This window comes from Arvicanthis niloticus, chromosome 13 (assembly GCF_011762505.2).
Source record: "Arvicanthis niloticus isolate mArvNil1 chromosome 13, mArvNil1.pat.X, whole genome shotgun sequence".
In the NCBI taxonomy this organism is placed as follows: domain Eukaryota; kingdom Metazoa; phylum Chordata; class Mammalia; order Rodentia; family Muridae; genus Arvicanthis; species Arvicanthis niloticus.
In genome coordinates this window covers 2,540,080-2,612,168 of record NC_047670.1, presented here as the reverse complement: position 1 = coordinate 2,612,168, position 72,089 = coordinate 2,540,080, and the positions used below count along the sequence as shown (strand labels likewise).

Below are 72,089 nucleotides of genomic sequence, written 5' to 3'. Positions count from 1 at the left end.
GAGCATTGTCCTCTGAGTGTGTTAGTCTTTGGCAGACCTCTAAGGAGACAGTTATATCATATTCTTGACAGCATGCACTTCCAGCCATCCACATCAGTGTCTAGCTTAGGTGACTGTACATGGGATGAATACCCAGGTGGAATGATCTCCTGATGGCCCCTCCTTCAGTTTCTGTCCCATGTTTTGTTTCCATATTTGCTCCCTTGAGTATTTTTGTTACTCGTTCTAAGTAGAACTGAGGCATCCCCTCTTGGTCTTCCTTCTTCATGAGCTTCATGTGGTCTGTGGGTTGAGTCTTCGCTATTCCAAGCTTTTGGGCTAACATCTGCTTAACAGTGAGTAAATACCATGTGTGTTCTTTTGTGATTGGGTTAACTCCCTCAGGATAATAATTTCTAGATCCATCCATTTACCTAAAAATTTCTCAAATTCATTATTTTTAATAGCTGCGTAATACTCCATTGTGTAGATGTACCACATTTTTTGTATCCATTCCTCTGTTGAGGGACATCTTGGTTCTTTCCAGCTTCTGGCTATTATAAATAGGGCTGCTATGAACATAGTGGAGCATATGTCCTTATTATATGTTGGAGCATCTTCTGGATGCCCAGGAGTGGTATAGCTGGAGCCTCAGGTAATGCTATGTCCAGTTTTCTGAGGAAAGGCCAGACTGATTTCCAGAGTGGTTGTACCAGCTTGCAATCCCACCAACAATGGAGGAGTGTTCCTCTTTCTCTACATCCTCGCCAGCATCTACTATCACTTGAGTTTTTTATCTTAGCCATTCTGACTGGTGTGAGGTGGTATCTCAGTGTTGTTTTGATTTGCATTTCCCTGATGACTAAGGATGTGGAGCATTTCTTAAGGAGCTTCTCAGCCATTCGAGTTTCCTCAGTTGAGAATTCTTTGTTTAGGTTTGTACCCCATTTTTCAATAGGGTTAAATGGTTGTGTGGAGTATAATTTCTTGAGTTCTTTGTATATATTTGATATTAGCCCTCTATCGGATGTAGGATTGGTTAAGATCTTTTCCCAATATGTTGGTTGCCATTTTGTCTTATTGACAATATCCTTTGCCTTACAGAAGCTTTGCAATTTTATGAGGTCCCATTTGCCAATTCTTGATCTTAGAGCATAAGCCATTGGTGTTCTGTTCAGGAACTTTTCCCCCATGCCTAGGTATTCCAGGGTCTTTCCCACCTTCTCTTCTATTAGTTTCAGTGTATCTGGTTTTAAGTGAAGATCTTTTATCCACTTGGATTTGAGATTTGTACAAGGAGCTATGAATGGATTGATTTGCATCCTTCTACATGTTGACTTCCAGTTGAACCAGAACCATTTGCTGAAAATGCTGTCCTTTTTCCACTGGATGATTTTAGCTCCTTTGTCAAAGATCAAGTGACCATAGGTGTGTGGGTCCATTTCTGGATCTTCAGTTCTAGTCCATTGATCTTCCTGCCTGTCTCTATACCAATACCATGCAGTTTTATTACTATTGCCCTGCAGTATAGTTTGAGGTCAGGGACAGTGATTCCCCCAGAAGTTCTTTTGTTGTTGACAATAGGTCTCATTATCCTGGTTTTTTTTTGTTGTTCCAAATAAATTTGCAAATTACTCTTTCTATCTCTATGAAGAATTGATTTGGAGTTTTGATGGGCATTGCACTGAATCTATAGATTGCTTTTGGTAAGATGGCCATTTTTTACTAAATTAATCCTGCCAATCCAGGAGCATGGGAGATCTCTCCATCTTCTGAGATCTTCTATTTCTTTCTTCAGAGACTTGAAGTTCTTGTCATACAGATCTTTCACTTGCTTGGTTAGATTCACTCCAAGATATTTTATATTATTCGTGGCTATTGTGAAGTGTGTCATTTCCCTAATTTCTTTCTCAGCCTGTTTATTTTTTGAGTAGAGGAAGGCTACTGATTTGTTTGAGTTGATTTTATATCCAGCCACTTTACTGAAGTTGTTTATCAGGTGTAGGAGTTCTCTGGTGGAAGTTTTAGGGTCACTTAAGTATACTATCATATCATCTGCAAATAGTGAAACTTTTACTTCTTCCTTTCCTATTTGTATACCTTTGACTTCCTTTTGTTGTCTAATTGCTCTAGCTAGGATTTCCAGTACTATATTGAATAGGTAGGGTGAGAGTGGGCAGCCTTGTCTAGTCCCTGATCTTAGTGGGATTGCTTTCAGTTTCTCTCCATTTAGTTTGATGTTGGCTACTGGATTGCCTTATATTGCTTTTACTATGTTTAGGTATGGACCTTGAATCCCTAATCTTTCCAAGACTTTTAACATGAAGGGATGTTGAATTTTGTGAAATGCTTTGTCAGCATCTAGTGAGATGATCATGTGTTTTTTTTTTTCTTTGAGGTTATTTATGTAGTGGATTACACTGATGGATTTCTGAAGATTGAACTATCCCTGCATTCTTGGGATACAGCCTACTTGATCATGATGGATGATTGCTTTGATGTGTTCTTGGATTCAGTTTTTGAGAATTTTGTTGAGCATTTTTGCATCAATATTCATAAGAGAGATTGGTCTGTAGTTCTCTTTCTTTGTTGGGTCTTTGTGAGGCTTAGGTATGAGCATAATTGTAGCTTCATAGAATGAATTGGGTATTGTTTCTTCTGTTTCTATTCTGTGGAATAGTTTGAAGAGAATTGGTATTAGGTCTTCCTGGAAGGTCTGATAGAATTCTGCACTAAAACCATCTGGCCCAGGACTTTTTTGGTGGGGAGATTTTTAATGACTGCTTCTATTTTTTTTTTTTTTTAGGCATTATGCACCTGTTTAGATGGTTTATCTGTTCCTCGTTTAACTTTGGTACCTGGTATCTATCTAGAAAATTGTCCATTTCATTCAGATTTTCCAATTTTGTTGAGTATAGGCCTTTTAGTAGGCTCTGATGATTTTTAAAATTTTCTCTGTTTCTGTTGTTATGTCTCCCTTTTCAGTTCTGATTTTATTAAGTTGAGTACTGTCTCTGCGTCCTTTGGTTAGTTTGTCTAGCTTGTTGATTTTCTCAAAGAACCAGCTCCTGGTTTTGTTGATATTTTGTATAGTTCTTTTTTGTTTCAACTTGGTTGATTGCAGCCCTGAGTTTGATTATTTCCTGCCGTCTACTCCTCTTGGGTATACTAGCTTCTTTTTGTTCTAACTCTTTCAGGTGTGCTGTCAAGTTATTAATGTATTCTCCTTCCATTTCCTTTTTTGGGCTCTTAGAGCTATGATTTTTCCTCTTAGTACTCCTTTCATGGAGTCCCACAAATTTTGATATGATGTGTCCTCATTTTCATTTAAATCTAAAAATTCTTTAATTTCTTTCTTTATTTCTTCCTTGACCAAGTTATCATTGAGTAGAGCATTGTTCAGTTTCCACATGTATGTGGGCTTTCCATTGTTTTTTGTCCATGTCAAAGAGGAGTCTTAGTCCATGGTGGTCTGTTGGGCCTTGGATGAGGTAACTCCATTTAACCTGCGCCCATCAATCACGTAGGACACAGGTAGAGGGCATGATTAACAAGTCTCCACCTCCAGAGATTTAAATATTAATGAGTTATCCATAGGCCAGGGGCGTAGCTAATTAAGTTATTCCCTCCCCTTTTCCCCCTCCCTATAAAAGTCAGGCTCTTCTGGCTTTTGGGGGGAAGCACATACCATCTATACCCATTTATCAGGCCATGAACAATAGAAGCTTTGGAAAACCGGACTCCACGAGTTGCCTGGTCTCACTGCCAGATTTCCAGCCTTTGGAACCTCTAACCACAGCAGCCGCCACAGCCTCCAGCCCAGGGTGGCTGTGTGAATGTGGGACCCTCTGCCAGTGGCATGGGAAGCCTGCCAGACCCTCTGCTGGACTTCCGTGGGATGTCGCTGGACCAGACTTCCTCCCACCAAGAGATTTTTTTCCCCACAGCTGGCGGCCAACGTGGGGCACGACCACCCATGCGTTCACAAGAACCATCCTGGGTGAGTCTGCTAAGCAAGTATACTTTCTACGAGGTGTGATACCAGGTCTTTCTCGGTCCTCTCTCAGTGTACGCCTACGAGTTCCCGGCCTCCATCCTGCCGGTGTCTCGAGACCCCAGATGGAGGCCAATCTTGGAGCATGGACCTGTCACCATGCGTCCTGACAGTCTCCGTTTTGCCACATGCTCACCCCCCCAGTGGCTGGGGCCCAAAACGGAGATTACTCACTGAGAGAGTTCTGCACCCGCCTGTGCTAAAATCAAGCTGATTTTGCTCCCTGCCCAAGTGCAAGCCTGCTGAGTCCACTTGGCGCAGTGTGAGTGCCCTGCTTAGCCTCTGTTCCTCTACAGTAGACCCAGTATCCCTGAGACACCCACCCCTGACAAAGGATGGCACAGACCAGTGACAGAGATCCACACTCGTGCACCCACGCACGGGCCTACATTGTTTCCCACAGGTGGTGGACAATGTGTGCAGAGCCAGCTCCACAAGCGCCCCCTCCCCCCGCTGGTGTCTGCAAAAGCCGTGAGTAACATCTCTCTGTCCACCCTACCCCCTCTTTCTCTCTCTGTCCGCCCTACCCCCTCTTTCTCTCTCTCTCTGATTCTTAGCTATAGCCTAACCCCTGCCTAATACAAAAGGACTAGGTCTCTCTCCCCATGTGTTCTTCAGCTCAAGGGCAAGATGGCAGCAGCTTCTTAGCCCCCCCCCCACTCTTCCCATCCCCCCAGCTCCCCAGAGGGGGCTCCTTCACAGCTAATAACTGTCCTTCAAGCCACAGCACCTGCTGTAATCCTCTTTCTAAGACTCTTTCCCTTGGCTGAGAGACTCCTTCTCACGGCTGAGACCGTTCTCTCTCTCTCTCTCTCTCTCTCTCTCTCTCTCTCTCTCTCTCTCTAGCTCCAAACTCTAGCCCCTAGCACCCTGCCAGGTAGCTTCTTTCCCTGCTTCCCCATCATATGTGACAGGCTATAGCTATTTGGCTTAGCCTGCTTGCCTAAAGCAACAGGGCAGAACCCTGCTTGCTACCCAGCCCTGTGTTCCTTAGCTAGCATATGCTTCCCCTCACCCTCAGTCATTTGCAGCTGACTAAAGCTACTTAGCTCAGCCAGCTTGCCTGAAGCAGTGGATCTAAAATCCTGCCTGCACCCCTTGCCCCTGTGCTGCCTGCCAATTTCTCTCAAAGCTGCCTGGCTCCAATCCAACTTCCACGTGTCTTTCCCATAGACACAGACTCTCACTCTTTCTGACTCTTAACTCTCCAATCAAGCCCCAATGCTTCTTGCTTGCCTTAAACTTTTCTTCAAAGTTGGCCTTTCCTCTTCTTCTCTACATTTAAAGTTTACCAGCTAAGAAAAAGAAAAGGGGGAATACAGAACCTCTCTGCCAGAGCACCCAATCGCCACGTGGCAGAGCAAGGCCCCTCCCCCCACTGCTTCTAAGCCCACCATTACTCCTCCTCCTCCCCAACAGGAGAACCTGCAACAACAAACGTTCCTGTTTTTCAACCAAAAATTTTAAACATTTCCTTTTCTTCCTAACAGGAACACCTAGAGCAACAATGCTTGTGCTTTTCAACCAAAAATTTTGTCATTTTTTATTTTAATGCTGCCTTTTCTCTCTAATACTCGTGATATATGTCTAACATTTTTTTTCTCAACCTTTATAATTTCTTCAAGGTTCAAAAGCCATCTAATTTCCTTCCAGTGGTTAAGTCAATGTGCTGATCACCATTTCTTGAGTTTTAATTAACAATTAATTTCTTTTACAGACAAACTGTTGTTGCCAAACCCAGATACATAATTAACATTGTTTTTCTCCCTCAGCCACTCAAAGATACCTTCCAGGACTAAAATTTCCTCAAACACCTTTGCCTTTCCAGGATCTTAACGACAGACCATAATGTGCTTGTTCCCAAGCAATTTAATGCTCAATATCCAGCCTTTACAGACATCTCCCTGCCAGAGATGCTGCTTCCCTGCTGTGATTATCCTACAGATATACCCAGAGATCCAACAGAGTCCACGCCATCCTCTGGAACCTGCCTGAGATGCCAAGCTGCTTTCTCCCAGCCACCTCATTTAACTGCAGACTCCAGAGACATGCTGAGATCCAGAGACCCACCCCAGACTCCAGAGATGCACACCAAAACCCAGAGACGCTCACTACAGAAGACAGATCCAGACCTTCCAGCTGCAGATAAACTCTTTTGCCAAAGTCACATAGCTAAAGTTACATGTTAATGAGGAAAATATAATGTCTATTTAGATTAATCAGATGTTATTACCCTCAAGCTGTACAACCTGTGTTTAATTATTTTAATGATCCCCTGCCTTTCAAACCCTACCCTCAATTCCCATTACCTTTGACTTGGTTATGCTATACCCTCTGGCCTACATAGTTTTTTTTTTTTTTTTTTTTATAACTCATCCAAAATTTTCACTAAAAAAGAGTGAGATTTGAGCCATAAAGTGATGGTTTGGTCTCCCCAGTAGAGCGATGGGTTTGAGATAGCCGGGGACCCAACAGGACATTGCCTGTCAGGGACCGAATTTATCTCTCCATGCTCCCAGATTCCAGATTACTCCACAGGGTCCACATCTCTCATTAACCTGCACCTTGTAGACTACAGATGATACAGAGTCACCCCTCTTTTTATGAAAGAAAAGAGAGTGGGATGTTGGGCCTTGGATGAGGTACCTCCATTTAACCTGCGCCCATCAATCACATAGGACACAGGTAGAGGGCATGATTAACAAGTCTCCACCTCCAGAGATTTAAATATTAATGAGTTATCTAAAGGCCAGGGGCGTAGCTAATTAAGTTATTCCCTCCCCTTTTCCTCCTCCCAATAAAAGTCAGGCTCCCCTGGCTTTTGGCGGGAGCACTCATCATCTACACCCACTTGTCATGTCATGAACAATAAAAGCTTTGGAAAACCGGACTCCACGAGTTGCCTGGTCTCGCCGCCAGATTTCCAGCCTTTGGAACCTCGAACCACAGCAGCCACCGCAGCCACCAGCCCAAAGCGGCTGTGTGAATGTGGGACCCTCCGCTGGAGGCGCAGGAAGCCTGCCAGACCCAATGCTGGATCGCCATGGGATGCCGCTGGACCGAACTCCCTCCCCCCCATGAGATTTCTTCCCCACAGTGGTCTGATAGGGTCCAAGGGATTATTTCAATCTTTTTTGTATCTGTTGAGGCCTGTTTTGTGACCAGGTCTATTTTGGAGAAGGTACCATGAGGTGCTAAAAAAAAGGTATATTCTTTTGTTTTAGGATGAAATGTTCTATAGATGTCTGTTAAGTCCAATTGGTTCATAACTTCTGTTAGTTTCATTGTGTCTCAGTTTAGTTTCTGTTTCCACGATCTGTCCATAGCTGAGAGTTGGGTGTTGAAATCTCCCACTATTATTGTGTAGGGTGCAATGTATGCTTTAAGCTTTAGTAAAGTCTCTTTTATGTATGTGGGTGCCCTTGCATTTGGAGCATAGATGTTCAGAATTGCAAGTTCCTCTTGGTACATTTTTCCTTTGATGAATATAAAGTGTCCTTCTTTATCTTTTTTGATTACTTTTGGTTGAAAAACAATTTTATTTGATATAAGAATTGCTACTCCAGCTTGTTTCTTGGGGCCATTTGCTTGGAAGATTGTTTTCCAACCTTTTACTCTGAGGTAGTGTCTGTCTTTTTCACAAAGGTTCATTTTCTGTATGCAGCAAAATGTTGGGTCCTGATTATGTATCCAGTCTGATAGTCTATGTCTTTTTATTGGAGAGTTGAGTCCATTGATATTAAGAGATATTAAGGAAAAATGAATGTTGTTTCCTGTTATTTTTGTTATTTGCAGTGGAGATATGTTCGTATAGCTACCTTCTTTTAGGGTTGTTGGAAGATTACTTTCTTACTTTTTCTAGGTTGTAGTTTCCCTCCTTGTGTTGGAGTTTTCCACCAATTATCCTTTGAAGTGCTGGATTTGTGGTAAGATATTGTGTAAATTTGGATTTGTCATGCAATATTTTGGTTTCTCCATCAATACTGGTTGAGAGTTTTGCTGGGTATAGTAGACTGGGCTGGCATTTGTGTTCTCTTAGGGTCAGTATGATATCAGTCCAGGATCTTCTGGCTTTTATAGTCTCTGGTGAGAAATCTGGTGTAATTCTTATAGGTGTGCCTTTATATGTTACTTTGCCTTTTTCCCTTACTGATTTTAGTATCTTCTCTTTCTTTTGTATATTTGATGTTTTGATTATTATGTGACAGGAGGTGTTTCTTTTTTGGTCTAGTCTATTTGGGGTTCTGTAGGCTTCTTGTATATTTAAGGACATCTCTTTCTTTAGGTTAGGGAAATTTTCCTCTAATTTTGTTGAAGATATTTATGGGCCCTTTAAGTTGGGAATCTTCACCTTCATCTATACCTATTATCCTTAGGTTTGGTCTTCTCATTGTGTCCTGGATTTCCTGGATGTTTTGGGTTAGGAGCTTTATACATTTCACATTTTCTTTGACCGTTGTGTCTATGTTTTCCATGGTATTTTCTGAGCATGAAATTCTCTCTTCTATCTCTTGTATTCTGTTGGTGATGCTTGCGTCTATGACTCCTGATCTTTTTCCTAGGTTTTCTATCTCCAGGGTAGTCTCCCTTTGAGATTTCTTTAGTGTTTCTACTTCCATTTTTAGTTCCTGGGTGGTTTTGTGTAATTCCTTCACCTGTTTGGTTGTGTTTTCTTGCATTTCTTTAAGGGCTTCTACCTGTTTATCTGCGTTCTCCTCAAATTCTTTGAGACTGTTGTTTATATCCTTTTTAAAGTCCTCCATTATCATCATGAGAAGCGATTTTAATTCTGAGTCCTGCTTTTCTGGTGTGATGTGGTGTTCAGGACTTGTTAGGGTGGGGGAACTGGGTTCTGATGATGCCAAGTAACTTTGGTTTCTGTTGTTTACATTCTTAAGCTTGTCTTTCGACATTTGGTTAGCTGTAGTGCTACTCACACTCACTGGTTCTGACTGGGGTCTGCCTTTCCAGTTATCTTGGTTGTGTCAGAACTCCTCGGGGTCTGGATGACTCTATGATCCTGAGCTCCAGCTACTCTGGGTACAGTGGCTCCTCTAGGAGATTTCAGGATTTGGTGTCTCCAGGGTAGTAGACCACCTAGGTGTTTGCTGCTCTGAATGTAGTTGCTCCTCTATGATGCTTCAGGATATGGTGTCCCCTGCTCTGCAGCTCTTTGGGCCATGTCCTCTCTAGGATGCCTGCAGCTCTGCAGTCCGTGACCTCCCTAGGGTGCCTCCGGACTCAGTTTCCAGAGGGGAGCAGATAGGCTGGGAGACTGCTCCAGCCATTGGTATCTGGGTCAGGGGTGAAAGGACATATTAGAGTCTCAATATTGCTCCCAGTTACTTTCTGATCCTTGGTGTTCCAACTCTTGTCTTCTTTGGAATAGCCAAGTCATCTAGGAGTGACCTAGTAAGAAAGAGTATAGATGGAAGAAAGGAGGGAAGGTATGGTTTGTAACAGAGAACAAGGAAAGAATATGTGCAAGGAGTTACAGGCTTAAAAAGGGGGACAAAGCATGGCAGAGAAGACAACATGGGAACTTCATAGAAAGGAACAGAGAAAGTGAATTATATATGAAAATCAGCTGGCCCAGAAGAGGCTTGGCTCAAAGCCATTATTACTATGACCTGTGGCTCCATGACAGGAGAGCATACATAGATTTGGAGTCTATCCATACTACTGGAAGAAAAATGACCTTAGGGAGCTAGATCCTAAAAGCCTATTGTAGCCGGGAGCTACCTTCTACCAACCTCACCTGCAAAGTTGGTCAGACAGCTGTACTCAGTTAATGGGCCCATGGATATGTTTGCTTTTGAGATTTAGGAAAACTAAATAAAACTATTCTACTAGTGTTATTATTTTTTTTTACAAGCAGATGTTCTTCATTAAAATGGTATACTTCATATTTTGTTGACTGTCTCTGAGCAACTGAAAGGATGATTATATTATGGAAGAGCATTCCTCACCATCCCTAGGCTTGACTTTCAAAGTACAGTTCCCTGCCTCTCTTCTTCCTCTTTCTGTGCAGGTGATATGAGAGGACAACCTTTTGTGCTATTACCCAGAAATTGCCCAACTTCTTATTTTTTGTGACAAAATCTCTCATCCATCTGGGATTTACTAGCATGCCAGGCTAGTTCAACATCAAGCCCCAAGGACCTACAATGCTGTGATTGCAACCATAAGACACAACTGACTGACCTTTTATTATTATTATTATTATTATTATTATTATTATTATTATTATTATTATTATTTAATCATGGATTCTGGAGAAATGAACTCAAGTTCTTGTCCTTGTAAAGTAAACACTTTATCAGCTGATCTATATACCCAGTACTCGTTATGCATATTTTTACATCATTCTGTACATTCAGAAAACAAAAGCAACCATGTCATTCTTTCAGTGTTTTTATTTGTTTATTTGTTTTACAAGATTATCACTATGAAGTTGCCCATACAAAAGGAAAGTATTATGAATTGGTTCTAATGTTTTGTCTTATCTCAGCTCCCAAAAGCTGTACATCTAGACCTGAACATCCCTGCCCCTAGCTGGCTTTGATTGATAATAACAAGTTGCCAATGGCTGGGCAAGGGGACAGGGTGGGACTTTTAGATTGAGCAGCAAGGGACTGAGAAAAAGGTGAGAAAGAGGAGAATTGCCATGAGTCAGAGCCAGAGGGATCTGATTTAAGACTGCAGGAGAGAAACCATCCAGCAATGTAGGTGAAAAGGGAATGTGGCCCTATGAGGGGGTGCCCAGGAGGTAACAGGACAAGAAAGATTAAATATAGGTATAGAAGATGTTAAGCCAGGAGTACCAGAGGGAAGTGTGTGCTAGCTGTGAGGACTGTGTGCTAGCTGAGGTTTAGAAGTGCCCAACCATTGAGCTAGTTAAGGCATATTAAAGTTAGGGGACCTGTTGAATAAAGCATAGCTTACCTCCTGATAGAATCTCTCTCTCTCTCTCTCTCTCTCTCTCTCTCTCTCTCTCTCTCTCTCTCTCTCTCTCTGTGTGTGTGTGATCCATGCTGAGTGTCTTCCTCATTGTTTATCTTGTGTTTTGAGATAGGTCTGTCATTGAACCTGGAGCTCACTATTGGGTCAGGTTGACTGTCCAGTGAGCATCAGGGATCTGCCTGAAGTAGAAATTTTTGGTTATGTCATGTGATTCAGACTCATGTGGTGATTTGCTGAGGCAAGACTCATGAGAAGACATGTGATGTTTGGAGAGAATAGAAATAGGACTCAGTGACAGTGACTGGGTGCTTGCATAGACAGCTGTGCAGCTTTTGTTGGTCTCGAATCTGTGCTGATCTTCACATCATTGAGGGAGTCAGGGCAGAAAACTCTTGGCATTCTGAGTTGTCCTGCTCACTTCTGCTGGCTAGAACTGATTTGGCAGAGGTCTGATAGTTTTTGTTGGATTGTGCAGCCACTGCTCACTCATTTGGTATCCTGACATTTCTGAACTGGACTGTTCGTATCCTAACAACAGAGACTGGAATCACCCTGAAAAATTACTTCTAAATAGGTCTACATCCTCCTGTCTTATTTACCATCTTTCCTTTCCTACCTTTGAACAGTGGGCTAGAAGAGGGGTTGAGGTGAAGGCTTTGAAAACCCTTATTAAAATAGGTTTTGAAAAATCTCAGCCTATGTCTACATGTTTCTGCTTCTGCAGAACTGGAGTTACAAATGCATGATGAGCTTAGTGCCACGAGTAACCATCTCTATAGCACTCTTTACTCTTAATTTTCTAAATCTGGACAGTCAGGGCCATACGGCGGCTGACCGTCATTGTTTAGAGCCTGACAGGCCAAAGGAGATGGTCAAATGGAAAGATGTCTTGACTGGTCAATGGAAAGGCCCGGATCCTATCTTAATAAGATCCAGGGGAGCTGTTTGTGTTTTTCCACAGGAGGAAGATAACCCGTTCTGGTTACCTGAAAGATTGACAAGAAAGATCCTAACACCTGGAAATGAACCAATGGATTCCTTGGAAGTTAATTCCAGTTCTCATGATGATTCTCCAGAATTGGGTTCCTAGTATATGGGGAGAATATTGTTGGGCTATTCTATCTGCCTTTCTAAAACCTATGCCAGTCAGACATGATGCAGCAGTTTTTCCTAAAATCTTTACAACAAATAAGACTCTAGATCTGCCCTATTTGCCATATGACCCTACAAGGGCCCCATTAGGTGAGAATCGCTCCTTGCCAGAATGAGGCTCTCTTTGTTTTCAAACAACTGAGGACGGAGACTGTATACCTCTCTTGAGGAGGGCTTTGGGGTGGTTTTATGATAAGAGAGGATGGGTGAAAATGACAATTAAGAGAAAGAATAACCATACTGAGTTCTCACAATCCTTTTGGCAACCGGCTGTTTGGCTAAACGGGACATTTTTACCACCCAACTTCTCAGACAGGGAGCACCCCCGTCAACCCAAAGTCTCCCCTCTTTGTAGCGTAGAAGATGAGGGAGGAATTCTGCCCTGGTCTGAATGTCAGTCCCGTATAACACGATGGGCAGATACCTATAGGACTTTCTCTTTCTCACCCAACATGATGTTGGACCCCAAAGCTGATACGGTAATGAGAGAAGGCCCTTTTTTACAGGGCCATAAAATGAACCCTTTTCACAAATGGTTACTCTGTGGAATTAATGGTAGTTGTACTGCTCTTAACCCCCTAGTATTTCTTCAAGGTGGGGTGGCTGGAAGGACATTCTTTACGGGAGTTATTAATGGAACCATGGTGAAGCAGGAAGGTGAATGGGCTCCACAATTAACAGATGCAACTCAGTTGGTCACCGGAGTGAATAAAACCCTGATTAATCAGACAGATTTTTTACCTATACCTGTCTGTGTTTATCCCCCTTTCTTGTTTATTCTTTCAAATAATTCATTTATATACTGCACCAATGAGACTTGTGAAATGTCTCTGTGCTGGGATACCTGACGGGCGTCCTGGGCCATGGTTGCTAGAGTCCCACGATGGATTCCAGTTCCAGTGGAGACCCCCTCTACCTTGTCCTTATTTCGACAGAAAAGAGACTTTGGAATTACTGCAGCCATTGTAACGGCTATATCTCTTACAGCCGCTGCTGCGACCGCTGCTGGACTTGCCATGGCCACATCTGTACAAACAACTACAACACTCAACCACTTATCAGCTACAGTTACGGAGGCTATGAATACCCATGCATCTGCTACAGCCCAGTTAAAAGGCGGGCTGGTGGTTGTTAACCAGCACCTTGATTTAGTGGAAGAAAGATTAGACATCCTCTTTCAATTGGCCCAATTGGGATGTGAAAGAAAGCTTGGAGCGCTTTGCATTACTAGCGTACAGTATGAAAATCTTACTCAAACTGCCAATTTGTCTAGAAAATTGTCTCTATATCTTACAGGAAACTGGTCTGAAGGATTTGAGGAAACCATGGAGTCATTGAGAGCAGCGATTGTGAACATCAACACAACACGAGTTGACTTGTCACTGACTGAAGCATTTTCCTCCTGAATCTCTTCGGCCTTCTCCTTCTTTAAGGAGTGGGTGGGGGTAGACCTGTTTGGTGCAGCCCTATGCTGTGGTTTAGTGTTCATGCTCTGGTTGGTCTGTAAGCTCAAAACTCAACAAAAACGTGACAAGGCCCTCATTACCCAGGCGCTTATAGCCATGGAACAGGGAGCCAATCCAGCAGTGTGGTTATCTATGCTGAGGAAAAACTGAATCTATATCTCCAAGTATCGGTAAAAAGTTGCCTTTATTGCTTAGCCACGAACAGCCTTTGCACCCCATCGAGTCTTCGCCTCATTGCACTGGGATAGGTGTTCCTGGCCTTCACTGGGCCTCTAACATGAGCCCTTGAGGAGTGCCATATTACCAGTTGAGGTTGTCAAGTGAGCACTCGATAAGGAATGTTCCATGGACATGGATAGATTTCCTGAAAACATGCCTGATTGCATACCAGGGATCAGGCCTCTGTTTTTCCCTCACTGTACAGTTGCACTCAGATACAACTGATTCACCCTACTCAATTAATAAAACAAAAAGGGGGAGATGTAGAAAGCCGCGCCCGGGCTTACGAATAATCGCTATTGTAGGATGGCGCCCACATCTGCTGATGATCTTGGTGGATAGGTTCCGTGCGCAGGCGCAAAGGCTAGGAGCGTGCCAAACTCACGACCCAACCACGGGGCATTATACAATAAATACTTGCTGCAGAAGGATCTTTGAGCCCGCTGGTGAGACGCTCCCACGGGTTAGAAATCTGCAGCTGGCAAAACCATGCTCCTGCTAGAGCACAAGACAAATCATAGTTACCTTCTTTGAAGCAGCCCTATATCCCTACATTGAAGGGGAAACTTCTAAGTTTCTTTGGAAAGTTAGTTAGGTCAAATGATGTTTTGTTGGGGTACACAGATGAAAGGATGTCTTGCTAAAATAGACATGTAAAAGAATGTTTTCCCGAAGCAGATAAGGTGAAAGGAGGTTTTGCTGGAACAGACATGGGAAAGAATGTTTTTCTGGGGCAGACACAAGTGAAAGTATGCTTTGGTATAGTGGACACAGGAAAGAACATGTGATAGAGTATTAATATGACCCCAAAGATGGTGGGAGATGGAACATTGATTTAGTTTGCTGTCTCACTATTCTTTGCTAACAACATACATGTATTGGTTAGACTTACATTGTGTTGTTGATCTCAACTAGTGGTGACACCAGAGAGAAACTCCACAAAGAACTACTCCTGAGGTTCATGCAGTAGCTTGCCTCTTATGAGGCCTTGCCTTGGGATGATTGGTGAACCTTGTGGTTTCTTCAGGATTAAACTACAGCAGCTGGTTCCTGTATGTGGTGTCTGTCTGCAGAAAAGACTGGTCTGCAGCTGCTGATTTTTTTTTTTTGGTGTTTGGTATGAGTCTGAACTGCTGACAAAGAAGATTGAACTTGCCCCCAAAGAACTATTGCTAAATAGATCCACTTCCCCCATATCTTAATAACTTTTCTCTTCTACTACCTCTGATGGGTGATGGGCTAGAGAAGAGGTTGAAAGTTTATTAAAATAGGCTGAAAAAATTTATGTTTACATCATACCTGGGATTAGAATGAAACCATATATCCATATTTTTATTTTTTAAAAAAATTAAAATTCTTACTATATAGAATATTATTCATAAATTACTGACAAAACAAATAATTTACAAAAAAATAAGTCAACGTGCATGGCTTGAAACTGAAAATGGACCCCCAGACAGAGTTATTAAATTAACAGGCTGGCAAGCCAAGGGTGGGTAAGATTCTGCACAGAGCCTTACTCACCTAAGACATAAATGCATTGCTTTTGATAATACATATTCCACAACAAGTAAGGAAAGCATTCTTGTCAGAAAGACCCAACACAGGCTCAGTTTTGTTTATGAAATAAAAAAGTGGGAGAGGTGGAGAGCTTTTGGGGCTGCTTGGTAAGAATGGGCTGCTGGAAAGAAATATGACATTGGCCAAGGACAAAAAAATGGGCTTCAAGGCAGGAATCTGATATTAAGCTAGAACAAAGAAGTAATTTCAGGCAGGAATCTAAATATTAGGCAAGAACAAAGAAGTAATTTCAGGCAGGAATCTTCATTTTAAGCTAGAACAAGGAAGTAGGCTTCAGACATCAAAATGACTTTGGACTAGGACAGGAAGTAGTCTCACATATTTTGGTCATCCTGATAAGCCCTTAGAAACAGTGATCATGGGCGTATTCACAGAACTTTATTTGTTGCCTTGCTTGTTCTTTGACACTTTATGTTTATTGTCTTGCTTGTACCTTGACTTTTTGCATCTACTGTATTGTTAGTTCCTCTACTAACAGTTCTAAGGTTAGAACAGACCTTAATACTTGCATGTAATTAAAATATTATAAAAGCAAAAAGGAGGAGGGGGGATGGGATAGGGGTATTCTAGGGAGGTGAAATGGGGAAAGGGGATGGCATCTAAAATGCAAATTAATAACATATCCAATAAAAAGAATAAGGTAATAATATATAACATCCCTATAGTCTTATCAGTCTATACAATATAGTTGCACATTTAGCTCTCTACATCTCTCTTCACTCATATATTTGTCTACATATTTTCTTTTTTTGTTTTATGTATATGTACGAGTGCCTAAACATATGTCTGTGTACCATGTATATACAGTACCCAGAGAAAAATGTTGGGTCTGAAATTACAGATGGTGTGAGCAAGTATATGGGTTCTGGGATTGAATCTAAGTCCTCTAGAAGAGCAGCCAGTTCTCTTTCATAACCTCTGAGCCATCTCTCCAGCTTCCTCGGTCTGTATCCTTAAACCCTCATACATATATGTTTATAAACTTTTGCAATACAATAAAGAATAATATTATATTATTAATATTAATAATCTTGTATTAATTTTTTTGGGTAGGAACATTTGAGGAATTTTTATGTTATTGTTACATTTTTAAGTTAATGTATACATGTTTTAACTGATAAAATTTTTGTATTTATAGCATATGATGAGACATTTTGATATATTCATACTCTGTGAAATAGGATTTGTTTGCTTAATTTTTTTTAAAAAAAATTATCTTTTAAGCTTGTTTGTGTTTTGTTATTTTTACATAGTGAACCTGTGTTGCAACCCTCATTCTTCACCACACACTCTGGAAACTTTCTCATGACAGGAACTTCACAAGTCCAATCATAAAGAAAAATGCATTTCTTGCACCAATATAGCATTGTACCCACATCTCTACATACTCAGCGTAGGATCTATAAAATTTACTCTAAATTCTTTGAGACTAGCAATGCATAACTACCATATTGCAGCAGTAACATATCTTACTGGTTTGGTGATAAAAATGGAGTGTGTTGGTTCCACACAGAATTTTTTCTTTCATCTTTTTTAGCCCAGAGGATAATCAGGGTAAGGTGTCTATACTGCAGCATTTAGGGAGGTATCACCACCACATTCAGAGCCCTAAGTGATGACTGTCAGGTTTAAAAGCATTGATAACAGCACAAATCTTGCCAAGCAAAATCTGTTCTTACAGATGTGACTCACTCAGAAAATATTCAGCAAAGCTGTGGTTGGTGGCTCTAGTGGACTGAACGTTATCTGGGAGACACTTTCTGCCTAATCGTTTACTAGTTTTGTCTTTACACATTGGAATTTAACAGGTTTAGGGATAGTCTGTGTCATAACATCATGGTGCTCACACATGTTATAATTTAACGGGTGCTATAGTACCACAAGTCATGAACAATTCCTAAATTCACACATGTGTGTCTTTTAAAGATCTAAATAAAAAACACAAAAATCACATTTTCATAACATTATAAGCATAGAGACAAATGTGAACATTTGTAAAGTGAACGTTTTGTTTGACCCATGGTCTCAGTGTGTAGCCCAGGTGGGTTTCACATGCATGATCCTTTTGCCTCCGTCTTCTAAGTGCTAGAATTATGGCAGTTATCACCACTCCTAACTTTAAAAGTAGTTTTTGAAGTTAAGTTTGAAACATTCTCCAAAGAAGCTGAGCAATGCAGGTATTCTGTCTCTGTTTTTCTGGATGCTCCCACTGAAAAGGTTTAAAAAGGAACCGACACAGATCTGATTAGCAGGTTGTGAAATAAAAAGCATGCTTGAAAATGGCAGTACACAAAACCAAGTTCGGTCTGATTTCACACATTTTACCACATGTGTTTAGAGGAGTGTAAGTAAAGAATATTTAAAATCCAACAGGAAAAAAAATCCCAGAAGTTTTATGGTTGGAGAAATATTTAGCAGGCTTTTCTAAGTGTGTTGTTGAAGTGTCCAACACCCTAGTTCTCATCTAACTCTAAAACAAATTGTCTTAGTATCTTTAGGTAATAAACTCACTAAACAATCTTGGAACGTGAGTGGAACCATATGTAGTTCGTTCAAATTTGTCACCTCAGCACATATCCCTGATGCTGGAGACAGGATCTTACTATGTAATTTATGCTGACCTTGAACTCATGATCCTCCTGTCTCAGCATCTTGAATGCTGGGAAAACAAAGTGTCCTGCCATGTTCAACCATTGCAACAGTACTCAAACATCTTATTAGTTTAAACACAACAGAGTTCTGTACTTTTTCCCTCTCACATTTCTGTCAGCTGTAATCTGATACTTTTTGTTCCTGGTCATATTACTTCAGTTGGACTTATTCCATACACAAAGTTCAGGAAATGAAACATTTTGGAAAATAATAAAGAACACCAGTGCAGTCTAAATAAGTTTTTCCCCTTGTAATTCTGTTGAATTCCATGCATATTTCTACAAATTACCCCTTTCCTCCCCCTAAAAATAAAATGGCCAGCAATGAGAACAAAAATGAATTATCTTATTGACAAATATCTTGTCTGCATCAATGAGCAGATATTTATTGATGACCTACCATGTATAAAGCAGGAGGAACATGATGGTGATATGAAAAACCAGGTCTTTGATTTCATGGGAATTTCATCATCAGAGTTGGGAGAGTGGGTAACATGGGGGCATTGTCTGTTTTCTTTCTCTTTCTGGAGTGGCTCTCCTTAAAAGCAGAATATTTTTACCCGAGCCTGTGTGTTGTGGAGTCTATGACAGTTATGTGTAGTAAATATGTTCTTAAAGCCTATCTAGTGAATTTATGGGGTCAGAATTATGTGGAGTACACAGGCAACATCATAGTACAGGAAACATACATTGCATGCTAGGTTTGGGGACTGTGCTATTGGCTTCTCTCTTATCTTTCTTTCAATTCTAGCATCCCGTCTTAGTTTTTGTTGGTAAATGATCACTCCAGAGATTTGGTAGAGATCTGTGGCATTTATAATGTGATATGCCCTCCTGACCAAATCAACCTACATAAACTACGCTCTGTTCTTTCTTCGATGGTAGGATGTCACCAACCTGTCTCTTGTGAGGGTTCTACTTTCCCATACTTGTTTCCTTGTGTGTTTTTCTAACTACATCAAGTAGATGAGCCTGGCTGAGTGGATCATTTAAGATCTCATGGCTTAAAGCTTAACACCCTAACCTTTAATGTGAGTAGGCACACATGCTGAATTTCATTTTTCTATATGAATACAGAGTCAAGGGGCAGAGGATTCTTTAGTTATTTTTTGTAAATTTGACAACAGAAAAACACAGTGTCAACAGCTTCAAATCTCATGACATTATTAATAATATTTTGCTATATGGGTAGGATACTTTTAATTTGTTCTTAGAACAAAAGAGCATTGACTTCATTTTTTTCTGTCTTAAAAATAGCTTACAGAAATCATTCATTTCCTTTTATTCCAGTGTCTGTAATTCTCATGTACTTTTTATGTTGCAGAACAAACATGATAGTCCTTATAAAATGTTTTAGTAGTTGTGGCTACTCAAGAACTTATAACATTCTGAAGGCCAAGGACATACATACTTATGCTCACAAGTTTAATTGACATTAAGCAATAAATATTAACTTTTGTGATATACTTCATTCTAAAAATTTATTACTTTCTGTTTTGCTTTAAGATACAGTTTTCTTTTGAAATAGTTTTGAACATTGTGTAAATTTAAGAAAAATTAAATAAAATTATAGTAAAGTACAGCTGCATTTTCATTATATATATATATATATATATATATATATATATATATGCATGTATGTATTGAAAACATGACTGTATCTCAAAGAAATTTTATTTTGGAATTAAAGGGTTCAGATTTAGCTCTAAAAAATTGGAATTCTCATCTTGTTTTAGTGCCTGTCTATCTGTCTTTAAACAAGCTCAAGAGCACTCTGGAGCCTTATGTTTCTTATAAGGAAATCAAGATAATACTTAGACATAATTTGTAGGACAGCTGTGATGATCAGAGGAGCCATGGCTGGTGTGAAACCAAATGGACTATACCTAACTTTACTCATGTATTTATTTATCAAGTAGATAGCATTTGGAATGTAGCCACAGGTGACTCTTTGTAAATATTAAGCTATCAATTCCTTTAATTAATGTCTTCATATTAACACATTTGTAAATTAGGTGATTTCATAATTTAAGGATGTAGAGATCATGGGTCTGAGAAGCTAATTAAATTCCAAGTTAACTGACACCACCACAGAAAAATATGGTACATTCATAATTACAGCAAATGGGAGACAGGTGGATTGGCCTATAAATGATGAGATTCATTCTTAGAAACAAATCAAAATGAAGCCAAGACACACTCTGAGAGCCTAGATTTCAATGGGGATTTTCACATTCAAGAATTCATGTTCTCAAGCAAGGTTTCTCTCTTATCTATTAAACAGTTTATTTCACTCCTACCATATGCCAGGCATTATCATAGGCATTTGGGTGATAGAGATGATGACGTCTTTGCTTTTGAGAAAGTGCTGGTTTTGTCATGAAAATATTTATGAACAAACAATCTTAATGCTATGCTGTGTGTAAGGAAAGGTTGTGATTCTAAAGTCCTATTCTTCAATTAGTTCTTAATTTTTCAGTAAAGAAAGCCATGGGCCAATTGTTGGGCAGACAGTAGAGATAGGACTTTCAGGTCACTGGAAGCAGGCTGAGGACATGGGGAAGGAGCAGAGATCATATGATGCTTTGGAACTAGAGAAACAGCCTTGTAAGGTCTCAGGAAAAGCTGGGGCCTGAGGCCACTATGACATGGGTAGTCATACATGTTTGGCCAGGGCCGGATGGGATTAGCCAGTAAGTTTAAAACAGGTGGAAGAGACTGAGTTAAGAACTTGATAAGGGCTGCTTTTCCAGGCAGGAGATAGTAGTGGATAAAGGATAAAATAAAAATTAAACATAGTTGATAAATAAAAGTATTTTGGGCTTAATTTTAATAAATTAATTAATTATGAAAAATTTCACATAATTTGTTAACTATTGACAGGAATTCCTGATGCCCCCAAAAAATTTGTTTCCAAAATATTATAGAACTTTGATGGGCTTGTGGTTCCCACAATACCAGTGCTCAGGAGGATGAGTCTAGAGGATCTCCTGATTCAAATCTTCCTTTGGGTACATAGTTCAAGGCCAGCCTGCATATGAGGCCCTGTCTCAAAACACCAAAGTATATAAAATTTTAGCAAAATTTGACAAGTTAACAGTAAAACTAGCACACAAAATTTAAAATTCTAATTACAATTAAAAAAATTTAAAACTTTTTTTTGAGTTCTGATGTATGGATATTTTTGATGATATGATTGGATTTGAAGTTTGTATAGCTAAGGATAACCTTGAACTACTGATTCTCTTGCTTCTTGTTTCTTGTTCTTGATTCTCTTGTTTGGTATGTATGGTGCTGGAGATTAAACCCAGTGCTTCCTGCATGTTAGACAAGCAATTGAGCTACTTCTCAAGACCCAAATTTACTTTTCATACACAGTAGTGTATTTTAAAAGGTAGAATATAAGATGAACATTGAAAAACTTATAAGCATTATCTAAAAATGAAATTTCTACTTCAGTTAAAATTGAATCATTTCATTCAATATTTTCATAAAAGAAAATGATTCCCAGCTGTAGCAAGCAAGTTATGTTTATTTAGAGACCAAATATATGTATGCCACATACTTCTAGCCCACCTAATATTCAAGTACAAGGGTTAGGGCGAGTTGTTTAAAATTGCACAATATTCCTTAGCTGTAGTGTGTAGTTGCTGTAAATATTCACTGATCTATGAAAGTCCTGGAACCATAAATCTGAGCACATAAGCAAATAAGAAAGTGCATACTCACCTCTCTACTGGGAATACAAGTTTGTTTTGTAAGAATCTATTTGCAAATTTCATGTTGCACATGTGCCAGCAAACAAGAGTGATGACTGTGGTCTTACTCTTGCTCAACAACTCTTACTCCAAGTCCTCCCCCATTCCCTAGCCTAGTCAGTTTTTAGCATCCGTGTTGGTGTAACCCAGAAGCTTTTGAGTCATTCAGTCACAGGTGACTTTTACATTTAGAGCACAAGTCTAGAGAAGCAGAGAGATATTTTATTGAATAGGATCATGTTAGTCACCACAGCTGATATTCAGGTCTGATATGCTTGTCTGAGAGTCTGATGCTGAGAGACAGACATCATATGTATTTCAGTAAATTTGTTTTTGTTTTCTTATGCTGCATTAAGAACTCCAAATGTAGGATACAGTCTGAAACTCTCCTTACTTGGGTGTGAAGGTCTATGTAACTATAACCTGTAGCAATAAGGGCTTCTTTTGGTTGAAGTAGGTATTTGTTTAGTCTTGAAGGAGATAGGCATCATGAAATCTGTTACTTGGGGGGGGGGTGTATGAAAGACACCACGATATGTGGTAGTGTAGCTTGTTCAGAGACTATAGACATGGCTAGAAACATGGACACTTGAGCTAAGTAGTTAAAGATGAGTCTGGAATCTTAGGTTGGAACACATGCTAGGTCTTAAGGGAAAATTTTAAGAAAATTTGAATTTGTTTCACAACCATGAGGAAATGAAAGGTTTTTATACAAAGTGGGTATTTAAAATGCACTTTGTATGCATGGCATAGTTAAGAGCTCGTAGCAATAGAAGCAGATGGATGAGTTGGTGGAGAATAATGGAATTGGAGAAGCTGTGACTTCTTTCCCTAGTGATGATGTAGATGCCAGAAAAATGGAGAAAGATTTTGAGAGGGACATAGGTTGATGGAGCAGTCTGGATATATAGGTGAGCTGGGATGTTGTAAGTGCTTGGATGCCTAGTATAGTGAGACGTGTTTCTGGTTTTTCTGTTTGTTTCTTTGATATCTGTGACATTTTAAACCTCACCATAGCTTCCTTTGTTTAAATGAACTCATTTGTATAAAGTGTTTTAATACTTTGAGTTACTAAGTAGTTATATTCTTATAAGGGAAAAGTTGACCACCCCCCTCCCCCAAAGAGTATTGGTACAGGTAGGTTCTCAGTGAGGGCTAGTCTGATGCTGTTTCTTTACTGTATGACTTTGCTGCTGTCTCCTTGGGTCCAAGTTCATCCCAGGTGCATTAGGTCACAAGGATCGGGATTAATGCACATCTAACTGTTAGCTGTGGGGAGCCTACAGAAGGTGCTATCATCCTTGCAGCCATCTTGAGCCATATACCCTGACAAAAGACTTGTTTTCAACAGCCTACAACAGCTGAGCACTCTCTGATAACATCTTGTTTTATATACTCAGGATTTTCCCTTGGGTGTGTGTGACTTAAAGATGTGACTTAAAGGCATGACTTAAAGGTGTGACTTAAGAAATGAGACTTATAAAAGGCAAGAGGCAGACAGAAGAGAGTGCTGGAAACTTGGAACTTGGAGGCACTAGGGACTAGGAACTAGGGACTAGAGACTTGAGACTTGGGACTTGGACTAGGAAGAGAGATTTGAGAATAAATGGGACTGAATTACACTCTGTCTGGTCTCCATTCTTTGTGTCTGCCCTCACTCTCTCTCTCTTGCTGAACCCTGACCCGTGGACCGGAGCAGCAGTACGAGCTGGAACAATTTAGCTCCCAAAACTTGGGGCAGTGTAGGCTCTAACAATTTTGACCCCCAAGCTTTTGGCAGTGCAGGTTCCAATATTTGGCAGAGCAGTTCCCGATACTTAGCTAGTATTTGTGTGTGTGTGTGTGTGTGTGTGTGTGTGTGTGAGAGAGAGAGAGAGAGAGAGAGAGAGAGAGAGAGAGAGAGAGAGAGAGAGAGAGAGAGAGAGAGAGAACATAAGTAAAATATGGCCTCCAGTTACCTTTGGTATGATTCTTGTCTATTTTGCCCAAAGGGAATATTGCAATTCTTTTTGAAAGCTTCAGATAGATGGTGATAGTACAGAATGATGTTTTTTGTCAAAGTGATGTATCTGATTTAACTTAAAATAACTACTGTGTGGTTTTTCTTTGCTTCATTTGAACTTGTGTAACCTTTCAAAACTGATTGGAAACAGATTTACAAAAACATAGTCTGAACTTGACTTGGGAATTTGGAGGGGGTGCCATATTTTCTTGTCTAGTTAAAAGTCCTTATTCATACTTATTATATATATTGTCTCTTTACAACTTGGCCAAATGAACCATAATCCAAATTCAATTATAGTGGTTTCTAAAAATGGTGCCTCAAATGAAGGGTATGAGAAGACAAACTTTGACAAGTAGGACTCCAAATCTGGTCAACCCAGCCAGAGCTTGTGCTATGGCTCCAGTATCTGTTTCTGTATAGTTATAGACTTTTTTTGCCTGTTTGTCTTTACAGTATGCATGCATGCATATATGTGTATATGAATGCTTGAATTGTAGGGGCATATAGGTGTATGTGTAGAGGCCTGTTTATCTTTGTGGTTATCTTTGTGGTTGTTCTCCACTATATTTATTGAGACATGGTTTCTCACTAGATCAAGAGCTGACTAGCCAGCTTGCTCAAGGGATGTCTCTCTGCCTTCTGAGTGTTGGGACCATGGGTGGTCATTACATCTGTCATGGGGATGCACACTCTAGTCTTCATATTCATACCACACTGAGTCATCTCCTCAGCTCTGTAAATTTTTTTATTGTATATTGAAAGATGAGTTCTCTTCATCTTAGTCAATTAGATTTATTTATTCTTTTGGTACACTTCTCATCTCAGGAGAGGAGACACCAGTAGATCATCTAGATCAACAGTTTTTAACTGCTGTGTTGTAACTCTTTTGGGGATCAAGTGACCTTTTCATAGGGGTCACTTAAGACCATAAGAAAATACAGACACTTATATTCCTAATGTAGAATTAGGAAAGTTGAGATTCACTGATCTAGATTCTTCCATTGTAGTGAAGGAACAGTCGTTAAGCTGCTGACTTTATCCTGAAAGGCAAGATGATCTGAAGCTCACATCCTGGTGGAAGCACATGGTAGGACATATAGCAAGAAAACTGAAGTTTAAATAAACCATTTTTTCAAGGCCTTTCTGAAAACCCCATGGAATTTGGCATAAAGGTTAACTGCCAAATATTTTTAAATAACAGGTGTTTCTTGTATAATATTCAGTATTCCACCCAAAGCAGAGAGGGCACAGAAGACAAATAAGTGAAATCCTCACACAGTCCCAGGACTCCTCTGTGTCTGTCAATGGCTGATATATCAGCTTCTTTAAAGAAGCATGGTGAAAACCCATAAAGGAGCAGGAAGGAGTCTTAGGGGAAACTGATGGATGTTCTTAGTGTGTCTCCTGTCACATTTTTATTCTTCCCATTATAAATCCTGGGCTCTATTTTCCCCTTAAATGAACAAATCACACATTATAGAATCAAGTAATTTTTAGGTCCTTCCTATGAGACTTATTTTTAAAATTGCTTATTTTCCAGAAAATATTAAAATATAGTTACTGAGAATTCTTTAAACATGTGTTTCTCAAAATAAGTTAATGTTCCTACCTCTTCAATTTTCAGGATGATGTCTTTAAAATCAAAATGGAATTACTGGGGTGTGGAATTGGTATTATTATGACTGTGAAGTACTTGTCATACAACCATAAGGATTTGAATTCAAATCTTCAGCACCCACATGAGAACTGGATATGGCAGCTTTTTTTCAATTAACATCCAGCAGTGGGGAGACAGAGACCTTGGTCACTCAATCTAGTCAAGTAGGCTCAGTAAAGACCCGTCTCAATAAAATAAAAAAAAATAAGGACTACAGATGATATTGGCCTCTAACCTACAAATGCATCTGACCCAGTTCTCAAGTCATTTTAACACATGTTCCTTCAGCAGAAGCTATGCACTTCACTCAATAAATTAACCTAAAGGATACACAAATGCGGCTAAAACTCATAATATACAGATGGATGGAAAACTGTGTATTATGTAGTATATAAACAGACAGACACAGAGCAACACACACACACACACACACACACACACACACACACACACCATACATATACAAGCAATCTGCAGCAGCCAGAAATTCCCCCAAGATATTTCTGTCACCAGCCAATTGCACTGGTTTACAATCATGCCACCATGTTTGTATTTTTCATATGGGTTTTTGGGATTGAACTAGAGTCTTTGCACTTGAGTGGCAAGTGCTTTCTGTTTTAAAACAGAGACAATCCTTACAAGCTTGTCAGTTATAATGGTGGCAAAAAGACTTTGGTGTTACTAATGTTTGTGGGGAAAGTGGAAATTATGTCCAGAAGCACCATCTTGCTGTATGAAAAGGCACTATTTATTTATTTATTCATTTAATTTTGTAATTAGAGAACACACAGATGAAAGGAATGTGGTACGAACACATAAGCACTAAATCCAGAGGCCAACTTAACTCAAATAGATGTGTCAGTGTTTCGACCCTGGCTTACACTCATAGCTAACATTTGAGACAAAAGACTCAATTAAAGTCATTTAAGATTCATGATTGTGGATGGAGGAAAAATCTAACAGTTTTAAATAAATGCACAATAGATAACAAGAAATGATAAAGCCATTTTATTGGTTCATTTAACATGAAGAGAGCAGAAAGAGAACAAATCGCTTAGTTGTAATTATGAAACTTTCCACAAAAAGGTGGATTTAAGCACAAATGCATGTGTAAAGATTAAAGTAGGCAAGCGTATGGATTATTTGCATTAAGCATCAAGAATTAAAATGAATGCTTTTTAGTTCTATGGATTAAATTCTCAGGTATACTGTCTTAGCACTGAAATAACTCTAAAAGTGATTGCTTTACTTGGTGCTGCTGTAGAGGGGTAAGGTCCTAATTGAGGACTCCTTGCTGGGACTCAAAATGAGGCTCTGACTGTTCTGCCCTTCAGGGGCTGGGGTGGACGGTGGTTGCTCAGAATTGGAACTGCAGGCTCTCCCTCTGCACTTGACAGAAGACCACGAAGCTGGGCCAGCTGTGGGGGTGAGACATTAGAAAGATAAAAAGTTGTTAAAGTTCCAGGAAACACTTTGTTTCCACTGAAGTTAACTTACTGTTGCATAGAAAACCACGGAGGAAGGAGGTGGCTTTCTTAGTGGGAGGGTGGGAGGCTGTACTCATTTTCCTGTCTCTTCACCAGGTACTTTGTCTGAATGAGGGATACTTGGTTCTATCAGTACACTAGCTTTCTTGTGTCAGCTCAATTCCCTTATTTCAACATAACATCTCCTTCTTGGGATGGTTGTAAGATTCAATGTGTTAATCCATGCAAAGGGCCTATACTAGTGCTCCATGTTAAGTGGATCTGCTTAACACACGTCAGTTAACAACAGGTCATAATGTTGTGAGAAACAACAGGAAAGGAGCTGTTTCACCAACTAGCAGCAGTGTCTGCTAGGAACCATGAAGGTACTTTCTTAGATATTCAGAAGTCGTAGCTGAAAAAAACCAAAACTATTCTGTCACTGTGAAGTTAGGCCACCCAAGAGATATGGCGGGAGTTCCAAGGAGTGTTCACTGTTTCAGACATTCTCTGCTACCTAACAAGTTTTGGTTTTTCTTCATAAAGAACAGCAGGAACTCAGAATCTCATATGTTTGTTTCATGCATTCAGTAAAAGCAGTTATGGCATAGACATTATTATTATTATTATTATTATTATTATTATTATTATTATTATTATTTATTATTATTTTAAAGTCAGAGATCTTTCTCAAGAAACAAATCTGATTCTATTGATACCTGCTCTGGGCTTAGACTGATGCTATCCTTGAGGATGACCCAGGTCACACTTTCATGAAGAGGAGGGTGAGTCAGAGAGCCAAAGTAGGTCCAGTAATCCAGAGATGAAGGAAGGAGACAGGATGGGTCAAAATTTGCAAATGGGGCTCGTTTTCCCTGGAAACAAAAGCAGTAGATATCATGGTATAGAATTTATATGCCCTCGTACATGTTATCTAGACATTTTAGCTGCATTAAATTGATTTTTCTACTGTACTTGTTTCATGACTGAGATGATTGTAAAAATGAACAATACAAATGACAGAAAAATACTGTATAACTGTTTTAGACATTAATCTTCTCTTTGGTGGATAGAAAGTAAAAGCTAAAACTTTTCTGTAATTCATATTTATCAAAAGACACTCAATTTTCAATAGGAAACATTTTAATTTGTTTAGAAATGATGTTGTGTCTTGTTCTAGAGGCAAACACATTCACCAATCAGGCTATCAGTTATGTTTTACTCTTACTTATTCCCATGAATTTTCCTGATTGGTTTGTATTTACACACTGAAAATGAAGTTTTATTTGTATGTTATTTTTTATATGACCAGTTCTACCCAGCTTTTGTATTAATTTCATTTTTAGTCGACTCTTTCGAATTTTTCAGGTAAATGCATTTAACATATAATCTGCACATAGTGATTTTGTCTTTGTTTTCCCAGAACTTAGCTTACTATTTTGTTCTTGTTGAATGCTTAAAATTCTACGTATAATGTTAATTGTGCCTGTGGTATAAACTGCTCTGTTCTTCTTGATTGCCATAGAACAGCTTCAGTTGGAGAAGCTGATGACATGAATTTTTCTCTTTAATTGGCTAATATAACACATCTACTAAAAGATGTTCTAACACTACACCGTCTGCATGCTTCTAGAACTCAACTTTAAAAATATGAAAATTATCAATATACTGTTGCAAATGGTTTGCTATAATTAATTTTGAGTTATTTCAGCAATTTTACTAGAAAAGGCTATGTTGCAAATTTCCTCTGTCAATCTTCTTTACCCAGTTTGTGTACCAGGCTTCTGTCTGTCCCCTCACCTGGGCAAACGTTTAGTTGATACTACATGACTGCCCCTTTCCTTTTTTTTTTTTTTTTTTTTTTTGGTAATGTATTAGTTTTTGCATTTTTACCTGTGTGTGGTTTTGGTTGCATGTTTGTATATGTACTCACTCATATGTGCATGCAGGCATATGTGCAGGTGTGTGAGTATGCACGTAAAGACCTGAGGTTGGTGTGGCTACACTCTTTGATTGCTCTTTCTAGTATTTTATATGCTGTATCTTTCACTTGATTCCAGAGCTCTCAGCTAAGTTTCGTGTAGTTAGGCAGCTGGCTCAAGCAGTTCTCTCTCTTCCAAGCTGTGGCATTATGGGTGAGACACCATGATCACCTGGCACGTAAGTGGGCCCTCGTACTTGCATGAAAAATGCTTTATCTATGTCCCCAGCTCTACTTGATGGTTTCTCTAAGTTTGAATACTTTATTATAAATTGAACTGGGCATGGGGCTTTGATTAATACATTTTTACTGTCTTTTCAGTTTACTCTTAGAGTTTTGATTTATTTAGTTTCTCTTTTGGGTTATTTTATAATTTTATATTTTTTGTGATTTTGTCTAACCTTTTGAATTTACCATTGTACTATTATAAGTAATTTTCACTTCAAGAATTTTTTCCATATATATATATATATATATTTCTCCTTCTAATTAATTAATTAATTAATTAATTATACATCCATCTGGGCACATGTTTGTGCATGTATATGTAGAGGTCAGAGGACAATCTACAGGAGTTTTTTTGGTACCTTAAAGTAGAGTTTAAAAATATTCCATCTCTCACTTAATAGTATATATAAATATGTATAACCCAAAGTTTATTATTTTATGAACTCAGCACAAAACAAACTTATTTTACATATAGATAGAATAGCTTTCCACATTGTGAAAGAAAATGACAAAAAACCTTGACATTTGGTCTAGGATTCAGTGTTAAAACAGTGATGCTAAAGATGGTGATTTCAGAAAATTCTTTCAGTGTCTGAGTTTAGTTCAGAATCGTAGTTCTCCAATAGTTCTCTTCCTGCCCAAATTTTTGCATTACTAAAGAAATCAACATGTTTTTTTCCTAATGGAACAGAAAGCTTTTACTAAAGTGTGATCAGTCTTTTACAGATCTAAAAATGACTGAGTAATCTGCTTTGCTGAAAGGGACAAGCTTCATGTAAACAAGGCAAAGCCAACTCCTGCATCAGGTTCCTTGGTGCAAGCAACAGTTCCATGGTACCTTGTAGCTTCTACACCTGTCTTGATGCTTTCTGTTCCAAACAGGCAACTGAATGATTCTGTGTATTGTTCCTAGAATTAAATTAGCTTTCTTAGCTTATTTACCTTAGTTTTAATTGAGTTTAGGGCATCAAGTACTTTCTGCAGGTTTGGGTTGGCTGGACCAACCTGGAGAATTAAAGGAAAAAGAAAGAAAGTATGAGAACGAGATTGTGATTTAGAAAATACTCTTTAGTTAAAATTTAATTTTTCAGTTAACATCCATAACTGAAGAGAGGAAAATGAGATTTTGTTCTGCTCCAAAAGAGGATTTTTTTGAGGTATATACTTTTATGGGATCTTGTACTGTGTAAATTTCTCATCAGATATAAAAAATGAAGTAAACTGAAAATATGGTTAAATTTAATGGTGAATGAGATGATGAAAGCTACATAAGACAAACTCTATATGGTTATCAAAACTATGACACAAAACTACATCTTCACTTTGATCTGTTGTTAGTTATACATAACTCATTTTGTCATATTCTAAATAAATATTTGACAAAAGTCACCTCTAGATACAGTAATCCCAAAAGTCATGTAGTCACCCAGTCTTACACAGTTCAATGATGACTTTTATTAGAGCATCTCTTCAATTATAATATAAATTTTAATGATAAATTACAGGACATCTACCATGTTAAAAATCAAGAGACAGAGTTTTGTAAATACCCATAACTCACCTTCATCAAAACCCCCAGGATTGCCAGCCCATCAGCCTTTGAGATGGCTTCAGCAGCACTGGAGTACTTTGCAGAATTCCAGTGAACTAAGTGAAGCTAGAAGAGGTGACATGTAAATACTGATGCAAAGGAAAAGATGAACTATAAGTTACATGTAAATGTGTTATAATTGAAGATGTATCTTGGCACATGTAGATAAAATTCACACGACCCCTAATGTGGTGAGTAACTAACTTTAGGATAAAAGGTAAAATTATTTTTTCTCACATGAGATAACTTTGTAAGAAACTCTTTGTTTGGAAGCTTCGGCATATCAGTGTCCTTCCCAGGATCCTGTCAGTCAAATTCTGCAGCCAAAACTCTTGGTGAAATTTTAGGCTTGTACACCAGTGTGTACCTGAATGTATTCCCAATATTGTTTTGGTATCTCCATGTGAGTAACAGAAGTCTGAGGAGTCATACGGCCAAAGAAAGGCTCAGCTTCTCATGCTGCATCTTTCATTTTCTCTTCTTAGAAATGAACACTATACACCTAAGTGCTTAATCAAAAAGTGCCACAGCTATTATAAATCTCATAATTTACACATTTATCAGCCTCCATGCTTAGCAGAGTATACCTCCTAATTTGTTCATACCTTGATTTTTTTGTATTAGCTGTTGACTTCCTGGAATTTCCTTCCTTTTCCTCTACTGAACTCAAAGGCCATGCCTCAAATAAATTGATTAACCAATATAAAGTGGCCACATAATAATAATCTATTCTTTTCATGCTATTAATCTGATCCCTTCTTTCTCTCTAGACCTTGTCTTTTCTTCTTCTCTTCCCTCTCTTCTTTTAAAATCATTTCTTCTGTAAAATACAGATTCTGATTCAATTTCTCTAAAAATAAATATTTACTATATTATAAAGACTCAATAAATAGTTGATGAATAAAAAAGAGCAATTAGAACACTCCTTTTAACAGGGACCTCATTCCAGCCCTAACTAAAGTGTTTCATTGTCGAGTAATCTCACTCTGTGACAATTTTATGTGAGCACCCACACTGCCAGTTGGTACTAGTTACTTAATTCCCGGCATTGATGCACATGCTTTCCCTTCTGCAGAAGTGATGGTTTTGAGCACTTACGATATAAAAGCTGGCCTAAGTGCCTTGTGAGTATTCTTTCAGTAAGTGTACAAGGGAATTAATGCTATAGTACCCAATTCTATAAATTAGAATAGTTATACAGCCAATAAGTGGCTAAGATTTGACTCCATGAAGGTCAAGGGTGGAGCCTGTACCTGCCACTCATTACCTGCACTACCTCTTGAACCTTCTGTGTAGCTCACACTGGTTTTGGAGATGAACAGTAAATAACACATTGAACTTTGTGACTAAATATTTCTTGTCATTGATTTGGATTATTTTTTAATCCACTTAGTTGAGTAAATATAATCTCTGATTTCGATTCCATGAATACTCACAGGTATCCTTCCTAAAACATAATATTTAGGCTTCCATTCCACTTTAGTCCAACTTCAGTTTTGCAGAGGGGAAACTAGGAAAAAGTTTTAATAGACAACACTGCAACACTGGAAGGCATTATCTAACCTTAAAAAAATACAACAAAACGAGTTGTATCTGTATTTAATTCCCCATCATCTATCTAATTTTGTCACAATAAACTGCATATATTTTATAACCTGTTCTGTGAAAATCTCTCTTACATAGTTACTTCCACTGGCACTTCAGATACAACCATAATTTATTAATTGAAACATTTTTGATGAAAATAAAAACAACAAGATTTACAGCGAAATATAATAAGCAGATATTATAATTGTTCATCAAAAAGACTAGTTAAACAAATTCTGATATTCAAGTTTAAACAGATTGAAATACTAAGCAGTTATTGTTGAAAGAGATGGAATGAAATCTTCTGACTTGGAGAATAATAATATATTGGTAAGTGCAAAACACAAGCTTCAAAGTCATATATTCATTTTAATAAATTAAAACCAAAAAGCCATTGTATTTATATGTAATCCTAGTTATGCACACACATTATGCATTCATACAAATAAGTGAATATTTTATCATTTTTATCTCCACCGAAGGTGAAACTTTTTAGTTTGATGTACATGTGTTTAGTTTTTCAAAAGATATGTACATATACGTACACATATACACATACACATATATACATATATATCATATACATCATATACATATACATCATATAAACATACACATATACATATATACACACATATACATATACACATACACATATATACATATACACATACATATTCCTCCTTTGCAACTGTTGAAGCCCAGCTCTGTGAATAAAGTTCAGAACTTGCTACAATGTTAAGCCAGTGTTCTTGTCTGTACACATACATGCTACTGGTAAATTTGGGAAGTTAAGTGAACAGAGCTCAGTGGCATGTCCAATATTGTGTGCTGTGTTTGATTTAATGGATTTAGGCATACATATAAAGACCAGCATGGTCTTCCCTTTAAAGCATTCTGATAGTAGCTTTTGTAATACCAGAGATGTTTCTCGGGCACTTTCATAAACTATCTCTCATTATCATATCACACTACCTCTCCAGAATATTTGGTTCCATCCACGGTGTGCTCAGAGCCATGGTCGTTGGAGTTACCCCAGTGAAAATGGAACTGAGTGAGTCGATAGCTATCAGCAAGAGGGCCACCTTTCAGAACTGGAAAGAAAGAGAGTTACTGTTAGCCAGGTGACTTCTAGTTCATCTTTAATATAAACCAGTGCTACATTGTGTTGCATGAGATGGAAGCAGTGTGTGCCAATGTTATGTTTTCATTGAGTTTCCCCATTCCATGTCCCTGATGATGACACTCTTATATATAGTGCCTTCCTGATTATGGCATCAATAATACAGCTGATGATATATATATATATATATATATATATATATATATATATATATATATATATATATACAAATTCTAGAAAAGGATCCACAAAGTTACCTATTTATGTTACCAAAATGGCATATTTCAAAGGGAATAAGTTATATGATCACAGGGCTTTCCTTGGGTCTTCATTAATTTGTAAATTTATTCATTCATTAAACTGTGCTTCATGGATAGTATGTATCAGAGCTTATAGCAATTTCTACTTTAAAAATGTTCCATCACACTTTTTTTTAAATATAATTAGTAAAGATATAAGAATGTAGCTTGAAAATTTTGTTGAGAACCTCTTGGCCATGGATGAAGAGAGACTGCATATCAGGCAAGGCTGCTTTAAATTTTTTTGTCTGAATGACAGTCCAGCCTGGGGAGTCTGTGCAATATGATTACTTAAACAATCACAACACTAGACTTAACTTAGTGTTAACAATAGACAGACCCCTAAGGTACCTACCATTTAAAATTAGAAATTTGGAGGAAAATACAGCAAGCATTGCATTTTACATCACTGGAACTCTTAGAGAATAAACATTTAACAGCTTTTTCACTGATGACCATGTGGCCAGGAGCATGCCAGAGTCTAGAATATTAGGGGAATTTTGCATCACCTGTCTCATTAGTGCGCTCATCTACTTTCATTCTGTTTACACTATTTGCCCTTTTGGTTTCATGCCCATATTGTTTGCTCACTATACTCTTTTGAAGAAATGTTACTTATTCAGATAGAGCACAAAGATTCTAGAATGGCCAGAATAGGTCATTAATTAACCTATTATCATTAACAGCATATTAATAAGAACTGAGAAGAAAACAGAGCTGGGAGTTCTGCAAGCCATCTTCCAAGAGGCCACAATGCCTCCCAGATGTTACAATGTTGAGATACACAAATACATGTGCAAAATATGGGGTATGCTGCACTGTTTCTGAAGCCCTTCTGGCTCTTTTGCCTACGCTTGGAACTTTTTTCCTCCTATTTCCTTGCCTTGTTCAGCCTTGATATGAGGGCATTTGTCCTGTCCTATTGGATCCTCTTTCATTGTTTCTTAGACACCTGCTCTTTTCTGAAGGGAAATGGAGAGGGAGTGGATCTGGGGGAGAGAGGAAGGGGAGAGAAACTGGGAGAAATAGAGGGAGGGGAAACTATTCAGGATGTATTATATAAGAGCAAAATATATTTTCAATAAAAATAAAATCACTTAGTAGATTCCAAGGAACCAAGTGTCATAATTGTCTTTGGGCTCACCAGATTGGTTGCTACTGTCATCAAAAATTACATGGAAAGAATGTCCCACGTTAACAATTTCTTTGGCAGTTGCAGGATTATAGGAGATGCTGACTGGTTTCAGAGAGGAGTCATGTTTGGCTTCACTGGTTTTAATATCAATAGGAGACTGGTTGTTTCCATTGGCAATGGGATACAGCTTGTTCCATTGGTCAGGACCTACATGAACAAACACATCCATACAACCACAACTTTACAGCATGCTTCATGTCAAGTATCAGGACTTCAACAACTGTTCGCTAATTAGATTATGGTTTATTCGGGTCTTTTAAATGGCATTCAGTACTTCAAAATATATCTTTTGTTACTATGTTAATAGACAGTATATTTCACAATATCAACAATATAGGCCTAATCATGCTCTCTACATGATCATAGTTAGAAATACTATGTACATACCAAATACATTTCATGCCCGAAGATCAACTACTAAAAATACATACAAGAATATTATAATTATTCAAAAATGACTCTAACAGCCCGTGGCTGTACCATAATGTTAAATAAGTAATACATCCTCTATTAGAAAAGACAATAAACTACTATTTTGATGTACTCTTACCATTTTTGCTATCATATCCCCAGTCTGCACTTGCCATATTCTCCTATTTAGTTTTTGATTCCTGTAAAGAGAAATGGTATGTAGAATGAACAACTGCCTGCAGCAGAGATCTTAAGTCACACCATGGGTTTTTATAGGAACTTGTCTTCCTGTTTCATCAACTGTTCACTGTTCCATCAACTCTGCTTATCAGGCATCTATAAAATAAAATGGTATTGTAAAATGTCTATTGGGGTATGTCAGCTTGAATTGTTTTATGCTATTGTAATATAAAAATGAAATGTCACAATCATAGATATTATTAAACTAGCCTTGTTCTCTTATGTTTGTTGAAGACTTGGCTGAGGTTTATCAAATTGCCTAGAGTAAAGTACCAAGCGGTGTTAACAACAGTAATTTAATGATGAAATGAATTGGAATGGTTATGGCTGAACTACATGAAAATCATGATGATAATTTAGAATCAGGTAATAGAACCAGTAATTAATTATTTGTAAGATAATGTTATTCATAAAGATAAATTTTATAGATGACTTCTAAAGAACTTGCCAGTGTGATGTTTTCTTCCAATGTGACCTCTTAGGACAACAATACCCAACAATAGCCAACAATAGCCAGTCAGGTTAGAAAAGTTGCTTTATTCTGAGAAATAATGAAATTCATAAATGGAGATTATAATAAAATCAAATTTGAATATGGTGGAATATTTTTCACCTAGAATAAACAATGTCCTGTTTCTCATTGTCTACATTTATGTAGTACTTTCATATTATTTTATTTTACTGTCACACATAAAAGTCCTACAAAGTAAGAATTATCATTTCATAGCTGAGGCAAGTTGAAGGAATTCATCACAACTGGCAAGACATCAACAGATTGAAATCAAGAGTAAACAGTGCTCTCTTCCTCCATTGTCACATGAATATACTGAGAACAATTTATTAAGAGAAGTTTAGCATGCTTGAAAGTTCTTACTGTTATCAATTAGGTAATTCTCTAGGAAAAATTATAAAAATTCTGTGTTGCTTTTCTAAAGAGTGCAGAGTCAAGATCTCAGCCTCCCAGTTGCCTCCCTCACTACACTATCACACGTGTCACATGTCACTGTGGGTGACATATGGGCTCATGGGCACATATTCTCTAATTTTGCTTATGCATCCACAATGCTCATAAACTCTGTCTAGTGATCATTTGTGGTTTTGTTTGTTTGTTTGGTTGGTTGGTTTTTCGAGACAGGGTTTCTCTGTATAGCCCTGGCTGTCCTGGAACTCACTCTGTAGACCAGGCTGGCCTTGAACTCAGAAATCCACCTGCCTCTGCCTCCCAAGTGCTGGGATTAAAGGCGTGCACCTCCACCGCCCGGCTGTCCAGTGATCACTAAGGTGAAAACTCACCTTGCTCACTTATGTACCGTGGTGAGAAGTTGCACAATGGTGGTGAGAAGTTGCACAATGCTCTCCAGAGAGGCAAAGGAAGCTGACCAGGATGTGTCAGAATAGGGGCAAGCCTTTCTTTTCAAAAGTTTCCAAATAACATACTCTGGAAGTAACACCAGAACCATAAGCTTCCCAAATAACAAGTGCCTTTCTCCCCTCACTGCAGAGCTGATTCGCTACAACCCATGAAGAACTATCTCTATCCAGGCCTGCCAGTTATGCTGCTGTTCCTTAATGGTGATGCCTGTGTCCTGCTTCATGAGCAAAATGGCCAGCAACTCATGAATACTTAGAACGTGAGGAGGCCACAGTGGCCATCCTATAACACCAGGAGGCACAGCTTGCAAGGAAGCTTATTTTTCTTTAAATTTTATTATTTTTTTTTAATTTGATGGACACCAACATGTAGTTTCACATATGACATGATACTTTAGAGTATATGTGCTTTATAAAACATTTAAATCCAGCTAATGATCACATTACCTACAGTTGTTTGTGACTTAAATGTCCACTCTTCATTTTAAGAACACAATCTATCACCGTTAACCACATTTACCTTGCTCTATAATTCCTATGTATGTGCAGTGAACATCTTTTAGCCATCTCTTTAATCATTAAATTGAACTATACTAACCAGTGTATTTGTAAAAGAACAGCATTCTTGCATTATTGCATGATGATTCAGTGTAGGAATGACTTTTATATAGCATGGTAATTCATTTAAAGTTTTAGGGACAAAACTTCTGTGACTCCTACCTTTATTTTTTTATGTACTCATGGAATAGGAAAGAATCAAAGAAAGAGACAGAGAGCGAGTTATAAAATTTAACAAGGGTTCAACCCTAACACTACTTCCACTTAACCTTTATCATTATTTTCTTTTCATAAACTGACTCTCTCACTTTTATGTCTAAGCTAAAGGCAAGATGTTTAATTTTTCATCTATTGGACTTTGATCCATAGATCTCCTCCAGTGTCATCACCAAGGGTTACAACATTTGCATTGCTTTGCATTCTAAGATGTTCAAAGTACATAGCCTTTGCTCTTCTAGACAGTTCATTTCCTGAAACCATCAATGGACATATGGAAAAAAAGCTTTTTTTGCATTTCCTTTTAGACTGTTTTGATGGAAACCATATGCTCCTGAATCTTGATTATAAATCAACTGAGTTGATGGAACAAACCTTGAACTCTTCAGAAAAGCAAAGCAGAATTACAAGGATAATTTTCTTGAAGAATTGCCTAATTGATTAGTAAGAACTTTTGGGTTGGAGAGATGACTCAGTGGTTAGACTGCTATTCCAGAGGTCTCAAGTTCAATTCCCAGGAACCACATGGTGGCTTACAACCATTTTTATTGGGATCTGGTGCACTCTTCTGGTGTGTTTGAATACAGTGACAGTGTACCCACATATATAAAATAAATGAATTCTTTTAAAAAATAGTAAAAACTTGCAAGAGTGCAAAAATTTTCCCATTGATAAGAGATAATTCACTATATAGTCATGCTGCAGGGTATCAGTGCAGGCTAGAAAGGAATACTGTTTATTGAATGCTTTTGGTCTTTTAGGGCCTTTAAAATAATGATCTCATTTAATCTTTATAGATGAGAACCTAGGAGTTAGATGAGTATCAACTCTGGTTTTTATTTACTCTTTAGTGCTAAGGATTGAACTATGAACTCATTAGGTAAGCTCTTTTGCAAAATTGCAATCTTCTGCCTTCTTTTTCTTCTCTTGCTTTTAATTTTTGGATAAGGCTCAATAAGTTGCCCAGGATGTTTTGAAATCATCGTGTAACCCAGTCAGGCCTTGAACTTGTAGCTTTCTCCTTAGCTACCTGAGTAGCTGCAAGGACAGGCCTGTTCCATGAGGTCTAGATCATTCAAGAAGCAGGGCAAGCATTTTAATTAGTTTCTTTTTATGCCCACAGCCCAGGTCTGTTTTGTATTTTTCTTCCTTCTATACCAAGCAATATTTTTTAATTGCAAATTTAAGCTTAATTTTCATTACAGCTTATTTAGCTGTACAGTCTGTGGTTGGCTTTTAAAACAGAATTAAAAACTAGAGGTTTTTATTTTTTATTAACTAAGGAGATAAAAAATAGAATTAAAAAGTTTTAAAAAATCACTTTAATGTCATTTAAAAGTATGTAATATACAGTTCTAGAATCTCTTTAAACATTAAAAGATATTGATATTTTAAAAAATGTTTTCAGATATTAAAACATGTTTTTCTTAAGTTAACTAGTGTAAACTAACTCAGGTTAATTCTGCTGTGAAAGTTGAATTCAATTGTTATTTTAAAAGACCTAACAGGGTGAAATAATTCAACAAATAATGTTATGACCTATGAATTTAAAGCAAATGTCATATGCCTGGCTATGGCAGTGATCTGTCAAATGCCATTGGAAAGAAAACTGTACATCTCAATAGACCCTAAGTCCAGAAGACAATTGCTTTTCTAAAGAGTATAGAATTCTATAAGGTTGCATGGATTTCTTGGGATTCAAATTATACTCTATCATTATATGCTACTATAACAAAATAATTTTTAAAAATTAAGTTTCAAAATCAACAAAGTTTACTCAGACTCACAGTTCTGGAGGTTTCAGGCTAAGACAGACTATTGCATTTGATCTGATGAGGCATGTTATGATTATAGTGTAAGGTAAGCAAATATCTCACTTAAGAGCCAGGAAGCAAAGGAACAGAGCTCCAGTGTTTTCCCCCTATCCTCTTCATGTTGTGCCTCCAGTAGTGAACAGTGCATTCTTAGGTCAAACTATAAGGATTTACCCTGCCTCTCAATAAGTGCCATACTGAGTATCAAACTTGATACATGACTTTTGGGATGTTCAATATCTTAGAGCATATTACTTTTGGGGGTAACTTTTAAATCTTGGAGTGGACATTTAAAAATTAGTAGCCAGCTCAGCTCTATACAAATAACTACTTTAATCCACACCTTTTAATTACAGGAATTCATAGTATCTTGTAATTTAGTATTATGAGAAACTTTAAAGTTTGAATATATTTAGTTATTGTCATGTTTGCTAAAATAACCAGCTGGGAAACCCTTCTGAGAATATGGATTTTTAAACATTTAAAGTAATAACCAGCAATTTCTTCATTGTTGACTGGATCACCCTCATATTTATCTTTAAAGCTATGAAATAACATTTGTATCTTAGCTTCTAAAACTCATTAAGGAAATAATATGCCCTCTAACAAAATGATATAATTAAGCAATATTTTTCATAGCAAAATAAAGTATAAGAAATGTTTGATAAGACATAAAATATATGTAAGCCATTGAGTAAAACCTTGAAGAGAGTTTGATTTTAACTCTCAGTCAAATAGACAATTATATAAAGCAAGAGAGTCGTAGTGATTACATGTGGCCTCAAATCCAAACAATTGCACAACAGATCTGCTTACCACAGCTTAAACTAAATACCACAAGCTAATCTAAAATGAGATAAGTTTTCAAGTGTAAATATCGAAGATGATGAAGGTCATTTTTATCAGTGATTTTGCCATAATATCTTTCATGTACCTCTTTGGGTTTTCTGTCTAAAATTATTGTGAGAGCAAAAGAAAAAGTTTTCCTGCCCTCCAATACCACTATTAGCTCCTAAACTCTTTTATCCAATCATAGACTAATTCCTAAAATACATTTGCAATTAAATATGTGCTTTCTTAAATTCCATGTTTTTTTAAATTGGATATTTTATTTATTTACAATACAGAGGTCATCCTCTTTCTCCATTTTTCCTCCCTAGAACCCCCTATCCTATACACTCTCTTCCTTTATGCTTTTATACCATTTTGATTACATGCAAGTATTAAGGTCAGTTCTAGGTTGAGGGTCTAGCAATACAGTAGATGTAAATAGCTGAGGAACAAGCAATACAATAAACGCAAATAGTCAAAGGAAAAGCAAGGCATTAAACTCAGTTACGTGAACACTCCCTTGATCACTATTTCTAAGGGCTTATCAGGATGACCACAGTATCTGAGCCTACTTCCCTATCCTAGTCCAAGGTCATTTTTATGTCTGAAGCATACTTCCTTGTTTTAACCTAAGATAGATTCCTGTCTGAAATTACTTCTTTGTTCTGGCCTAATATTTAGATTCCTGTCTGAGATTACTTCTTTGTTGTAGCCTATGATTTAGACTCCCACCTGAAATTACTTCTATGTTCTAGTCTAATGTCAGATTCCTGCTTGAAACCTACTTCCTTGTCTTGGCCAATGTCATATTCCTGTCAAGCAGCCCCTTTCCTTGTCCTTGGCTCATGTCAGCTTCTTGCCAAGCAGCCCCATAGGCTCCACCTCTCCCCCTTTTTTATTTTCTTGACAAGACTGAGCCTGTCTTAGGTCATTCTGACAAGAATACCTTCCTTACCCATCACAGAATATGCATTATCAAAGGCAATGCACTTATGTCTTAGGTTAGTAAGGCTCTGTGCAGAATCTTACCCATCCTTGGCCTGCCAGCCAGTTAATTCAATAACTCTGTCTGGGGGTCCATTTTCAGGTGTAAACCATGTACTTTGGCTGCCAACATGTTCATGTTGTTAAAGATAATCTTTAACACAATGGGCAGGAATAAAAGTATTCCCAGAACAAGAACGGCTAGCCTGATCAAGCTACATATGCCATTCCTGAGGTTTGTTCAGAATGGAAATACTGAGCTGAGGCTATGAATAATTTTATCGGCATTATCTGCAGCATCAAAGGTCAACAGAGCAGCATTCTTTAAACTCATAATCTCACTATGCAAAGTTAACACACCCAGAGAGGTGTTAGGATTATGCCAAATATCCTACAGGTGTCTTTAAACTTTTTTCTAATTATAATGACAAACATTGTGAATTTCAAAAGTAACACTACTTCAATGATATTTGTCATGACACTTGGGATGGCTTCTAACTGTTGAACCCTGAACCTCCTTCAGATAATTTGAATGGGTTATAGAGCATCATTCATTGTTACAGATACCTATATAAACCCTTTGTATACTCAATACACTAGTAACATTTTTTTGCTAGATGGCTAACAAAAATAGTTGTCTTAATTCCTTGTATCAATGCTATTGCAGAAGCAGTGGTGCTAGCAATTAATGGAATGAAAGCTGTTATACCAGCAATAATCAAGCCTGCTACAATCTTGCTTCTGCTTAAAGCCTAACTCACTTCTTCCAGCACTTTCAAGCTTTTTTCCAGAGAATCAAGGTTTTCTAATACTCAGGGCAGTGAGATGAAAGCTGGTTGATAGACCCCCATCACAGACATGCCAGGTTTTAACACACTAACATAATTGGAAATTATATAGTCAATTTAACTTACAATAAATGCTGTAGAAGAGACTAAACCAATTTTAGCTTGACAATTAAAAGAGCCTTAAAACATGCACTAACCCTTGTTTGAAATACAGATCCTGTCCCAACTTTATCTCTTGCTATCATCATAGTGTTCTACAGCTAGCTTTCAAATATGTCTCTTACAAAGTCCAGATCCAGTCTTCCATAAGTAGACTGTTGTTTCCCATATTGGATTGACTTCTAGACCAGTAAATGATTCAGTTCTAACAGCTGGGTGTTGCAGCCCGAGCTGCCCCACGTTTGAGGGCCAAAATGTCACGGGATGCTCTGTCAATGTTGGGACCCACTCTGCCAAAAGCCTTGGGGGCTAAATTGTTAGAGCCTGCATGGCCCCAAGCTCCTCAGGTCTGCGTGTCAGGGTTCAGCAAGAGAGAGAGTGAGGACGAACTCAAGGAATGGAGACCAGACAGATTGTAATTCAATCCCGTTTATTCTTCAGTCTCTCTTCTTCTCTCCAAGTCCCAAGTCTTGAGTTCCTAGTCCCTAGTTCCTTGTTCCTAGTGCCTCCAAGTTCCAAGTTCTTTTTCCAAGTGCCCAGTGCCCAATTCTCTGTTGCAAGTGTCTAACCTAATTCTCAGTTTCAAGTTGTACTCTAAGTTGTTCTCTTCTGAGTGTCTAATGTCTACTTCTACTCCTAGTGTCTGAATCTCTGTTACTCCAAATTGTTCGGAACTAGTTTTTTATATGTCTCACTTCTGGTTTTTTTGTTTGTTTGTTTGTTTGTTTGTTTGTTTTTTTTTTTTTTTTTTTTTTTTTTTTTTTTTTTTTTTTTTTTTTTTTTTTTTTTTGACAGGGTTTCTCTGTGTAGCCCTGTCCTGTCCTGGAACTCACTCTGTAGACCAGGCTGGCCTCGAACTATGTCTCACTTCTAAGCCATGCCTCTAAGTCATGCCTTTAATCATGCCCTTAGGTCTTGTCTCTAAATCTGATCTCTAAGTCACACCCTTAAGTCACACACCTTTAAGTCTCACACACCCAAGGGAAAATCCTGGGTATCTAAAGCAAGATGTTATCAGAGTATGCTCAGCTGTTATAGGCTATTGTAATCACATCTTTTATCAGGGTATAGGGCTCGAGATGGCTGAAAGGATGATAGCTGCCTTCTGTCGGCTCCCTACAGCTGGGCACCTTTAGGAAGAATACAAGACACATAACTTGTCTTTTCTATTCTCTATTTCACAAAGTCTAAAAACTTGAGGCAAGGCAGCTTGTCCCATCTGGGATATAGTCAAGCAAATGTGGGTCAGGAACATATGTCAGTAACTTTTGTGAGGGCACTGAGCAAGCTCACAGGTTGGCATCATTCTTTGTCTCAGCAACAGTATGTCTCACCAATCCTTTGAAAGTTCCATGGGCCTCTTCCACAATAACTTGTCCTTGAGGATTATACAAAATCCCCGAAATAAATTGGTGACAGAAAGTCTTGAATGCTCAACTACAGTTGCCAGACTCATTATCTTTTTTTTTTTAAATTGGATATTTTTATTTATTTACCTTTCAATGTTATCTTTTCTCCCATTCCCTCACCCCCCAAACCCCTTACCCCATCTCCTCTCCTCCGATTTCTATGAGGGTGTGCTCCCACCATCCTCCCACTCCCACCTCCCTGCTCTCGAATTCCCCAACACTAGGGAATCCAAACTTTCAGGCACCAAGGCTGTCCACTGATGCCAGGCAAGGCCATCCTCAACTACCTATATAGGTGGAGCCATGAGTCCCTCCCTTTGTGTTCTCAGCCTGGAGGTTTTAGAATGGCTAATCCAGCATGTTTCTTAGGACCATTTGCTTGAACAATTGTTTTCCAGCCTTTTACTCTAAGGTAGAGTTTGTCTTTGTTACTAAGTTGGGTTTCCTGTATACAGCAAAATCCTGGGTCCTGTTTATGTATCCAGTCCATTAGCCTATGTCTTTTTATTGGAGAATTGATTTCATTGATGTTAAGAGATAATAAGGAGAGGAGATTGTTGCTTCCTGTTATTTTTGTTATTAGCGGTGGCATTGTTTGTGTGGCTATCTTCTTTTGGATTTATTGGAAGAGGATTACTTTCTTGTTCTTTCTAGGGTATAATATTCCTCCTTACATTAGAGCTTTCTTTCTATTATACTTCCTAGTGCTGGCTTTGTAGAAAGATATTGTGTAAATTTGGTTTTGTCCTGGAAGATCTTGTTTTTTCACCTATGGTAATTGAGAGTTTTTCTGGGTATAGTAGCCTGGGCTGGCATTTGTGTTCTCTTAGTGTCTATATGACATATGTCCAGAATCTTCTGGCTTTTATAGTATCTGGTGAGAAGTCTGTTGTAATTCTGATAGGTCTGCCTTTATATGTTACTTGGCCTTTTTTCCTTACTGCATTTAATATTCTTTCTTTGTTTTGTGCATTTGGTGCTTTGATTATTATGTGACAGGAGGTATTTCTTTTCTGGTCTAGTCTATTTGGAGTTCTGTAGGCTTCTTGTATGTTTATGGGCATCTTGTTCTTTAGGTTAAGGAAGTTTTCTTCTATAATTTTGTTGAAGATATTTATTGGCCCTTTAAGTTGGGAATCTTCACTCTCTTCTATACTTATTATTTTTAGATTTGGTCTTCTCATTGTGTCCTGGATTTCCTGGATGTTTTGTGTTAAGAACATTTTGCATTTTTCATTTTCTTTGACAGTTGTGTCAATATTTTCTATGGTATCCTCTGTACCTGAGATTCTCTCTACTATCTCTCATATTCTGTTGGTGATGCTTGCATTTATGACTCCTGATTTCTTTCCTAGGTTTTCTATCTCCAGGGTAGTCTCCCTTTGTAATTTTTTTTATTGTTTCTACTTCCATTTTTATGTCTTGGATGGTTTTGTTAAATTCCTTCACCTGTTTGGTTGTGTTCTCTTGTAATTCTTTAAGGGATTTTTGTGTTTAAGGGCTTCTACCTGTTTACCTGTGTTCTCAATTTCTTTGAAAATGTTATTTATGTCCTTCTTAAAGTCCTCTATCATCATAATTAGAAGTGATTTTAAATCTGAATCTTGCTTTCCTGGTGATATGAGGAATTCAGGGCTTTTTAGTGTGGAAGAACTAGGTTCTAGTTATGCCAAGTACCCTGGGTTGCTGATGTTTATGTTCTTGCACTTGCCTTTCACCATCTGGATCTACTTAGTGCTACTTGCCCTGTCTCTGACTGGAGCCTGTCTTTCCTATAATCTTGGTTGTATCAGAACTGTATGGGATGGTTGTTACTACTGGGGTTAGAGCTGAGGCCCAAGATCTGCTCATTGCTCAGGCTCAGACATGAAGGAACCAGTGTTCTGGGCCAGGAGTGAAGTCCTGGGTCCTAGTGGGTCCCAGTTACTCCTTGTTTGGGGTGGGTGTTGCTATCTCCTTACCTAAGATACTGCCTGGGTTAGAGCTCCTGGGAGCCCATTTCCTCTGGGTTCTCTGAGATTGGGGGCAGAGATGCCCCCGGGGTCTGCTCAGTGCTCGGGCCCAGACCGGAAGGAAATCCCATATTTCCTAATGTATAATTTACAGACCTGCCTTAGTTTCACCTAATAGTGATTTTTTTTAAAAAAGGCACTCATGTACAAGTCTTACTTTTCCTCACTTTTATGAAATAAGTGTAGCTAGAGTGAGTGATCCACAAGTATCAAGTGTGTTTCATTGGCATTTCTAGCCCCATTAGCTGTACTTGGGAGGTATGTGAATGATCCCTCTCCTTTCATTTCCAAGGGATATGTTTGAGTGAAAGCAAGGTTCTTACCAAGTTTATGAGTATACATATATGATTAACAAGCAAGTATATGCAATACACATTAGTTTTTGTACACATATACTCATGTAGTTTAAATAAAATTTTTCCATATGTAGTGCTCCCATGGACTAGCTAACCAAAATCCCAACACCAGGTATTAGAAGCCCTACTTTGAGTGGTTGGTTAGTGCCTAAGAGACTCTAAAAACATAGGCTATTGATTTTTCCCTTGTTTATTCCTCAGAGGTGAAAGATAAATCCCTCTTGCTGAAGATGTCATGTACTTCAGGCATAGGCCTCAGACACCGTGCACTGGATCTGATCTGAAAGCTCAGATTATCTTTTATGCTACCAGAAAGTTCTGGGCAAGCTTCCAAGAAAGGAAGCCACCAATAATCCTACCCAGTGATGATGTCTATAAACCACAGCAACAGCCAGCAGGGCATAAAAACTCTGAGGGTAAAGTAGTGGCACCCATGCCTTATCAGTAACCAACATTTCTCTACTTGGACTTAAAAGGTAATACCAATAGACATGCTAATTGTGCAAGAGGCAAAGCTCTCGAAGGTGTCAGCCCCAGACAAAACTACAGGTGGCTGAGGAATGTTGAGAGCTGGAGAAATAATCTTCCTAAGAGAAAAGCAAAGCAATCAGTTATTCAATACCAAATATACAGACTGAATAGGTTATATTTCTATCACACACACACACACACACACACACACACACACACACACACACCTAAATTGAAAGAGAAAAAGACCATGAGTTTAAAAGAGAGTAAGGTCAGAATGCATGGTGGGGGTTGAGAGGAAAGGGGGGGGGGAATGACAGAAGTATAATCTCAAAAGCTATTTTAAAGGAGAATGCAACGTGGCAAGCTGCTTAAAGCTGCTTTGAGTCACTATAGCTTTACTTGTACCGCCTTATCTGTAATTTAAGTATTCTGTGTGGTGAAAGAACTATTATTAGTATTTCAATTTCAAAATGAAGGAAGAGCCTCAAAATGTGAGGACAGATGATGGGCTTGTCCTACTTGTCTAAAGTCATTTATACATACACACAAGACTTAGAACCTCCTTTTCAAACTACGTCAAGATTACTTTTCACTATCATGGGTTTCTGACAAAGTTACCTAACAGCTTTTTTCCAAATGCACTTTCATCGTTAACACAAAGAACAAGGAATTTGAACAAGGAGTCAGTACCTCAGAATGGTCTTTGTAAATTCCTGTAAATTTACAGAGTTGACACAGACTCTCTTGTCTCCTCCTTGGTTTTCAGTGTTTTTTTTTTTTTTTTTTTGTGCTGTCTGTGAATATGGGCCACTCTCTCCCCTTACAGGAGCATACACATGAGTGTGCACACGTCCACACCAGTGTATCCAGTGAGCTGAGCCATTGTTTACTCATGTACCCAGCTTCCCTCGTGGTGCTCACATGTTGGATTCTTTTGTGCAGAAACCCAGCAACACTTTCTTTACCTCACCAGAGCCCAGTGTAGCTGGTAAGAACATTTTCTTACAGTTTTTCAAACTTTTTTTTCTAGGTCTACTGGCAAATGACATATGCTTTGCTTTGCTTTCTCTTTCTTTCTTTCTTTCTTTCTTTCTTTCTTTCTTTCTTTCTTTCCTTCTTTCTTTCTTCCTTCCTTTCGATCTTGGACAGGAAGAGAAAACAGTATTATATTTATATTTGAGTCACTGCAGTATGTGTCCGGAAAGGTTTCTCTTCTCTTAGCTGAGGGCAAAGTAAGCAAGGTTTAACTGAATGTCCTTTCAGACCCTGTTTTTCTTAGATGAAAGTTTACTCAAAAGAATTAATTTAGTTGAAAATGGACATCTCTTGTTTTGATCTCCTGTTTTTCTTTCTAAAAATTTTTGCAAGCTGTTCCAGTCAAAAGAGTGACCCCCACATATATATATAGAATATATTCTGAATGCCAAGTGGCTTAGGTAATGAATGCCAGAATGCTTCAAGTGTGAATCCTCTATTTGGAAAGCAGGAGACATTTCTTTCTATGGTTTTCATGGTTATTGTTGTTTTAATATGGAATTACGTGATCTGATTAGGCCATGTCAGCAAGAGCTCTCAATCATGACTTGGATGGACTGGGTTTCTGAACTTTAGGGCTCTGGGAAAGGCATCAAAGGGCAAGGTCCCCGCTGTGTGCCTTGGGGACAGTATCTGGCCTGTTCCAGAGTTCCTTAATGTGCAGTACTTTGATATTGAGGTAATATCTTTAAGACTATTTCCAACTTTGCCTTTAACGAGTTGGTAAGCTTCCACAGAACTTTTGTGCAACCTCCCAAGGATTACAGACTCAGGGGTTGGGGCAGGCCAGGGCCTTCACTTTCCATCCACCCAGGAGTTGCCAGAACCAATCTTGTGAGAAAAAAACTCCAGAAAAAAACACCTCTCCTGTTCATGTCAGTGATGTTTTTCAAACAGAAGCACGTGGAACCTAAAAGAATCCTAAAGGCCCCAGGGCTAAGAACCCTGTTCCAGTTAGAGTGAACCTTATAACTATGGACCTCTTGGGACACAAATAGCTGGTCTTATATAGTTGGAGTGATTTGATCTGGGCAGATAAATTCCTGGCTATGTTCTTGATGCCTCCAGTTGGTAATGCCCAGGGGAGCTGGATAGTCAGGGTTCACATGGACATTCTTACAATGAGACCTTTTGTTGCTCCTGTGCTGGGCCCTGAGAATTCTCATAAATTCCCCTGCAGAGTAAGATTTTACTATGTGGTTGCTCACTCAGCTGGCACCAGCTGTTGCTGCTTATTCTATCTTAATTTCTGTTTTAAGAATTTTCTTTGTTGTTCCCATTTAACTGCTGATTGCTGATGCACATGGCATTATTAGCAGGGGCCAATAGTTTGTTCCAAGGCGCCACAAACTAGTTATATGAAGCCACCCCTGGGTATAGGCTGACTGAAATGTTTATTTTGGTTAATAAAATGTTTTTGAAAGAATCATTGTAACTTCAAAGCCAGAGCCAAACAACACACTTTTGTTGAGGTATTCCAGGGCTCAAAAAGGAAATGTAGAGGAGCAAGAAAAAAGTGATTACTGTTTAACAGTAGCTAGATATTGTTGAATTTGAAGGAAAGGGGAATAGACTATCTTTTATTAGATCGAATACTGACAGCAGCATTTTGGCATGATGGACATGCCTTTTGCATGAGATGACTATGACATCTTCTCAAAGTACAGCCCTGGGGGCTAAGTGCCAACCATAATAGATGTGACCTTTTAGTACTGTGGCTACTGGCATGACTCTGTTGTAATCTTAGATCATCCATTTTTCCATTTGGATGTAGCTGAGACTGACAGGGCAGGAATTCAGCCCAAAGTAACTGATTTATAGTTAGCTTTCTGTCTCTTTCCGACTTGTCTCTTGCAAAACAAACTTGCAAATCTACTTCTTTTTCCTGCTTCTGTAGAGAACTTGGAGGCAAGAGTAATGATATCCCTCATGTGTGAGCTAAGCTGATGTAACTGAGCAGTTAGCAACATTGTTATCATATGCTACAAGATTAAACTGAATCTTTTTTCCTGCAGAAAATGAGAACTGCAGTGTAGAGACAAGCAGTGCTATACATGTTAGCATGGCCAGGAAGGGGGTTGAGGGTGAGGGCGCTGTCTTGAGCACTGACACTTTTATGTGTTAAAAATACCTAAGGGTCGCTTTTGTAATTCAGTGATATATTGTCACTGATACTACTAGGTCCCCTATCCGAGGAGATGTACCCGAATCACTCAACACAATGCCTGAGACTGACTGGAAAAAGTTTGTAGAACTCGATGACCTTCCCATAGCTTCATGGGGTAAAAACTTGGGCCAGATATTAGTGAATATGAAGCGGGAGAGAATCAAATTTGCTGTGCTACGTGTTGCAAGGAGGAAAAGTGCTTAAAACCTGTCAGGGGAGCACTTCAGATATGGCCTGTCTTTCTGGAAACCAATTTAAGTTAGCATGAGCACTGAACCTATACACTTACACTTGGTCTTAGCTTTGTCTTGGACCACCAGAGCTTCTGGACCTTAGTCCTGGTTCTTCAGTCTTTGGTTGGCTTTTACTGCTGTCTGTCTCAGGATTCAAGGTCCTGACCTGCCTGTCTCCTGTTTGTTAGGTCAAACAAGTTCTCAGGCCAGGAAGGTCTTATCCTCTGTGGCCTAGGCTACCTCAACCACCATAGTTGAGTTCAGGCAGGCTAAGTGACAGTTTGGACTAGAGACTGAGCTTGTGCCTAGGAAGAAAGCGGTGCACAGGGATCCAACCATGGGAAAGAGAACAAGCCAACTTATGCTAGGAACAAAGGGCTCGCTGAGCTCTCCAGTGTCAAGAACTCAAAGGAAAACATCTGCATAAAGTAGAAGAGAAAGGAAAGTGAATGCATGTGGCGACATTACTCAGATGCTGCCCTTTCGACACACAGATATGCTGGCTTGCCTGGGCACCATTTGAATCTTTAGTTTCTCACACATGGTGAAAAATCACCCAGACACATTTGAAGTTACAGCTTTAACTTTTAACTCAGCACAATAGATATTTGTGGTTCTAAATCTAAAGGGCATAAAATAAAGGGGTACACAGGAAAAACAAATAAAGTAAAAACACTTTTTCTGTCTTCTGTTTCACAGAATGCAGACTCTGTCAGTAATATCTCGTAATATCTCATACATTTTAGAGCTTTTTTTTTTTTTTTTTTTTTTTTTTTTTTTTTTTTTTGGTTTTTCAAGACAGGGTTTCTCTGTGTAGCCTTGGCTGTCCTGGAACTCACTCTGTAGACCAGGCTGGCCTCGAACTCAGAAATCCGCCTGCCTCTGCCTCCCAAGTGCTGGGATTAAAGGTGTGCGCCACCACTGCCCGGCCATTTTAGAGCTTTTTAATGAACATGCATGAAGATAACTGCATGTACTAAATATTATTTTCTGATGAATACAAATAATATTGTACCTTTTAGAATTTGACATTTCCTGGTAATTTTTTTTTTGTTTGCTTGGTTTCTGTTTAGAGTTTGTCTGTACTGTGAAAGTATGTTTTTCTATAAAATATCATCTTATAGATTATTTAGATTATTTACAGGTTATTTAGTCATTTACACTAAGTTGAAGTTAATAGCAAATTTCACTGGCTTCTGAAAGGAAGTGGAACGGATTCTGGTGATGCAAATGGCCTAGAGAGGCAGCTTTGCTTCATGCTCTCTCACCAACACTTGCTTAGATTGCACTAATAATCTAAACAGGAAGGTAAGATTTATGTTTTGTTGGAAACTATATCTAGGGAGAAGTGGTACAGAGAGCTCTTTCCAATGAGAAGGCTGGACAGGAGCTCATCTTCTGTAGCACCACCACCCCCTCACCCCCAGAATATTTCTTTTTACTGGAGAAATCAATTCTAATTTCCAGAAAAGGTGCTAAGATGGAAATTTTGTTGAGACAATCTTCTGTCCTTTGGAATTCTTTAAAAGCATCTACTTCCTTCACCATGCACTGAGTAAAGAAAGCAAATTGTGATAGAAGTGGGTGGGAGACAACAGAGCAGAAAGTTTGTTTCTAGTCATTATGATTCCGTGATTGAGGGAAGCAGGGAGCCAAAGGCACTGCCAAGGCACCATTGAGTGGCACACTAAAACTGCTTCTCTGAGTAAAAGGAAGAGTGAAAGTGCCTGTTCTGAGGAGAAGGCACATGGTGAAGCATGGCACACCAATCCTCAGTACATGCTGAAGATACACACGTGTACGTGGAGAGAGACTCCTGAGAAGCTTTTCTCCAACTGAAATACCAGGTAGGTAAACAGAAAAAAAAAAAAAAAAAACTTTAAAGGCCAATTTGCAGATGACCGAACACATTTTATGTTCCTACACCTTTATAGAGGTTTAAATTTTTTTACTTCAAAAAATATACACATGAGGCTGGAGAGATGGCTCAGGAGTTACAAGCTTTTGCTGCTCCTGCAGGGTACCCAAATTCAACTTCCTGCAGTCATGCCCTGTGGTTCATAACTGCCTGTAACCCCTGTCCCAGGGAATCCGATTCTCTCTTCTAACCCCTAAGAGAGATGCATTCATGTCCACATACCCACCCACTACCAAATCTACATACACATAATTAAAACTAAATAAATCTTTATAAATACAAAATCTGGGGAGGTGGGTTGGGTCAGGAGTAAAGACACTTGCCTAAAGATTCAATCCCTATGGCCTCATGTGGTGGAAGAAGAGAAACCTGTGCTCTGACCTTCAGTTTTGTACACACACACACACACACACACACACACACACACACACACACACACTAAATAAATGCAATTTTAAAGCAAAAATTTAAAGTACATATTTTCAATGTTATAAAATAGTGAAATATACCTTATTTTCTACTGTATCTTGAAACTAAACATCCTCTGAGCCTAGTCATATTTTTTTTTATCAATGACAAGTTGTGATAAATTTACCTTTCTCTGTTTTAAAGAATCACGAGTATCTTCATGCAGCGGTTTTTTGGCTCTGTACGGCACGTGGCATTTCTAGCATTTGCTATAATTCTCATAAAAACATATGGACTGACTGCAGTGACCATCACTTCTAAGGTTGGAAACGGCATATGTGACATTACTCTTTAGGACTGCAGAGATGATATTTGATTCCACAAAAGGGACTATGTCCACGTGTGTTTTTCATCACAATTGGAAAATTTAAGATTTAAACCACATTGAACTTTACCATACTACACCACTAAGAATAAATATTCAACTCTTCCAGAATTAGTCCACAGAATATGTTGCCCTATGGAGAAGCTTCCCTAATTCCCAAGTTGTGCAACTAGAAACAAATCTTTTTTGCCTGGTTGGATCTCGATTTTTTTACTGAAAAATATTCGTAATGATGTATAAAGGGTCCAGTAAGCATTCCTTTGAATGCTGACCAACTAGGTTTCTGGGGATGTTCAAGAACTGTGTAGACTCAGTCCTGTCTTTATGGCTATTGCATTTTATTGTGCACTTAAACAAGAAAACAAGACCAGTTTGCTACACACAACAGCAACGTTTCTGAAAGGAATAACAAATGGTGAATGAGGCTGACAACTGTAAGGACAGAACAAACAGGCAGTTCATAGACAAGAACCTGGAAGAAGGCAGGGTTGGTGGCAGTGATCAGGCAAAGGAGATGTTTCTTTCTGAAAATCTTCTCTATGACACCACATGGTTGGTTCTTTTTCATCATTTAGGTTTTAGGTCTAGTGGCAGTCCTTCAAGAAAATGTATTGACCTCTTTATTTCTCCTTTTTTTTTTTGCCAGTTATTCCTTACCCATTACCTCAATTTGTTCCTCTAATCATCTTGTTATTGTGAAAATAATCTTGCTTTGTTTGCAACTTACTTATTATGTACTTTTCTTCTTTGGAAAAGAAGATTAGCTAAAGTCTTATCTATTTTATTTACTTATTTGGCTGGAAAATACACACAATGAGACATAAAGAGAAAAGACCATGAAACATTAACACAATGAGTTGTTGTCTTTCAGGGACCTCCAAGAATCTTGTTTCCTGGGATCTTGATCACTGACTAATTCTAATGTTGGCTCTGGGGTTAGGACATCAGCAAACTGTGCAAGTCTGGGCTTGGTAAGCACTTACTTAGAACAAAGTTGAGTCATGTGAGGAAACCTGGTCTGGTTCCATCTTTTCTCAGTAATGAAATATGGCTGGAAGATCAAGGACCAAACATCTTAGCCGTGTAAGTAAAACTTAGAACCCTCTTTTCCTTCTAGTCTTTCTAACAAAATATAGCTATAAGACTAAATTTAACTAGACTAAGTTCAATTAAAAACAATAGAGTAATTCCCTCACCCTAAAGAACTATGGTCAATAAAAACAATAAGACTTAAGACAATAAAGATTCAGAAAAATAGAAAAGAGGTGAGGAAGAGAAAAGGAGGAAGTAATATAAGTTCAAAGAAGTCAAGCACATGCAAAGTCATTTCATATTATAAGACGAGAAGTTATTATCAGATTTAAATTAAAAAATATTAGGATCAAAAAAGCCAGTTAGGAAGCCATTTCAGTCATCTATTGACACTGAACCAATACAACATGGGAGAAGATCCCAGCATCATGTGTGAGGAGAATCTGGTCTACAGGCTGATTCCATGAATAAGTGACTTCATTGGTAGACAAGGCCTAGGGAAATTCAAGTAACACCTAAAAATAAAACAGCCTAGGTCAGCTAACAGATAAATAAACATGAAATTCGATGAGATGCCAATGATCATAGCAGAACCTTTCTTATTTTACCTAGTGGAGAAGATTTGAAAAAAAAAAAAAAGAAGATTCTGAGCCTCAGTTTAAAAGAGAGGTTGTCATAGAACTAGAAGAGAAGCCAGATGGGACGCTGGGAAAAGGGCCTAGCTTTATTAAAGTTATCTTATTTTGTTATATGCATAAGAACCTGATAGAAGCAGATACACTGAGATGCCACATACTGTGGCAGCCTGGTGCACTGTGAGCTCCTATCAGGTACATATAGTGTATCTGTCACTTGAACTCCATGGGATATTTTGGGACACACATATATTTTAAAAACAGCCCTGTGTGGCTCAAAGCCTTTTGCTGGTGTTGAATATGATACACTAATGAGTGGACAACATTACTTGGAGGAACATGGAGAATGAGTGCAGATTTTCCATGCAAATTGTGTTTTCAGATTGTAAAATTTGGTGGAAAGAAATAAAATAAACAAATAAAAGTCACAAAGGTACAGGAAGAACCTCTTGAGTTCTATTAATCCTTGTCGGTCTTTCACAATTGTCTAAATCCTTCTAGACAGATAAAAGATATGAGATTTTCATCCTTTTACTTCCTTTACCCCTACTTATTTGCCATATCACTAACTATATTTAATAAAAAATCAAACTCAGATAGACCTTATTTATAAGATGATAAAATAATAAATATATATTAATATGAAATAAACACAACTGACGTTTATCAATCTACGAGGTAATCAAAATTGTTCTGGTCATTCAACATTAAACCTAAAAGGAAGAAAACTAGAAGACAGCCAAGTTGGCACACCCAAGTGTAAAATGCAAGGCTTGGCTTCCATCCGTCTCCTTTGCCTCTCCATTTTGCCTTTGTAAATGGCATGCATAGATTTCCTGTTTCTTGAAAAAAAATTCACAATCTGTTTTGAATGTTTTCTTTCACCAAACCTTTATATTTAAAAGCCAGCAAGTTTAGTGGCTTAAATCCATCTCCATTCTTATTACCTTCTGTCGCTACCATGTTCCTTCTGTAGATATAACAGACTCTAGGAAGGTGTTCAAGAAGATTATCTGTCATGAAGGAGATCATGAGCCTTCAGAAGAGGTACTTGTCTGCCTAAAATCAAAATAAAACACCTAACAGCGAGCTGTTGTACAAGGGAAGTGTGGCTGCAAGTAGAGGTGGATGCTAATAACCACAGTGAGGTTGGTCCTATGGGAGGAGGGTCTGAACTTCCGAGGTTTGTCTGTGGAGCCACGATTACAACAGGAAATGGTTTTTGCTCATGGTTGGTGATGTCCAATGAGCCCTCTGAAGGAAAGATGGCGAATTTGGGGAGTAAGAGAAACTAGAGCTCATCAAATAATGGGCTCAAAATTAAAGATAATAATGGAGAACTAAGTAAAAGGACCACATTTGAAAGACTGTGCAGGAGGAGTGAAATGGTGGAGTTTTCTGTTTGAAGGTCAATTCAGATTCTACTGCATCCTCTCTTCTGTAAACCAGGCTGCAAGTGCTGCTTCTCCAGCTATCGTGACCCTTAAACTTGCCTTGCTCATACAGTGACCACTCCCTGGGCAGGAAGTATAAAGCTGGGCAAAAGTTCATAGCAAATCATAGAGCACCAGGGGAGTGAAAGATTCCTAAAATTTCAGTGGTGTTAAAAGAACACAAAATCCTTCTCTTGACATTTCTGAAACGTACAGTTCTGAAATGCATCTTAACAGGCTCAGTCCCATATGTTGGCAAGCTGTTTTCTTTCTAAAGGCCCTAGACAGGAATGTTTCTTCCAGCTTCTAGAAGCTGTCTGCATGTCTCAGCTCCAAATCTGCAGCATCGGATCTTTTCTCCCTCTGCTCCTTACCTTATTGTAAAGACTCTTTACTCTGGTGTCCTTGATTTATCCACACTGTGAAGTTCTCTTTCCAGTCCAAGGAGACATGTGCAAAGGTTCTAGAGATCCTTTGACCCCATGGACATCTTTGGGGGCTACTAGGGAACAGAAGACACTTATTCAAGAACTCCTAAAACTGAGCTAGAGTTTGGGTATAGGAATACATATGGTATCCTAAAGAAACTAGGTTAGTGAGAGGACAAGTGTTGAAAATGTTTGCATGGTATATTTAGGCTGTGATATTCAAGGGGATTGGCTAAATTTGGAGCTGAAAAAGACCCAGATATTTTACTGTAAAAACATGGAGATAAGGCCAAAAACTTGACCCAGCAACATTATGTCCTTTGCATGTGCAGGGTTCTGGATTCAACCCTGGCAATCAACCACTTGAATAATCAAGTAATTAAATGAAATGTGCATGTAATCATGGTATGGGTACCAGGAAGAGTATGTGGTAACTGACATAAAGCAATGAATTAACATTTTCACTACTACCATAAATACTGTTTTTCTGATCTTTTCCAACTGATTGTAGTTGGTATAACATGTCTGTTCATTATTCTATCAGATATTTTTGGCAACTAATATGCCATACTATTTGAGGAAAATATCTGTGTTAATGTCAGAGGCAGATACATGAGAAATAACAAAGACTAACTGAAAATGTTTGTTTTTGCCAATATGATCACCAATAAAACCATGTGTGTGGGCTAGTTACCCTAATCCTCCTATGATATGGTAGCACAGAGGTGAGTCAGTTTGATTTTGATACCAGGTTTATTTTATAGGAGCTATTAAGGCTTCAGAGTTTTGCTTAGTCACTAAGGTCTTTATTTCGTTGCAAATCCAACACTACAGTTTGAGGAAAGAGCAAAAGGAACCCCACCCCCAAACACTTGTTTTAGTCAGGCCAGATTTCACTTATAATAAAACTCTACAAACATTCTTTTATTCTAAGCTCTGGGACATCATGAGCCAGAGAACAGCAGAGTAAATATCACTGTTACACAGCTGATGAGAAATGCCAGTCACTCTAAAATATACGGAACCACATTTAAAGGACATCTGTAAAAGTGGCTTTAACATCTACTCATCCCTTCTGTGCAAAGGTCAGCATGATAGGAGTGACTTGTCTATTATACTCAACCCTCCTATCTCCAATGGAACATGTAATGTTTTCCTTCTGCATTTAATGTTTCTATGAACAGGACTGCCAGGTGGAGAGCCAGGTCCAGATCCACAGTTTTGGCATTCCCTTGGTCTTCCTACCCTTTTTGTTAGGCTTCCAAGCATGAAGACTGTCAATTTTATCTTTATGTGCCTTCTGGTTCTCTCTCTCTCTCTCTCTCTCTCTCTCTCTCTCTCTCTCTCTCTCTCTCTCCCTCTCTCTCTCTTTTCCTTTGTTAATATTGGTACTTACTACTGACATAAATACAACCTAACTGGCCATGTTACCCAGTCTTTGACATTGGTACTTATTCACTGATGTACATTCACAATCTGACTGTACATAATACCCTAGCCTTTGTTCTTTGTGATCTAGCTCAAGTTCTATTGAGAATACTGAAACCCAATTCTGATTACCTCATTAGCAGTCCAGGAACCTTCTTCTGCTTCTCACGGGCTTGTAAAATGGTGAACAGTAGTCCTGACAAACACCTTAAATCTATTCTTCCAGAATGCAAGTTTCTGTCTGTGCTTGAGTTTTCAGTAAAACAAGACTTCATGTCATCTCTAAATCTAGTCTGCATATTCTCTACAACTTCAGACTTTGATATTCATTTTACTTTACTAAACCTAGGAAAACCCGAGACCCTCTTTCATGGCAAGTACAGGAATGTCCTATTATTTATGTAGTAATTCCAAGACCCTCCGTGGATGTCTGAAAACACACAAATAGCATCAAAACATATAAACAGTTTCCTCCCTCACTGTGCATTTATGATTTATTTCTAGTTTATTAACAAAGCATGAAGTTAGCAAAAGTAAAATACTAGGCTGTCATAACATTGTGAGAATCTCTATTGCACTGTCCTCATTAGTTTTCCTCCTTGAGGCAATGTGTATGATGCAATATTGACATAATGTGCTGATCTGTAAGCTTAGGTCACTATGTGAGAGTCACTTGAGGACAAGCCACACAATTCCAAGTAGTCAATTTGATACCAAGAAGCCTACTAAGTGACTAACTGGTGGGCTGTGCTGTGTGCACAGCATAGATACACAGAGCACAGACCGAGTCTCATTCCAGAGACAATGAAGTAGGAATGAGCAAGAGATTTTTGTTGCTTTTGATTTTGTTTTCAGCACTGAAGATAATGTGCAATTTAAAACTTACGAACTCTTCATTTCTAGAAATGTCCACTTAATATTTTAAGATTGCAGTTGGCTGCAGGTAATTGAAACTGAGTTCTAAGAAGGAAACTGCTCATGAGGGAGCCATACGCTATTAATGAAGGCATTCGTGAAATTTATGCTGTCCCAAATTGAAAGATAACTCTGCCTTACCATTTAATTTGATTATCACGTTTCTGACACTTTTCACATTGAACTCATAACTGTTTTCTTATATGTGCTTCTTTCTCCTCCACATGGCAAGCTTTTAGAAATTAGAGACTAAATCTTACAACTCTTAGGTATCTTGAATTAGTCTTCATTTATACTTTGTGTTAGCATGAATGAATGATTTGATTTTGTTTATGTGTTTTACGAGATATTTGTGACAATATGAACACACCATTTGAACCTGCTCAAGAATAAGATTCACCTGGACCTAGAATAATGGATTATCCAAGTGAATAAGATGGTACTTTGACACAATGAGCCAAGTGAAATCTCATCTCTAGAAACCAGCATCTTAGTACACCATTTTCAAGAAAGAGACCATCTCATGACCTAAGATTCAGTCTAATCTTAGTACCAGAAAACTGAAACCTCCTCACTAGAGAATAAATAAGATTCAATTTTTAATAGATGACAAACTGTCACAGAGCTGACGGTTTCAAATTATCTCAAGTATTAGCTACACTCTCAACAGCCAGTAAATGAGGCATGTGGAGAGAGGCTAGGGCTTGGCCTCTAGTCATGGTGTTGGTGGCAACAGCTGCTCATGCCTTTGAAGGAAGCCCTTGCTCTCTCATCAGACAAGAGATGTATGTGTCAAGCTCCACCAGTTAAAAGACCCCAGATGATTTTGGGAGAGTGGTAGTAAATTGGATAGGGCATCAGAATCTCCATCCTCCTATGGAGATGCTGATGAATAGTATAGACCAGGGTGATGAGAAAGGTCATTGTTGATCTATAAAGGGACCAAACAATCTTAGATTGAATTACAACATTGAATTGAGAGATAATATTTCATTTTTTATGATAAGAAATGGAGGCCTTTGTAGCAGGTAAAATTTAAGGGTGTTACGTTTCAGAGCACTAAGAACAAATATAGACATATGAATCAAGAAGAAGCTAGTTTGAGCTCATGTAAGAGGTAATAAGAGGTGAGATTACATAATGCTGAAACTTTGCCTGACCTGATAAACCTCTATGACTTAAGAAAGAGAACCCTGTCTGGTTATGCCTAGCCTCTTGAATATTATTATGGGAAAAAGAATTTCTCATATTGCAGGCTGGGGAAGCCAAATATGGTCTTCCTGAAGCAGCATTCTGCACTTGACTGTACACAGAACTTTTGATTCCAAAGAAAGTTTCAGAGAATTATTTTTAATATTATTTTAAAGTCATCACTTAATTTTCAATATTATCATATTAGTTTGTTCCCAAACTAATATGGATAAGCAGAGGGTAAAAAACTGAGACCATGTAGTTGAATAATAACTAAGATATTAGGAAAGATGGCAGTGTGGTTGTGTTCCCATGAATCCTCTTCTAGTCAGCTTTCCATGTGAAAGATTCAGACAGTAGAATAAGGTCAATGAACCTCCACGATACAGTTTTGAAACCAAACAGGTATGCAGTCCATTGCTGTAGACTCACGCAAAAGGCAGGATGAGTGGGGGGCTGATCTGCTAGCTAGGAAGAAACTCAAAGTCCCAGATCCCAGAGTGGGTCCAAACATGTAAACAAAGGCTCTCCTTTAGCCCGAAGAAAATCCATCTCTCAGTTTCTAGTGAAAGCACTAGCAGCCCTGAGAGAAACTGCAACCAAGAGTTGAGGTATTGTTTGGCCACACTGCTGAGAACTGGAAACGCTTACTACACCATTCCTTGCCAGTAACATCAGGACATCAGTTTCTGCACACAGAGTCGGGGAAACCTTTTGACTCGGAGGTAAAATTTTCAATGACAACTAGAGGAAAAATGGTGGTCTGAGTGTCCAGGAAATGCAAACTGAAACTATGGAAGACGCCAGAAATGGGGAAAACTGAATGATGATATTATTCTGTGTGGAAATATAAAGCACAAAACAATTATTTTGCAGACTGTATCTGAATTATAAACACACATAGAAAAGGACCCCCACACCTCATTTTTTCGAGTTCACTTAAAACTTTTTAAAAATGGAGATAAATATGTTCTAATGCTAACCGAAGAGCAAGCATTCAATAATCTAACAGGGTATGGATGAACTAATGCAACTGTACTTCTTTTACATTTTAAATGTAAAAGGTTCTGAGTAATAACATACAGTGGTCTTGAATTTGTGTATGACGCTTTCCTTCACAAGAAAGCTTACGCACTCAGTGAAAAGACAGTTCACAGTTAGATATAGTCAGGTACCTCATCCTGAGGGTCCCATTATTAGAAGGGAGGAAAGACTACCAAATTTCACTTGATTTACATCTGAGTTGTATAATGGTTACAATTAATATATATTTGAAATACTTATATATTTTTCTCAAAAGTCATATTTAATAACACGTGAGAAAGATAGTTTTTTAATCTACTGATACGAGTTCAGCTGTCATGAAAGTTTTTGAATACTTTGTCTGATAAAACTGAAAATCTCCTAACCAGACAAACACATGGAAAAAAATTTTATTTTATTCTTTCTACATGATGATGATAACCTTAGGAGATTTAAAAAAATAGTATTTGTTTGGATAAACATCTGAGGTTTGGAGGAACCAAAGAATTACTGAACTCCATGGCATAAGAAACTAAAATATTCAAGCTAAGTGATTGGAGAATGAAACCTCAGGGTAATCTCTGAGGTACGCCAGGCTCTGGGACGTCAGTGTGAGTTAGAATCACCGGGAATGCTGTGAAAAGCTACCGCTCCACTTCACCATTACCTTTAGGTACCTGGTGAATAGGTCTGGGGTGAAAGCTGGAAACACATACTATACCTAGTGTTCCAGTAACGCTTGTGATGGTGGCCTAAGGACAATTCTCAGAAACATTGCTTTAAAACATTTTATCACCTTTGTCAGAAATATTTGAGATTTTCAGAAATAAGCCTCAATGACACACAGGTCTCTATTGTTCATATGGTCCCAGAGTTCAGTGTTTGAAACATGAGGATTCAGATTTATCAGTGTCATGCACAGGCCATCTTGCTCAGAACCACATCAGACCATTCCTGTGGAGTAAGCTTCAGAGAAAGACTCCTTAGGTTATAAGGTGTTTGCAGGAAGGTTAGAAAAGTTTTTTTTTTTTTTTTTTTTTTTTTTTTTTTTTTTTTTTTTTGCCTTTGCTTGATGATATTCCAAGCAAAGTAGCTTTCTCCTCTCCCATGGCTTCAAATCCTAGTCTTTTGGGCTCTTCCCATTCCATTTTATTGTACATCATAATTGCATGGCCATTATGGATATACTTTCAAAGTGTATATTTACTTTGTGAAAGCGATTACTTTAGGGAAAGCAGAGGTCAGAATTACAGTTGGTTGATAGATCTGAGAAAATAAGGGTTCACCTTCCTTGCTCCTTGCTTATATCAGATTTCATCTTGCTTGCTATGCTCTCTTCTCCAAATTCACTGTTCTTAAAACTGTCCCTTGGCTGTTCTACTTTGTGGAGTACCCAGATTGCCTGGCATCTTTCTGACTTTTCCCCCCAAACAAAACCTCCTTGAATTTGAATATTTAACTACCTTGATACAAATCCACAGCAACTTCTCAAAGGAAACAACTTAAAAAGATAATTTCTTCTGATTCAATCTGTTTTATATGGAGATTTTAAACTCAAAATACCTTTACATATAGGAAGGTATTTCCAGCAGTTGACTGTCAGTTCAGCCATGGGAGAGGAGAAAGCTACTTTGCTTGAAATATCACCAAGCAAAGGCAAAGAAAACCTTCTCTAACTGTCAGGGAGCTAGTCTTGGAGTAGTTAGTTACCCAGTATCTTTCTCATAATAATATGCAGTTTAAGATGCTGCGAGAGTTTTTCTTGTGAGGATGTGAGCAACGTTCTTCCTTGCAAGACTCCAAGCAATCCCTTCCTAAGAGGCAGTGAATGTGATCCTTCACAGTAAAACATTTCCCTTTATGTTGTTGACCCAACAGTTGGACTTCTTCTAGCTTAGTTCATACAGACTAGAAGTAACATTTAATTATGGCTAAGAAGCCCTTTGATTCTATCTCTGTAAGTAGAGAACAAATAGCCAAATGAAACATGGCTAAGTTAGGTAAGGTAAGACTCTAGTAGATCAGTTCTGATAAAGAAATAACAGGGCACCACCCTTTTGTATCAGGCCTAGAAGTCTAGCTGCCTGGTTGGATAGACTGTTATTTATTTATTTATTTTTTTATGAAACTAGCTATCTTTCAATCAATAATTTATAAGTCAATCACGTTTTCTGTTTCTTATATAATATTTCTTCTGGACATATAAATATGTTCACTTATACTGATTCTTTTGCCTTTAAAAAATCCAAGATCTTCTTAGCTTTGCCAATAGGAATCATAGAAATTAGTTTTGATCAGACTGCATTAACATCTGTGGATAAAAATGGTACCAACCATGACCATCAGGGGACAGTAATTCAGGGGAAGTCACATCAAGCCTCTAGACTCAAAAATGTTTTTAGCAGGACTAAAATAATTTTCTGGGCAGTGCTCTATTTTAATTTTATTAAACAAGGGGATCTGAAGTTTCCCCCAGAGGTGACTGCTGCCAGCAGGAAGCAAAACAGTCTGCCTCACTTCTAGAAGCACAGGACTCAATAAAAACTGCCCAGTTTATTTCTCTGGCTTGACCTAGCTAGGAGAGGAGAGATTTTGTTTTTTTATTTATATAGACTAAATAGAAAGTAACCTCAACTTTCTAAAAACAACAATTACTTTCAAAATTTATAACAATTGTGGTAATGGGGTTCATGGGTTAAAGTAGTTGTCACCAATTCTTGACAACCTGAGTTTGATTTCTGGAGCATACATGGTAGAAGGAGAAAATCAACTCTTACAAGCTATCCTCTGATCTCTACTTATATTGAAGGCATAAACACACCCCTACCACACACAAAAATAAGCAAATTCATGTAATAAAATACTTAAAAATGTATGACACTTGTACTGTTACTAGTTAAGTATACACTTTCACTCATGATTTGCTTTTTTTTTTCTTAGTCAATATTTGTTTTACTGACTTCTCATAAGTTATTTTAACCTGACCTACATGGAAGACACATAATTTCAAATTTCTTTTAATAAGATTAAAACACAAAAGTAACACATATATAAAATATTGTTCTGTTCATTTAGGTATATAGCTATTAAATTTATGTTTTCATACTAATCTAAGTATTCGAGGAACTTTTAATTTGAGGTCACAATTCTATCATCTTTGCATGCCTGGATCTAGACCAAACTCTAATGAATGCACTTTGTAGACAATGAAGGGTTTCATGACACATGGACAACAAGCATTCCAAGTGTTTGAATTCTATGACAGTGTTCAGAGAGGTTCCACCCAATGCAAATATTTTCTAGAGCCTTTTCCATGGAAATACTATAATTTATAACTTTATGAGAAAAATAAAGTCACTTTCTGAGCACACGTGAAACTACTTCATGGAATGAGAACAATAAAAGTTTTATCACATTGATAAGGATTTCATTGCATTTAGTAGATTATGGAGCAGAAAGACTCTGATAGTGACCTCCAGTTCCTCTTCAGTGAGGGATGCTCCAGCGATCACTATGGTCAAACGAATGTGCCTCAAGTTTTACAGATTATGTTACAAACCACAGCAGTCATAAAATACTGACTGGGTGTTTGGCCATGAGATGTCATACATAAAATTATGCAAGAGAGAGGTGTAAAAACAAGTAAGAGGGAAAGGCATGTCTGTCTAAGTGTGAATTAACAGCATTACATGTATTCTTTCAGAAGACCTTCAAGAGAATCCTGTAGACATGCTTACCATTCTTCTTGTTTTATAAGAATGTGGGGTGTGAATTCGATTGACCATTTTTTACTCCAGTAGAATTTCATCCCCCACTGAAATCCACTGAGTATACATGAGTGTTTTGGGTGGTGATCTCTAAAAATACATCTGTCAACAAGTTGATATGTATTATAAGACCATAAACTAAAGTGTCCTAGATGATAGCAGGCATTGCCTATGATGTGGTAGAACAGAAAACCTTGTTCATTCCGGCAGGGATATAAAATGGTGCAGCTGCAGTGTGAATTGGAAGGTAATTCCTCACCAAATTTTAGCCAAGATTATGATTTTGCAGTTACCATTCTACTTTTGGAAATGTGCCTAAAAGAATGTTGAGCCTAGACTTAAAAAGATACTAATGTATACATATGCACAGTAGTGGAACAATTTAGTGACTGTTTCCAGATATATAGGCAAGTGAAGTATGGTCTATCTACACAGAAGGCTTTTGAAAGAAGGAAATATACCTCAGCACATGCTTAGCAAAATAAGCCAGATCCCAATGAACAAACATTGACACTGATCACATGAGGACCTAGAATAATCACATTCACAGAGAGAGGAAGCAGAGAGCTGTAACTGGAATCTGAAGAAACAGAGCTGGGAGTTGTTTAATAGGTAGGTTTCTGGTTGGCGGTTTTGTAGGACAAAGGTGGAGAGTGTCCCACAGTAACATTGATGTACATTATGACACAGATATGTATCCCTAGCTGGATGTGTTTCACTTAGAAAATTCTATTTTATCACAAAAGTATTAAAATCAAAAATAAAATTTAGTCTCTGTGCACCATATATAGATCCCATTAAAGCTAGATAAATAATATCCTCAACTCTGTTTCCTCCATTATGATCTCAGAAATCCTATAGCCCCTGGAACTCCATCTAACACAGGAAATATGGTCATTTGTATGAAAACTAGAATGATAATGACATTGACTATATGTGGATATATTTTTCAAGTTTTATATAAGCATATACCTATATAAATACATCTATCACCCTGTAGGATTATGGAAGTAGGTGGAGTAAAACTTTAAACACTATATTTCAGAATAACTACTCTCTGATGAAGTCTATTTGCTTTTGTTACTCCAGTGTTTGACCTTAGATTGTCATGAAGCATTGAAGTAGGGCAAAGAGAATCAGTATCTAGACAGAAAGGAATAGAGGCAGCTGTGCTGAGGAGGCTGTAGAGTAAATAAAGGGCTCCTCTAGCTCATGCTGGCCTTCACTGCAATGCATGATCTTGTTTTATGTCTTTATTAGCACTTCAGAAAATTAACACCTCTTCTGCCTCCCAGCACAGGTAATTTTGTGTCTGGCCCACCTGCCTAGACCAGTACTGATACAATTTTTTTCTTCTGTCTTTCTTTTTATTTCTTTCTTCTTCCCTTTCTCCTTCTGTCCTCTTTCCTTCATTTTTTCTTTTTTTCCCTCCTAATTGTTTCTTTTGAAGAGAATAATATTTGCGAGAAATGTTCTAAACAACTAGAAAGATTAAAATAAACATTGGCACGAGTGTACTGAATACAAAACAGGGAGCTTAGAAGCTAAGAGCACTTGCTTTGGTAGTGGACCCATGTTTGATCACCAGCACCAACAAGTTGGCTCACAGCCATCTGTAGTTTAGTTCCAGATGACCACAAGCATCAGGCACATATGCATACATTTAGGCAAACCCTAACATATATAAAACAAATAAATCTAACAAAGAAAAGATCAAAGGATTTCCATGGAAATCTCATATGTTCTAAATGAGCTCCATGTTCTGACTGGGAGAGAAGAAAGGATGCTCAGGCAAGATGGCAGGCATAAGAGTGGTTCTAAGACCCCACAGAGACTGTGCAGAGACACTGTATGTACTTGCTCACACAATCTTCAAAACAGGATGGTAGGAGGAGGTTAGTTGCCATGCAGTGAACTTGAACTTGATGTACATTTACATAATACTATAAAACAAAGCATTTAATGGATAGGGCTTATTATGCAGGAAACGGTCAATAAAATAATAGAATGATTGCTATTATACCAGATTGAAAGGTATAAAAAGCTTTACATGGTACAATAATAAAAAAGAAACATTAACTTTAGAGGAAATTAATGTAAACAGATTTTTATTGATCAGATCACAACGTGACTGAAAATTGAGTAAAGGTCTACAAGACGTGGAAAACTGTCATTTGAGGACAGAGTGCCACATGCCACCCTTTGTCTCAGGCCAGTCACTCTGGACATCCATGTCTCAACTAGGTCTCTGATCCTCTCTAACATGTTTTATTGACACTTCACCCTTGGCCATGATTCTCAGTACAGTAACCTCACTGTATGGTCATAAGTCCCTTCCTTTTGTTTCAGTAAGTGACTTTGCAGTTGCAGAAGAAATAGATACTTAAAGGAATGTTAAACCCATAAAGTTTGTGTTTATGTTAAGTTCAAAAATGTAATGTTTATAGTCATTGAAGTAAGCCATCAAGATTTCTGAAAGGACTGGAAATGCACAACAGAACCCAAGATGTTATAAAATCAGATGTTAGAAAATCAAGTGAGATGGAAGGTTCAGCAGGTTAAGGCATTTGCCACCAATCCTGATGACCTGAGTCTGATCCATGGGAGGACCTTCATGACAGAACACCTGTAAGTTGTCTTTGACTTCCATAGGTGTGCCATGACATACTCCACCTCTCATATAAATGTTATACAAAGAAAAGTACTTTTAAAAGAAACTTAGATGTATTAACCATATGATTTTAATTTTTTAGAACAGTATGTTTTCTTGTCTATACATAGGGCTAGAAGGAAAGAGAGAGATCAGAATAATGGATATATTGATTTATTTTCTTTTGACTTTTTAAGACAAGTTCTCATTGTATATTTAAGTAAGGTTTGAACTTGAACACCCATCTCAGCCTCCTGAATGCAAGGATCATAAAAGTGCCACATCACATGGGAATTGGTCTATTTTAGCAACACAGCATTAATGATCAACATCTCTTTGCCAATTTGAAGTTTGTAAAAGACTAACTTGTAAAACATCTGGGATGCTTGAGAAATTCAGATAGACTAAGATTTTAGTTGATATAGTTTATAGTATTTATAGAAACTTAAAAGTCGCCAGACAGTTGTGGTGCACGCCTTTAATCCCAGCACTTGGGAGGCAGAGGCAGGCAGATTTCTGAGTTCAAGGCCAGCCTGGTCTACAGAGTGAGTTCCAGGACAGCTAGGGCTGTACAGAGAAACCCTGTCTCAGGAGAAAAAAAAAAAAAAGAAAGAAAGAAACTTAAAAGTCAATTAGTTACATAGTTTAGGAGAATGAATGAAGAATTAACCAAGAAACACATGTTCCCTCTCCCATTTCACCATTTATAATGACTTACTTGTTAAACATAAAGCTTTGGGAAAAGGAGTTAAAGTTTGTAACTTTTGGTTAGAACTCTGCTTATAAGATCTCTTTGATATATAGGTGCATAAGAATGTCTGTCTCGGTGAAAAACAGAAGAACCCTGTGTTACTTACAGTTTCAGAGAAGGCTGCTGGCCAGGTCACCCAGTAAATCCCTCCTGAGGATGGGTACAGCAATGTGGAGCAGTAGGAAGCAGCTAATATACAACAGGAAGGGTGGGGCTAACTATGGGCCCAGATGGGTTGATTAATAATTATCTTGGTGGGCTGTGGGGCCCAAGGACTGTCCCAAGTTGTCAGTTGCCTGGCATCAGAATGATTAGGGTAGATCCATAGTGGGCCCCAGAACATGAGACCCTGATAAGAGAAGCAGTTGGGGTGTTGACATTTAGATACAGGAGATACTGGAGTTTTGTGGACTAGCACTAACGGCTTTCAATGTTGGGTTACAGCAATGGCTCCTGTGGCCATTCTGTCATGTGCCCAGGCAACAGTGAAAAGTACTGTCTCAGGCATGGAACACTGGTGACAGCTGGACAGTTAGGGGAAAATGATTGCTATTATATTTATGGGAAGGCAAGAGACAACAGAATATTTGCATGACTTTAGGTTTGAGGGCACTGAAAGGACAACGTAGGGGAATGTGTAACCTTGCTACAGCCACAGTCAAGTGAGCTAACATCTTAGGTTGGAAGATTGTATCTCATTTTAGAAAAAATAAGTATGAAGGATGAAAATGGAGGAAGTAAAGCTTTTGTGACTCTTGACAGTGTCTTTCTGTTGGAGGAAAAATGAGGGCACTTGTCATAATAAGGTTCCCCAGATACAGGGTGATGGTGTTTAGAAAGAAGTATTAATTTCTCAATATGTTGTGTTTCTAATATATTGTGTCTCTAGGTTAATTGTCATCTTGGTTGATGTGTGGTCTGTAATATATAGGATAATAAGAGATGAAACAACTGCATAGGAGATAACTTCATTCATATGTGTGAATATTTTGGATATCTGTGTTTATGACAATAAGTTTGGAATTTGTTTTCTGTTTAGGTTTTTAGAATAAAAGGGCAAGGTGCTTTTAAGAGAGACTGTGGAAGGCATAGGAGACATAGCAATAAGGAAGGCAGTGAAGGATAAAGTAAATAATTTGAACAGTTAAAGGACACAAGACTTGCCCTGTGACACTAGGAAACCACACAGTTTGCAGCCTTTGGTATGGGTACCTATTAGGGAGAAGAAGAAGGAGTCTGATAGTAGCAGGAGTCTGCATCTTAAGTGTGGTCCTATTGACGCTTAACTTACTATAGTATACAGTCAAATTGTGGTCACAGAGAGAAGAACTTAGATTCTATACAGGATCATAGTACAGATTTAATTTGTTGGGCAAATTGGAAACTTACCCTTTTGGTGGCTCCCACCTTTTAAATAAAACAGGACGCAGTAATCTAATGGCTCACTGACAGTTTAGGTCCTCCTGTGGTGGTGAGGCTTCCCAAAGTCTGGTGGAGTTCATACTCTTGGTAGTTGGAGACGTGACAAATTCATCCCTAAAGGTCTTTGGCCTTGATGTGAGGTACTAGTGATGCCTTTCTACACAGAAACAATTAGTAATGTGATTTTGTGGCATATGATGTTATATCAGCTAATATGTAGAAGCAGAACCATTTGTAGAATCCAATGCAGTATTGTGCTCTAGAATTTTGATTTGTCTTCTCAGTCATAGGCTTGTGGACACTCAGGTATAGTTGTTTACAACTGTAAGTAGATCAAATGGCAGAGCCTGACTGATACAGTTTTAGTCTCAGTCATGAGGAGGCGAACCTAAATGTTCTCAGCAGTTTAAGGTTTTTGTGGGTGAGGGATGAGAGATTAGGCTATACTCAAGACTTTATATCACACAGTGTGATGTGTGCATATTGTCAGTAGGATGTTAGGATGCTTGTATGTTAAAGTATTTCTGGTTAGGGTCAGAACTCTTTCATCAGCATACAGGTGATTCATTCCATCAGTCACTAGGGCCTTTTATCTCGGGTGTTGATGGCTGGTGATAAGCAAGTCTTGGAGAAATTTTGGTTGCAAGGCTTGCAATAGCCAAATGCATTGGTCACAGAATTTGCTATGTCTTGTTGAAATAAGGGTTTATTTAAAAATTTTGAGCCTCTAAATCAAATAAAAATGAAAGCATCTAGACCGATAATAGACCCAAGGTCCAGCATGGTGCTGTGTGTTTACATCATGTAACATTTTATTGTTTGGTACTTCTTTTCTTCTGATGGGAATTTTTAACAATGAAAGGTTACCTAGTCTTACAGTAATGTAAAGTAGTGATTTTTTTGTCTTAATTTTGAAAGGAGGTTTATCTATGTAGCTTAAGTGTCCTTAGACTCACAAAAATCCTCTTTCCTTAGTTTCAGAAATTCATGAGTCATCATGCTGGGCTTCCAGCGTTTTTTCACTGGATTTGTTTTTCTTCCTCTTTGATAGTCTACATTTGTAAAAAATTCCCTAGAGCAGTACCTTCTGTTTCTTTGACAGAGTTAAATGGAGAAGTCGGATTAATCATCCATCTCTTACAACATGAATAATAAGGAAATTTTTGGATTGAAGGAAATTTAGGCTCAAATGAGTCCAACAGCAAGTGAGCACAGTCTAGTCTATAGGGCTGTATATTATCACTGGGTTAGCTTGATCACTAATTAGTCCCTGTGATAGTTAATCTTGGGAAAGTATCAATTTGATTAGATATAGAATCAAATAAGACAGGTCTATGGAGTTGTCTGTAAAAATATTTTCTGGAGCTTCCTCATCTCCAGATAGTTTTATAGTATTGGAAGTTTCTGTATAAGGTGTTGTGGGGAAGTCACCAACAGTCTTACAGACCCATGAACTCTGTAAACTATAATAATGACATATTATAGCAATGTAGCAAGATAGGCTCCTAGATGTGGTAGTAGCATGGCTGTTATAGGACGTGTGAGACTAACTGCTTTCTGATTCATTTTCAGGCTCACTGCACAAAAGGAAATGCATACACTGTACTGTAAGTCTGGCCAGGAACCCGTGGTATTCACAGACCACAGAATATACAACTACTATTCTGTTAAATAAAAAAAAAAAAGCTTAGTGCAGCTCTCAGATCTCATCAGAGAAGTTTCTTTGTACAGTAGACAGTGGTTATTGAAGAAACTCACAACTGATCAGTGTGTAAAATTAAGTGAAATGCTTAGCAGCTACAAATGAGACTTCTATGCCACCCTCTCAAAGCTCAGGGACCATCAAGTAAGGTGGGGTAGAATCACTGTAAGGTCCAGAAGTTGGGGAGGACTAGAGCAAAACAGTGTCATCTGGACATGGCAGGGCCACTGCATGCATGAACTCACAGAACTGTGACTGCCACAAGATCAAGCCATCCAACATTCCAGCATGGAGAAAGAAAGTGTTTGCAAACTTCTACCCCACTAAAGACCTATGGACAGTTCATGGCTTCTGGTGAAATAAGTATCCGTTTACTTTACAAGTGTGACTTTTGCTTGGTTGACTGTGGTCCAGAGAATAGCCTCTTACATGGAATGTATGGACAGCACATATTATTCTCAGTGGGTACCAAAAAAAAAAAAAGATACAAAGTTGGGAGTTGGTAAGGAGGTGTGGATGGACTTGGGAGAAGCTAAGGGGAGGAGTGGGCAGTGAATGTGATCAAATTACAGTGTATAACATTTTTGAAGAATTGCCAAAACTATTAAATTAAAATATATTTTAAAATTGATAATTTCCTGAAAGGGTAGACTGAGAGACAAAGGCCTTCCCCTAGAGTGAGATTCTATTTCACTGATGACTGAGAAAAAAGTTGCTGTTTTGCCTGTCTGCTCTGACTCCTGTGAGTGAGTGCATCTGCTCTGAGGCTGCCTCTGTTGCCATAATTTTTGACTTTGGGTTCAAGTTTCTTTGCCATTCCACTATGGACTGAAGACAAGTGGCTCTCCAGGAATTCTTCAGACTTCAGAACCAGACTGGGAATGTTGAGGTATCCAGCATTGGGGACTAAGCAACTAATGGGTCCAAACCAATGTCTGGTTTGAGGTTAGGACACTGAGGCCTCTCTCTGCATAGATGGTCTTCGATG

At 38.2% G+C, this 72,089-nt stretch overlaps 1 protein-coding gene across 2 annotated transcripts; it reads right to left on the bottom strand.

Annotated features, from left to right (window-relative positions):
- Positions 1 to 26,470: 26,470 nt before the first annotated feature.
- Ca1 (carbonic anhydrase 1) lies at positions 26,471 to 68,212 on the bottom strand. 2 transcript variants are annotated; one of them, XM_034516993.2, is made up of 8 exons: positions 68,084 to 68,212; positions 35,506 to 35,566; positions 34,905 to 35,102; positions 33,314 to 33,432; positions 30,722 to 30,817; positions 30,103 to 30,165; positions 27,671 to 27,826; positions 26,471 to 26,903 (listed from the first exon to the last, which is right to left on the bottom strand). In XM_034516993.2, the coding sequence occupies exons 2-8, from the start codon at positions 35,540 to 35,542 to the stop codon at positions 26,787 to 26,789; spliced, it is 786 nt and encodes a 261-aa protein (XP_034372884.1). In that variant the 5' UTR covers positions 35,543 to 35,566; positions 68,084 to 68,212; the 3' UTR covers positions 26,471 to 26,786. The 2 variants fall into 2 exon arrangements, with proteins under 2 accessions (XP_034372884.1, XP_034372885.1); XM_034516994.2 differs by lacking the exon at positions 68,084 to 68,212 and having other exon boundaries at positions 26,697 to 26,903; positions 35,506 to 35,654.
- Between the last annotated feature and the right edge of the window lie 3,877 nt (positions 68,213 to 72,089).

Excerpts from the sequence above, each read along its gene's own strand:
- Ca1 (XM_034516993.2), bottom strand. The coding sequence starts at position 35,542 with ATGGCAAGTGCAGACTGGGGATATGATAGCAAAAATG. Across the intron at positions 35,103-35,505 it reads GGGATATGATAGCAAAAATG|GTCCTGACCAATGGAACAAG; the intron begins GTAAGAGTACAT and ends TTGTTCATGTAG. Across the intron at positions 33,433-34,904 it reads TGACAGTAGCAACCAATCTG|TTCTGAAAGGTGGCCCTCTT; the intron begins GTGAGCCCAAAG and ends CTTTCTTTCCAG.